The 60,947-nt window shown below is 65.8% G+C and overlaps 2 protein-coding genes across 8 annotated transcripts; one reads left to right on the plus strand and one right to left on the minus strand.

Annotated features, from left to right (window-relative positions):
- Positions 1–1,804: 1,804 nt before the first annotated feature.
- On the plus strand, positions 1,805–49,333 carry LAMA5 (laminin subunit alpha 5). Of its 6 annotated transcripts, XM_039237010.1 has the most exons (80): positions 1,805–2,123; positions 6,368–6,520; positions 15,447–15,564; positions 16,245–16,363; positions 16,452–16,622; positions 16,723–16,820; positions 20,678–20,793; positions 20,962–21,080; positions 21,250–21,340; positions 21,522–21,656; positions 21,821–21,880; positions 25,647–25,787; positions 25,872–26,009; positions 26,106–26,240; positions 26,324–26,458; positions 26,539–26,676; positions 27,055–27,107; positions 27,332–27,437; positions 27,551–27,603; positions 27,692–27,797; positions 27,891–27,990; positions 28,089–28,245; positions 28,367–28,505; positions 28,869–29,011; positions 29,087–29,193; positions 29,294–29,447; positions 29,963–30,123; positions 30,225–30,333; positions 31,416–31,513; positions 31,594–31,795; positions 31,883–32,009; positions 32,623–32,762; positions 33,403–33,518; positions 33,600–33,811; positions 34,153–34,357; positions 34,554–34,698; positions 34,875–35,015; positions 35,157–35,318; positions 35,516–35,617; positions 35,703–35,786; positions 36,397–36,627; positions 37,057–37,170; positions 37,391–37,518; positions 37,717–37,797; positions 37,954–38,168; positions 38,317–38,417; positions 38,503–38,683; positions 38,768–38,917; positions 39,394–39,545; positions 39,615–39,725; positions 39,907–40,018; positions 40,642–40,812; positions 41,003–41,199; positions 41,307–41,423; positions 41,565–41,719; positions 41,998–42,139; positions 42,236–42,338; positions 42,862–42,972; positions 43,717–43,896; positions 43,984–44,132; positions 44,210–44,380; positions 44,481–44,617; positions 44,693–44,846; positions 44,981–45,114; positions 45,191–45,353; positions 45,535–45,669; positions 45,769–45,923; positions 45,993–46,125; positions 46,214–46,357; positions 46,461–46,591; positions 46,693–46,857; positions 46,939–47,077; positions 47,174–47,319; positions 47,388–47,580; positions 47,656–47,817; positions 47,932–48,094; positions 48,182–48,315; positions 48,393–48,486; positions 48,607–48,726; positions 48,871–49,333. In XM_039237010.1, exons 1-80 carry the CDS (start codon positions 1,833–1,835, stop codon positions 49,005–49,007), a joined length of 11,091 nt encoding a protein of 3,696 aa, XP_039092941.1. In that variant the 5' UTR covers positions 1,805–1,832; the 3' UTR covers positions 49,008–49,333. The 6 variants fall into 6 exon arrangements, with proteins under 6 accessions (XP_039092941.1, XP_039092939.1, XP_039092940.1 ...); XM_039237008.1 differs by having other exon boundaries at positions 39,394–39,725; positions 47,932–48,109; XM_039237009.1 differs by having other exon boundaries at positions 39,394–39,725.
- On the minus strand, positions 49,329–55,414 carry ADRM1 (adhesion regulating molecule 1). 2 transcript variants are annotated; one of them, XM_039237012.1, is made up of 10 exons: positions 55,323–55,414; positions 54,356–54,569; positions 53,746–53,862; positions 51,695–51,818; positions 51,327–51,413; positions 50,799–50,880; positions 50,370–50,602; positions 49,961–50,118; positions 49,742–49,844; positions 49,329–49,660 (listed from the first exon to the last, which is right to left on the minus strand). In XM_039237012.1, the coding sequence occupies exons 2-10, from the start codon at positions 54,566–54,568 to the stop codon at positions 49,557–49,559; spliced, it is 1,221 nt and encodes a 406-aa protein (XP_039092943.1). In that variant the 5' UTR covers position 54,569; positions 55,323–55,414; the 3' UTR covers positions 49,329–49,556. The 2 variants fall into 2 exon arrangements, with proteins under 2 accessions (XP_039092943.1, XP_039092945.1); XM_039237014.1 differs by lacking the exon at positions 55,323–55,414 and adding an exon at positions 54,933–55,021.
- Positions 55,415–60,947: the final 5,533 nt, after the last annotated feature.

Consider the following 60,947-nt stretch of genomic DNA (forward strand, 5'->3'; position numbering starts at 1 on the left):
GCGCCCAGCCCACCAAGACCCCCAGCTACCAAGGGGGTGCCACCGGCCAGGGCGCAGCGCGGCGCGGTGATGTACGCAATGGGGGGACCCCTGGGCAGTAGGGAGGGCGGGGTGAGGGCAGCTCAAATTCCCCGTTTGGGAACTCTGCTGCTGCCTGGGGGTGGCTTTCCGCCTGTCCTTCACAGAAGACCAGAAATTAGCTCACGAGCTGGCCGGCTGGCTGGGGGACTCCAGAAATCTCCACAACCCCCGCCCACCCACCTACCCTCGGGGCGGCTCCTCCCCCCCCAGAACTTCTCCTACAAGGGTAACCACCCCTTTTTACCCTCCCCCTCCCTCCCAGTGGAAGCACAAAATTATGGCGGACTGGAGGGGCAGAGGAAGGTCACCCCCTCGCCTCTTTCCCAACTTGGAATACAAGGGGCCTCCCAGTTCCCTTGGGACACAGGGCTTGCCGGAGGCTGGGGACGGCCAGAAAGATGTGGATGGTAGTGCAACCTTCCGGAACAGCTGTGGCTGCAGGACCCCACCAGGACCAGCTGCCCGCCACCCAGGGCTGTCCAGGGGGGTCCCACGTGGGACATACACCCAGCTGGCGTGGCTCAGAGACTGGGGGGAGCTGCCAGCTCAGCAGCTGCGCAACACCCCCCTCCTCCCCCAGGCTCCCCATGAGGCCGATTTGGGCCAGGAGCCGGAGGGGAGGAGACCCAGTGGCCACAGCCACCCAAACGCAGAAACAGCTGGGACACAAACTGAGCTCTGGCCTCTAGATCCTGTCTCATTTCCCAGGCATCTTCCAGAGAGCAAACGCCTGCCCAGCACGGGGGAGTAGCCCTGAGCAGAAGATGGTGGAGGCCACAGGCACCTCCCAGGCACGGGGGGTGGGGGTGGGTCGCAGCTGGCCAGGTACACCACAGGTGCTCAATAGATGTCCTTTGCACCCCATCTTCCTGGCACCCCCAGGGCTCTGAGCAAAGTGGGCAGCTGGGCCCTGTGCCTCTTGATCCATTTCCCTATTTCAGAATATTTTAAAGCCAAGTCTGGCGCCGGTGGGAGCTGGCCAGGTTGAATCTGACCCTACCGCCGCCGGGTCGCAAGGGGTCCCCAGTGTGGGTCTTTCTATCCCTCTGTAGTCGGGATTTCCTTAGGGTCCCCACTCAGGCCAGTCACGGCTGGTAAGAGCTCACTTTGTCCACCTGCAGAATGATGCACATATGGGGGCAGCAAGAGGGGAGAAACCCCCAAAACCCAGCACGAGAGGGTGAGGTTGCAAGGGGTCTCCGGAGGCCGCGCGCGTCAAGTCCAGGGAAACCGAGAGCGCAGGCTCCGGGGGGCAGTGGCCGTGGGCGCTGAGCCGTCCTGAGGAGGGGTGTGGACCGGCGGGGCGGTCGTCGGGACAGCCGGCGAGCGCCGGGCCAGCGCGCCTGCCTTTCCGCGCAGCGCCTGCCCCCGGGCCGCCGGGGGCGCTCGGCCGCCGAGAGGTGCCCAAAGTTAGGGAAACAAAGAGCGGAGCCGCCGGGCTGGGAAGAGCGGGCCCGGGCGGCAGGGCCGAGGGGGCGCCGCTCGGGACCGGGAGTCCGGCCCCGGGGGCCCGTGGTCGGGCCGCGTTCCCACGGCCTGGCCCGGGGCCAGCAGGTGCCCCTTCAGGGAGGCCGACCGGGCCGGGGTCCGAAGGGTTAAGGCCACCGGCCGCCCCTCCCCCGCCCCTTCCCCGGGGCGCGGGCGCCCGGGCGGGCCGGGGCGGGGCCTGACGTCCGCGGGCGGGGCGAGCGGGCCGGCCGCCGCCGCACTCCCGCCGGGCTCCCGGGCGCAGCGGTCCCCGGAGCTGGAAGATGGCGAGGCCGGACGCGCGGCTCTGCGCGGGGGGCGCGCGGGGGCTCCCCGGGCCCCTGCTCCTGGCCGGGGTGGCGCTGCTGGGCGCGGCGCGGGCGCGGGCGGCGGCGGGCGACGGCTTCAGCCTGCACCCGCCCTACTTCAACCTGGCCGAGGGCGCCCGCATCTCCGCCTCGGCCACCTGCGGCGAGGAGGCCCCAGCGCGCGGCGCCCCGCGCCCCACCGAGGACCTCTACTGCAAGCTGGTGGGCGGCCCCGTGGCCGGCGGAGACCCCAACCAGACCATCCAGGTGCGCGCGGGCCGGGACTGGGACGCCGCCGGGCGGGGCGGGGTGGCGGGGACCTGGGCGCCGGGGACGGACTTGGCGGGGAGCGCCCAGGTATGGACCGAAGCTCCCGCGTCCCGTCCGGACGCCCTGGTTCCGCATTTCGAGAAACGGGAGGGACCCCGGCTCGGCCGTCCAGGCCCGGCCAGAGACGTGCGCGCCCCCCTCCGTGAGGGCGGGACGCAGCGGCCCCGGCTGCGGCGGCGGGGCAGGAGGGGGACCGGTCCCGGGCCCCTGGCGTCCCCAAGTCCCGGGATCCTGGCGAGGGCGGGACTCGGCCTCCACGGAGGCTGCCTGTGGGGTGGGGTGGGCCCGCTCTGCCTTGCCCCGGGACAGGCTGGAGCTCGCTGGGTGGGGAAGGGGCTCCGGTGCCGGCGGATTGCCGGGTGTTCCTGGAGCTTGGGGCCAGAGCGGGAGGCCCGCACTGCGGGTAGCAGGGGGTGAAGTTCCCTTTGGGGATCTAGGGACTTGGGACCCTCAAGGTGTGTGTGGGGGGCAGACAAGGGTGTTTTGAACTGGGGACGGGAATGCAGACTCTCTCAGGGGCAGCGTTCCTGCCCAGCAGGTGCTGAGTCGGTGGGTTTGGTCTCCCTGGGGAGATGTGGTTCTGACGCCTGCAGACGCCCTGCGAGGCATGCCCACCCAGGCCACGAGTCTGTAGGTGGGGAATGGGTTAGGTAGCACCGCCTGGCATTGACCCCTGGCCAGGAAAGCAGGGCTGTTAAGACGCTCTGGACTTAGGTCAGGGCTGGGGGTTACCCTTTCGGGGGCAGGGGCGGGTAGGGTCTGCTCCAGGGGCTCCCTGACACCCCGTGGGAGACCCATCTTCTCACCCTGTTGAACCTTAGGGAGAGTGGGGGCCCGGGGCTGGTGTAACCTGAGTCATTTAGTCCCAGTAGAAGAGGTTGGGGGAGGGGAGGAGGGCAGTTGCAGAGTGGATTAGCTGGGGTGGGTGATGAACGGAGGAGCCTCAGCTGGGCGCCCTGCACTTCCTGCCTGCCCACCGCCCGTACCCAGTGGACGGAGGGGCTGAGAGCGAGCCCTCACTGTCTTGGGCTCCTGGGCTCACCTTGTGCTCTCCTCTGAGCCCAGTACAGCTGATATAAGAGGTATCACGCCCACATCTCAGGTAGGGAAACTGAGGCCTGGAAAGCTACGGACCACCTGCTGGAAGCCCCCCAGCCAGGCCAGGATTTGGCTCAGGTGGGCAGTGGAAAGCTGGGGTTTCCCTTCTGCAGCACCCCCCCCCGCCCCTGTACATATGGTTGATGTCAAAGGGGCTGGGTCCCCAGAGCTGCCCCAGAGTGCCTGGCTGAGCCTTCGCTGCCTTATTGTGCATCTGAGCACCCCCCCCCCCAACTCCTCACTGGGCACCTGGGGGAAGGGGCTGCACCTGGAGGGGGCTGCAGAGCAGCAACTCGAGGATGTCTGCAGGGAGGGGCCTGTGTTGCTTCCTTATTGTGCTTGAAGGAGCAGCCCAGGGGCCCCTGGTCAAACCCTCTTTCCTCTGCTCCTTAACTCTGCGATTTCTCCCCCTGGGCCTCAGGCTCCTCATCTGCAAAATGGGCACGGTAGGAGAGGCTTCTTCACCTGAGTTTGTGAGCTTAGCCTGGGGACCTTGGGGAAGCCATCAGTTACATAGTGAGTGCTGACAAGCGTGGTGTCGCAGGGGAGCAAGCAGGCCCAGAGTGAGCCCCCAGCCCCCACAGCTCACGGTCTGCAAGAAAGAGGCAGACGCTTCCTTTTGAACGACTGTAACCCTTGCTGGTTAGCGCCCTGGTTCTGAGGCCGCCAGGTGTGCTAGAAGGTCACTTGGTCTGGCGGACACAGGCTGGACAGCCATGCAGCCTCGGACGAGTCCCTGGCCCGGCCGGTGCCAATGCCCTCTCCTCTCAGGGCAGAGGGCCCGCTCACCGCCCCGGCCTTCCCATGGGCTGGCGATAGGGCCTTGCCCACAGGCCCCAACTGGAGCCAAGTGGCCAGGGGTAGGAGGTGCCAGGGAGGTGACACCCACTTTCTGTCCATCCCGAGAGCGCAGTCTTGTGCCAGCATGGGCGTTCGGTCACAGAGGATGTGAGGCCCAAGGATGGGGCCAGGCTGGCAGCTCCCAGGGCCCCTGGAGAAAAAGACACAGAAGCTGGTGGGGGGTTCCCATCTGGGGCCTGGGGTGAGGGCTGCTGTCCCGGCAGAGTGGGCACTGGAGCGGGCAGAGGGCAACTTGGCATTCAGGCCCTTGTGGCCTCAGGTGGGCATTGCGGGAATTCCGGGCTGGCCCTGGGCCCTGCAGGGGAAGTCGGGGGCTCCGCTGCCTGCGTGGTGACTCATGGGGAGGGGACATGTTGCTCCCTGTTTCCTCACTGTGTTCCCGGCAGGACCCTCTGCGGCGGAGGGTGGGAGGAGGCTGGCTTCCCCAGCGCCGTCCACTGTGAGCCGGAGCCCGGAGCCAGGGGCGCCCGCTGCAGCCTCCTGTGGGGACTAGACTCAGCTCTCCGTGACCGGCTGTCGGTGGGGGTGGGGGGAGGGCTGAGCAGAAACTCTCCTGACCTCCTTGACTCTTGACCCAGCTTCCACACAGTGCTCCCGGGCTGGGTTGAGGGGGCTCCGACCACAGGCAGCCGTCTCTGGAAGGCCCACCGACCCAGCCCGGTGGCCCTGCCCGCCTCCCCTGGCTTCGGGTGTGGGGGCGCCACGCAAGCTTGGCAGTAGAGCCCGCACGGATGACGCCACTGTTCCGGGGGGCCACTGCTCCAGCCCTAGGTGTGGCCGCTCTGGGGGGCGGGCGTGGGGCACAGTCGCGAGCAAGGCCGTGGTCCCCCCACCGCTGAGCTCTGGGCCCCTGAGCGGGGGGCAGTGAACAGAGTTCACTCAGCCGGGAGCTTCAGGGCCTGAGATAGGAAGCGGAAGGGGGGGTGATGAACGGGGCTCGGAAGGTTAGCTGCCTGGGTGGTCTGGAGCCCTGGGGCCTTGCGCGGGGGGTGACAGCTGAGACAGGACAGGAGATGAGGGTCCGGAGCCCACAGGCGGGAACGAGGTCTGAGACGGGGTGGCACCAGGGCTGCTGGGAGGCTGCTGCGTGGGGGCCCCGATGCGTTTTGGCCTCACGGGCCTGGAGCGGACGTGTCCAGGAGGGGCAGGGGCGCGGCTGGGGGGCTCTCCGTGGCTGCCAGGCCTGGGAGTGGGGGAGCAGGGGATCTCCCACGCTCCCACCTCCAACTCCTAGGACAAGGTCTGGCCCCCGGGGAGGTTGGGAGGGGTGGGGCGGCCACATTTCCCAGACGCAGCCTCTGGGGCCTCAGTCAATGCCAAGTCCCAGAGGGCGCCTTTGTGTGCCGAGGGATGGCAGGTCTGGTTTCCTCTGGGGTGGGGGTGGGGCCTCCACTCGGCCTGAGGCCAGGGCCCAGCTCTGCACGCCACCAACCCCCCCCAGGCTCCTGGCACCTGCTCCTCCCTGACAGGGACGCCTCTGTCCCCCCAGAGGACAGGCCCCCGGCAGGTGGTTGGACCGTGACAGGAGCAGCTGCCGGGCCCCATGTGGGATCTGTTAATCGTGCTGTGGCCCAGGCAGGTGCCGCTGTTAGCCCCACTCTCTGGATGGGGACACTGAGGCTCCCCATGCCGTGAGCTGGCCTCGTCCCAGGGGCTCGGAAACGGCACAGCCAGGAGGTCCAGGCCTCGCCCGCCGGCTGCCCGCACGCCTGCACTCTGGAGCCTCTCCCCACAGGCCACCGGAATGGCTTAATTCCATCTCTCTGGAGACCCTAATCCAGGCTCCCGGCTCCGGGTGAGAGCCTGGGGGGGGCGGCGGCAGTGGAGCTGGGGAGGCAGCCTGGCTCTGGCGTCCTGGGCCCCCCCACCCGCCTCCCTGCTGTACGGGGGTGTGACGTCCCTCTGCCCGGCCCTCCTTCCCCTCAGCTCCGGCTGCATCCGTCTTTTTGCTGTTTACCCCTCACGTCACCCCGGCCTGGGGCCTGGAATGCACACTCCACTTACAGCGCAGGCCTCAGATCCGCCTCCTCAGGGAGGCCCACACTGATTTCCCCACGTTAGGAGGGTGCTGCTGCGGAGAGGGGTGTGATTGGGTCTCGATGAGCCAGGTGCCCTGAGTCCAGCACGGAGCAGGCGCTCCGCGGGCGTTTGCCGGGTGGACGGGGACCGGCAGGTTGGTGGCTGGGAGGATGACTGGCCGTCTGAGCGCCCCCTCCCCGCAGGGTCAGTACTGCGACATCTGCACGGCCGCACACAGCAACAGGGCGCACCCCGTGAGCAACGCCATCGACGGCACGGAGCGCTGGTGGCAGAGTCCGCCGCTGTCCCGGGGACTGCAGTACAACGAGGTCAACGTCACGCTGGACCTGGGCCAGGTAGGGCCCCTCTTGTGCCCCGGTAACCCCCACCTCTGCAGCCGGGCTAGAGCTCGGGTGGGGCCCCTGGGGGGCTGGGCACAGGTGGCTGCTGGCTGCAGGCCCATGCTGGCAGAGGCCTGGGTGGGGGATGGGGGCTTCTGTTTGTTTGTCAACATCCGGGCTGCACTCAGGGAGGGAGGAGGGTGGGAGGGGGCTCCCCAGGGGTCACGGGGGGAGGGGCACGGAGGAGCGCCTGGTGTTTACTCAGAGGAATTCCTCTGCCTGGAGCCTGGCTCTGGCTGGCGGCTGTGGGAGGAGGCCCTGGAAGTGGACATTCCTGGGATACCTGAGCTGCAGTGGGGGCCACCTTGGGGTTAGGTGCGCACTCAGGCCACGGCTCTGGCCCTCCTTGGCTTTGGAGGCCCCTGTGGGGGGGGAGGGGGAAGCCGGGCACATCTTGTGACCCACAGACCCCACTTGCTGGCTCTGGGCTGGGTCAGACCCCCTAGGCTGTGTCCTGCTCCATGTGCGACTTTGTCAGGTGCCTGGCCTTGAGGTCCTGCCTGTGAAATGGGCCAGCAGTCCTGTCGCCGCTGGGGCTTCAGAGGGGGCAGGTGGATGAGCCCGAGCCTGGAAGCAGCGAACACCGGGTCTACCCCAGGTCTGGGCCATGAGGTCGAGCCTGCAGACCCTTGCCCATCCCGGTGTGTGACCTGGTGGGTGGGTCTCTGGTCCTGGTTGAGCCCCTGCCCCGCTGTCACCCTGATGATGTTAGAGGTGGTGAAGTGGCTGGAAGGGCAGGTCCCGTGGGCAGATTTGGGGTACGTTGGGGTTACCTCCTGCCCCCAGCCTGGAGGCCTGCAGGCCTGGCCCAGGGGAAGGCAGGCAGTGAAGAGGTAGGTCAGGTCCCAACAGGTGGCCTGGCGTTTCCAGTGGGAGAAGCAACCAGAGTGCAGGGGGAGGGGTGGGCCGGGGAAGGGGATGCTGGGGGAGGGGTGGGTAGGGGGCGGCCCCCTTAAAGGGCTCCTTGCCCGTGTTTCCCTGGGGCTGGTGGCGGTAGCCAGCCCAGGTCTGCAGGGGGCTTGCTCTGTTTCCCTGCAGCTCACTGGGTTTCTACAACCTCTGTGCTCTCCTGTCCCCTGGAAGCGGCCTGGGAGGGGCCTGTGGGACCCTGGGATCCTCCTCTCTCTGGCACTGCCCTGGGGTCCACAGGAGGGAGGGCGGGGAAGTGGAGGCCGCTCCGCCCCAGAGTCAGAGGCACCTGTGCTGAGCTGGCATATTCTTGCCCCTCCTCCTCCTCCGGGGGACAGACCCGGCTGGGGAGGGAGGGAGGAGGCCCCGAGCTGGGTGCACAGCGGCACGGTCTCCATGGCAACCCCCGGGTGGCCGAGCAGAGCAGGTGGGCACAATGTCTACCTGAGGTACAGTGAGTGGGGCCGAGGAGGAGCTTGGACGGTGCCCCACACCCTGCAGCTCTGGCCCCTTTGGGCTCTGTGGCCCCTGAGCCTTGGCCTCCACATCTGTGAAATGGGACAGAGTTGATGAGGCTGGTGGTACATTTGCTTGGCGGACTGGGTCCAGGCCAGCAAGAGGGTTCACCACGTGTGTATCTGGACTCTCCAACTCTCAGTTTCCCCAACTGTAAAATGACACAGAGGGAGGACGGTCATTTCCAGCTGTTTGGGGGAGATTGACTCACCCATCCACCTAGCCATTCTTCTCTCTCTTCCTCCTCTCCCCTCCCTTTCTGTTTTCCACGCACCCATGCACCCCCTCACCCACCCCGTCCATGCATCCATCTATTATCCATCCACTGTCACCCAGCCGCCCACCCGTCACCTGCCCACCCATCTACCCACCTGCTCACCCACCTTCCCACCCATCACCTGCCCATCCATCCACCCACCTACTCATCCATTCGCCCACCCACGCCTCCCTCTCTCCTCCGCCTGCCTTTACTGACTGCGGACAAATCCACCAAAGCCCCCGTCTTGGTGCGGCCAGAGGACTGCCAGCCTGGCGTGGGTTGGGAGACGGGAGGACAGATCCTGCCTGATAAAGTGCTTTGGGGTTGGATGGGGCAGACGAACCCAGTTTCTTTCTAACTTCATGGGTAAGAGATCTCTTTCCTGGGGATATTTCCCAGTGGAGATAGAATTCTGGAGGAAATTCCCGAATTCGCCACCTTCCCTCTTTGGAAAGGGAGCTCATTGCCTGTTCTTCCCTGAGCCATCGAGCAGTGACTGGGTCCCTCCGGGGTGCCCTTCTGGCTGTGGTTGGGGACAGAAAGCAGTCCCTGCCATTAGTGCCCCGTTGGGGGTGGAGGAGCCCCATCTAGAGCGAAGGCTCTGGAGGGCAGAGCAGCAGGGGCTGGAGCTCCCGGGGAGATGTTTTGGGGAGTAGACCTAGAACATGGCCCTCACAGTGACCTGAGGTCGGAGCCCTCGAGGCCCCCCCTTGCCTGGCGATGGAGTGGCTGGTGCCTAGTGACACTGAGGATGTCCTCAGGGCAGGGCCCTCTGAGTGCACTCCCTGGGGCGGATGGGGTGACCGGCTTGGCCCAAGGGGCAGACGCTTCCAGGTTTTCCGCCGTGGGGGCGAGGCAGTGGGGTGGGGCTGGGCTTCTGTCAGGAAGCAGGGCTGAGCGGGCAGTGGGGCTGGGCACACCCCCTGTGGCAGGCTGCCAGCAGCCTTTGTTCTGGGATCTGGAGCGGATACCCTGGGAAGGGGGAGGAGGCAGCTGGCATCGGGCATCGGGAGGCCTTCCTGCTCCTGGAGAACTGGGCAAGGGGGCCAGTGGGCTGCGGGATAGCTTCTGGCCATGAGGGTGGGCGCAGGGCTGCGGGGCTCCATCCCTGCCCTGCAGCGTCCGTCTGTCTGGAGGCAGTGGGGCCCCCAGGACCAGGTGAGCCCGCTCCTTCTTTCCCTGGTCACTTCGCACCCTCGTGTGGTCTTTCCCGTGTCACGGTAGAGGGCGACCGGTTGGACCCTCCTCCTTTCCGTTTTGCAGATGGAGAAACTGAGGCTCTGGGAGCAAAGTCCTGGCTGGGAGGGGGTGGGGAGGCCCAGGCCTTAGCTCCCTGCCCTGCTCGCCTTGTGGACCTTGGCTGGGAACTCTCAGACCCGAGAGAGCCAAGCTGGTGGTGGGACCTCGTAGGCCACCAGCCTCAGAAGCGGGCCTGCTCCGAAGGGTACAGGGAGACTACGCCTGGCACTTTCCTGGGTCCCAGTGACCAGCCTGGGGGTCTTCCCAGGGGGCCTTCTGCCTGCCTGAGGCTCCGCCTTCCCTGAACCCAGGGCAGGGCGGATCTTCCGATTGCCCGGGCTGCACCGCAGGGTAGCTCCTGACTCGGGGGCCCTGTCCCCTCCAGGGACCCTGCCTCGGGGTCCCGGGCCCCTCCCCCACAGCCCAGTGGTCTTAAGGAGCGGGGCACACCCGGTCTGGCTGCGTTCTTGTCCTGAGGTGGGGCAGGTCAGCCCTTCGTACCCGCCCTGAGGGGTACGGCCGGGGTAACGGTGCGGGGGATGGGGGCCAGCGCCAGGGTGTGAGGCCAGAGGTGCTGGGACTGGAAATGCCAGGGCGAGGAGCCTGTGCCCTCCTTGGGGGCAGTGGGGGGACAGGGAGGGCGCCACCCACCAGATGGGAGAGTGAGGAACAAAACTTTGGCGCAACTGCCAGCCGTTGGTGGGCAAGCTCTCCGTGGGCACTTGGGGAAACTGAGCCAGTGTGGAGCGACCAAGACCCTGTTACTGGTGTCTAGAGGACTTGCGGGCTTGGGCACAGCCGGGCCACACGGCCTCCGTGCCTCCCGGGCTGTCCCCTCCTCTGACTGTGGGGACAAGAGCACCCGCCTGACCCTTCGGCTGCTGGGACCCCCCCGTGAGGCTCTGGCCGCCCCAGTTCTGGGCAGGACGCCCTCGGAGGCCGGCCGGCTCGGGGCTCCCCTGGCAGGCCTCCTGGTCCCCGGGTGCCTGCTGGCCTGGCTTTCTGGCCCAGCTGGGCACTCGGCCACGTGGCCAGCACCCTGGGAGTGTCAGCGGGTCGTTCAAGGGAAGTGGCAGGAAGTGTGGCCATGGCTGGCCGGGCTCTGGTTACAGAGTCCAGCAACCAGGCAGGTGCGGGCTGGTCCGGACAGGGCCCCTTGAGCTGGGCTGCCTGGGGGAGGACAGTGAGGGGGTCCTGGTGATGCTCCTGGGGTAGACACCCCCTTCTCCAATACAAGTCCCCCATCCTGAGAATGAGCAGGACTCTTTGCTCAGAGGACATGGGGCCAGAGGGGCGGCCGCGCCCAGGTCCGGGCTGCAGCTCACTGCCACCGCGCCTGCACACAGCCACCCAGCACCCAGCACAAGGCACACACGCCTCCCTGCTGCCCCACACGCCCTCCTGTCCAGGCCCTGATGGCCCCAAGGCCTTCTGTTTTCTGCTTTTAAACAAACCCCTTGCCCTGGTCCCCAGCAGCGTGGCTCACGAGACTAAACTGTTTAGGTTGGGCCCCCCGCCGGGATAAACTCTACTTCCTGTGGCTCAGAATTGACCATCTGGCCTGACCTGGGCCAGGCTGCAGGGAGGAGGTGGGGGGAGGGGCAGCGAGCTTTGGGCTGGGGCTGGGCCGGGTCCTCCAAGGCCTTGGTGCTTGGGGCCTCTGAATGCCCCTGGGCCCAGTTTTGGCGAGGTGACAAGGGCACACGGGATGCACTCTAGCCGTTGGGCTCCCCCACACCTGTCAGAGGCCTCCCCCGCCCCCCCAGCCCCTGGGAGTCTCCCCTCGCTGCTCTGGCCACCGGGCGCCCCGGCCAGCAGTCAGGCCCTGACGCCTCTGCGCATCTTCTGTGTTTCCACGCTCTGCCTCTTTCCCGGCAGTGGCTTTCCAGTCCCTGCCTGTCCTGGAACTGGTCCATGCATAGCCTGTTTTCACGCTCCCTGTTCCCGCTGTGTGGACGGCCACGCTTATTTACCCAGTTGGGGGCTCGAGTAGACACGCCTGGCCCGGCCGCGCCAGCCCGTGCTGCGGCATTAATCGTTACTGGTTTTCCACATGGGGTCTCTGCTCAGAGGGTGGACACGCCTAGGAGAGTGCAGACCCAGGGGTGCCGGGCCCTGAAGGTGGGGGGGACCAGGAGGTCAGGGAGCTAGCCCGGACGCCTGCTGTAGGAGGGGCTTCCTGCCTCCACCCAGCCACAGCCTGGGACCCTGGCCCGTCCGGGGAATGTCTCAGGCATCAGCATGGGGCCTTGCTTCCTGCGGGGCCAGGGCTGAGTCACACAGTGCAGGTGATTCACACCGCCCAGCCCAGCGGGGGGGGGGGGGGGGGGGGGTTCCCCCCCCCCCCAGGACAGGGGCTTGTCTTCCCAGCTCCGAGATGANGGGGGGGGGGGGGGGGGGGTTGGTTTCCCCCCACACCCAGGACAGGGGCTTGTCTTCCCAGCTCCGAGATGAGCCAGGGCAGAGGTGGGCCGTGCTGGGCGCCTAGTGATGTGGGCGCCTAAACCCAAGAGGTGGCTGACCAGCTGTCACTCTCTGCCCCCCTCCTATCCCTGGGGGCGTCAGGGGTCCCCGGTGGGGTCTAGAGCACCTCCCTGTGTTGTCCGGACTGGACCTCAGCCCTGGCCCCTGCACCTTCCCCTCCCCCACCACTGCCTTGGCACCGGGTGTGTGTTGGGCACTGAGTGCCCTGTGCAGCCTCCCTGCCACCTCCAGGGACAGCTGGGGTCTTCCCGTTCGGGGCTTTCAGGGGCACATGGTGCCCTGACCCACACCTTTGCCGCGTTGGTGCCGACTGTGCCGTGTCCAGGGAGGGGACTCACAGCCACTGAGGTCTCCGGGCCTCTTGCCCTGCCCCCCCACCCCCACCCCCCGGGCGGTGGTCAACTGCGGTGCTCACTCACGCCCTCCGGGTCAGGCTGGGGTGGGGCCAGGGGCTGCGGGGCCAGGGGGCAGGTCTGGCTGCGGCCTTGGAGACATGCCTGCCCCAGAATAGCCAGATTTTTAAAAATAACTCAGAGGCTTTTGTTTGGCTTTTGCTTTAAAAGACATTTTTTCCTTTTGCACAGAACTTTGCAGCAGCGGGAAAGGTCAGCCCTAGTTGGCAGGGAGCTGGGCCGGCGGGCGGGCGGGCTGGGGGAGGGCTGTGTCCAGGGAGGCCAGGGCTCTGCTTCTGCCCCCAGGTCGTGTCCAGGGCAGTTGTGCGGCCCCGGCAGCCGGAAGTAGTTGGGGACAGACGGGGAAGGCCGGGTGCACGGCTCCGTCCCCTCCAGCCTGGGGCCGTGGACACAGCTGTCGGGGCCCCAGTGGGACAGGCTGGTGAGCAGGCGGCGGATGGGTGGAGGCAGGGGTCTCGCACGAGTCCAGGGGGCTGCACGCCCTTGTCCCGCCTGCTCCGTGCATTCGAATCAATATTTGTGCAAGTGCCCTCAGCTGGGAAAAATGCGACCGTCGGCCGACCTGGGGGAGGGACCTGGGGGAGGGACGGAGCGGCCAGCGAAGGGCGCAGCCTGGTGACCTCGCTCAGGGAAAGGCGGGGGTGGGTCCCAGGGGGCTTGGCGGGAACCTTTCGTTTCCTTGGGGCCTCCGCTGGGGGACAAGCTGCTGCTCCCCCTCAAGAGCAGCCTGTGGGCATCTTACACCCCCCCATCCCCCCACCACATGTCCTGCTGTAGGGGCTCCCTGGAGTGCCCGAGGGCTGGCCAAGGTGCCAGGCTGGCGTAGGGCCCCAGCCTCTGTGCCCCAGAGACTCCGGTCCCTTCCCCATGGGCAGCGCCAAAGGGACGATGACCTCAGAGCCTGGCCGTGGGTGAGCCCTGTGTCCCCCCACCCTGGGGAATGGCGGCTCTTGGCTGGCATCGGGCCTGTCTCTGAAAACTCCAGGGCTTCTGGGAACGACAGGACTCGGGACTGGCGTGTCCCCGGGGCTGGGACTTTACCCTCTCCCTCCCCCCACTCTTAGCAGCCTGTGCCCACCTTCCCTCACGGGACCACCGCAGCAGCCTCAGGTTGATGGGGGGTCGACTCTGGGCCTTGGGCGGCCCTGATGGGGCCCCTGCCTCGCCCTGTGGGACCCCAGTGCTCTGGTCCGGGACAGTGATCTGGGACAGCAGGCACTGACAGGGCCCTGCCTGGTGGGTGACGCCACTGCTGAGGTTGGTGCACAGTCCACTGCCTCCCTGGGGGGCCCTGAGTACTCCCCACGTGGCCGGTCTGCTTGCTCTGTCTGCCCTTATGTGGGACCTCCCGCCCCCGGAGTGCCCAGGCCTCCCCGTGCAGATTAGGGGGTGTCCGAGCCCCACTGCCTGCCCTGCCTGTGCCTCCTTGGAGCCCACACATGCCCTGCACGGAGCCTGGACAGCGGCCCTGCCTGCTTCGTTGTTCCTGAGCTGCAGGGCAGAGGGCTGGGGGAGGGGAGGCGCTCACTGGCCCTCAGAGCTCTGAGGCCTGGAAAACACTGTCCCTTCCCCCACCCCGTCGGCAAGTAGGGTGGCTGGGGCGGGGGCAGGGACACCACCCCTGGAAGCATGTGTGCAGGGAGGCGTAGCAGACCCGCACCGCTGGCGTGAGAGCGGGCGTGCTCGGCCACCCCCCCCCCCCCCCGGGAGGTCTCGGTGGCCCAGCCTCATCACCGAGGCCACAGGCTGGGCAGCTGCTGGAGCCCACTGGCTGCTCTCAGTGAGCTAGAGCCCTTTCCTGGGAACCACGGCCCAGGGTTGGGGGCTCTGAGTGCTGACGTGGGGACTCCCTGTCGGGTGCTGCACCCCAAGGAGCTGGCAGCAAAAGTCCAGCTCCGCAGCCCAGAAGGACCCACCAGCCCCTGTGGGACGGCTGCCTCTGGAAGGGGCCCCTTCATCACCCCGCCCCACGTGTCTGCATAACGGGGGCTTCTGAGCAGCATGGGTGGGCTGCAGTCAGGAGGGCTTCTCCGAGGAGGTGACCAGCCTGCCCTGTGGGGGCTAGATGGGGCTGGGGGGGGGTCAAGGCTAAGCCATGCTTGGCTGCAGGGCCAAGGGAGCAGTAGACAGAGGAGGGACCCCACCAAGCCCCCAGGGGCACGAGGCATCAGGGACGTGCAGGGATGCAGTTCTCTGGGCAGGAAGAGGGGAGAGACAGACATGAGTACCTCCCTGGGGGTGAGGCTGTGAGGGGGGCGGGGCGGGACAGGCGCCTGCCGCGCCTGCTGGTGCTTGAGGGATTGGAGGCGCCTCTGGGGGAGGGGCTTTGCCCTCCCGCGTCCCGGCGCCACCCTGACCTGCCCGGGGCCTGTGAAGCTCTGGCTCGTGGGCTGGCGAGGGCTCCCTGGCCCAGCTCTGCAGGGGCTTTTCTTCCAGGCCGTCTACCCCACTGGGGCCTCCCGATGAGGGCAGGGGCCTCAGTGGCCGTGGGCCGGTCCGTGGGAGAGGGAGCGGGTCCTGAGGCCGCTCTGAGAATGCCGCGGGGGGTGACCGGGATGGGGCTGGGAGAGGGGCCCCGGGCCAGGAGCTGCTGACTGAGGAGGCCAGGCTCCTTTGGGAGCTGGGGCTACCGTCTGGCCACCTGCCCAGGCCGGCCACCAGAGCCTCGGGGACGGTGGAATGAGCTCGTCTTGGCCGGCCGGCCTCACTGCCGGGCACTGTGGACAGTCTGCCCCGTGCCGCCTCCCCCAGCCCCCAGGCCCGCTGCCGCCGCAGCGCCTGAGGGACCCGTGTGCCTCTGGGCAGAGACGGGGGAGGCACCCCCCGGCCCAGGAGGGGGGATAGTCAGACATGGTGGGTTCCCGCCCTTCGTCTCCGTGTCCCCCGACGTGAGCCTCCGCAGCCACAGCCTGACGCAAGGGGCCGCACGCCGAGCGGGCCGGCATCCATCCAGTGTGGGGAAAGAGAGTCCCACTCACGGCTGCGGTGGCCGTCCGAGCGGGGTGCCGGGCCCGGAGCCCAGGGGAAGCGGCCTGGGGCGTCAGCACCTCACCACCTGCAGGTTTTCCACGTGGCCTATGTGCTCATCAAGTTCGCCAACTCCCCGAGACCGGACCTCTGGGTGCTGGAGCGGTCCACGGACTTTGGCCGCACCTACCAGCCGTGGCAGTTCTTCGCCTGTGAGTCTCCCGGGAGGGTGGGTGCTGGGCGGGGCGGCCCCTGGGGTGGGCAGCCGTCCTTGCGTGCGCTCGGGCCCTGAGCGCCTGGCCTGCCCTCACGCCCTGCTTCCGCGCCTCAGGGCCGTCGGGGTGAGGTCCCAGATGAGGGGGCCTGTTGAGCAGCTCCCGTCCCTGCTGCGGGGCCTGGCTGGGCCCAGGGGCTTGTGGTGCCAGGGTCTCTCGTGCCACATCTTGGCTTTCACTAGACTGGTTTCGTGGCTCAACAGCTCCAGACGTGACAAGGGGAGCCAGTCAGGGGCCCTGGCGGCTCCCTGGCGCACCTGTCCGCTGCCACCATGACCGATCACGTTAATGGGGACGCTCTGCTGGGTGGGCCTGGGTCACGGGCCCCTCAGAACTCCAGGGGCAAGAGTGCAGGGTGGGGCAGTTCTCTGCAGGGCATTTGAGAACGGTCCCCCAAGGATGGGTGAGGAGGGCCATTCGGGGGTGGGGGGACGCTTGTTTCCTGCAGAGAGGCCGGTGTGGGAAAGGCCACGCCTCCTGGGGAAGTTCCTCTCTCAGCAGGTGCCTCGCTCTTTCTTCCATGAAACGCTGTGGGCTGGCGGGGTGGCTTGTCGAGGCGCCGCGGTGTTGGGGAGCATCCCTGGGCCCGCCCTCACCTTCCCGCCCGCCTCCCACAGCCTCCAAGAGGGACTGCTTTGAGCGGTTCGGGCCGCAGACGCTGGAGCGCATCACGCAGGACGACCACGTCATCTGCTCCACCGAGTACTCTCGGATCGTGCCCCTGGAGAACGGCGAGGTGGGCCCCGGGGCAGCACGGTGGCCGGCCCCTGCTAGTCTGATGGTGGCGGCCCACACCCTGGCCTGACCCTTTGCCGTGTGTGCAGATCGTGGTTTCCTTGGTGAATGGGCGCCCGGGGGCCAGGAACTTCTCCTACTCGCCCCTGCTGCGCGACTTCACCAAAGCTACCAACATCCGCCTGCGCTTCCTGCGCACGAACACGCTGCTGGGCCACCTCATGGGCAAGGCGCTGCGGGACCCCACCGTCACCCGCCGGGTGAGCATCGGCCACTGGGCCGCCGGGGCCGGAGGTGGGGGGGGCCTGGCAGGGCGGGGCTGGTGCGGCGGGCCGCGGCACTCACCGCCCATGGGTGCAGTACTATTACAGCATCAAGGACATCAGCATTGGTGGCCGCTGCGTCTGCCACGGCCACGCGGACGTCTGTGATGCCCAGGACCCCATGGACCCCTTCAGGTGAGGCCTCGCTCCCTGCCGTCCCTGTCCCCTCCCAGCTCCGTGTCCCTGGATGACCTGCTGTCCCACGGCCTCGGCTTGCTCACACATGCAGCGAAGGGAGAGGGACACTGGGGTGCGGCTCCCTGGGGTGCCCTGTGCCTGGCTCGGACCCGTCTGCCCAGTGGCCGGCAGCAAGGGGGTTCTGGTCCCGACCTCCGGGCCGGGTGCTTCTGCCCCAGCAGGGGAGTCGGGCGGGCCTTGGGCCTGAGCCTGCGCTCCCTGTTCTCCAGGCCCCTCCCTTCCCTCAGGGCACGAGCATCACTCTCTGCTGTCCCCACGCCTGACCTCGGCCCCTGCCACAGGCCCAGGCCCAGGCGCGCCTGTTCTGGGGAGACTGGGAACGTGCGGACCTGTCCCCAGTGTGGGGGTCCCTGCAGGGTCAGGCAGGTGTGGGGCGGGCAGAGGCGCCGAGGGATGTAGCAGAGCCTCCACGGACCCCCGCCCGCCGTGGGGAGCTGGCGGGCCGCCCCGGCTGCTGCCCTTGCCTTGAAATCCCGCAGCCCCCCCACCTCAGGCATTGGGGTTGGGGCCTGCGCTGTGCCTTCTGCAGGTCATTGTCCACACTCCCATTTTTGGGGGGAGGCAAACGAAGCCCGGAAGGCGGGGAGGCTCAACCCCGTTCGCAGTCTGAGCCTCGCTGAGAGGCGAGCCCCCCAGGCCTCTTCGGATACGGCTGATGGGTCTGAGGGAAGCAGGGGTACGTTCACCTGGCAGAGGACGCACGCTGGCCGCCCCTCCTGCTGCGCCTCCCGCTGCGGCCCTGCGGCCTCGGCTTGGGCTCTTGCCGGCAGCGCTGGGTGCTGAGCTCAGGCCCCACTTGTTGCCCTGGGAAGTCAGGTGCCAAGTGGGAACGCGAGCCAGCTGGCAGCGGGGCCTGCTAGGCGCCAGACTGGCCTCGGAGGAGAGGCGGGCCTGCCTTTGCCTGCCGGGAGGGCGTCGGTACCCACTGACTCACCTGCAGGCGGGTGTGGATGGGGCTCAGCTCACGCTGGGGGGCAGAGGGGAGGTACCCGCTGGGCGTCTGCCCCAGCACCACAGGCCCCGACACCCCCCACACCGCCATCCCAGAGCTCCCGCCTGCCCTGCTCTCCACCCCTGCCCGCCTCTCTCACCCCTGCCCCCTCCAGGGTGGGCTCTGCCCCTTATAGTCTCCACCCCCCTCCCTGGCTTCTCTGCCTCCTCCCCCACCTCGGCCTGTACCACCCACACCTCCTCCTCCTCTTCCTCCTCCTCCCCCACCCGGAGCACCCGCTCCTCCTCCCCCACCCGGAGCACCGCCTCCCCCGCCCCCGTCACCACCACTACCTGCCTGGCCCTGCACGGAGCCCGTCATTCACTCTCTTGCTTTCCTTTGATTTGGAAGTTACGTGTTTTGTTTCTGTCGCCATGTTAATCATCTGGGCTAACTGTGACAAGACACCATCGTCGGGTGCTTATCAACAACAGAAACACACTTCTCGCTGTTCTGGAGGCCACGACAGCCCACTTCTCGGCTCTTGGTGTGTCCTCACGTGGCAGAGGGGCAACGGAGCTCCTAGGGTCCTTTCACGATGACACTAACCCCACTGATGGGGGCTCCACCCTCAAGACCTAATCACCTCCGAAGGCCCCCCTCCCAACACTGTCACCTTGGCAGCTAGGTTCTGTGTGTGTGTGTGTGTGTGTGTGTGTGTGTGTGTTTATGTGTGTGTCCGTGTCCGTCCGTGTCCCTGTCCCCATTTGTCCTGGGGGGACGCACGTGTTCAGCTCATGGCCATGCTGTTTACTGTAGCGGTGAGACCCTTGCTTTGCGTCGGGCGTACGTTATCAGATCTAAGTGTAACCAGCTGCTCTGTGGCCCTGATGACACAGCGCCTGAGAGCTCTGCCCCTGTGCGTGCTGCTTCCGTCCAGCAGGGATCTGTGGTCTGTGATGGCGGCTGCTGTCCGTGGTTTTACCCTTACTCTAGGCGGGTGGCTCTGCCCACTAGAATTCTGGTTGATGGCTGTGTCTCTCTCATCTCAGAGAAAGCATTTCACTGTCACTTGGCGTCCTCGATGGGTAGGAGAGTGGCTGTCATCTGCACTGTTGCCCCTCTGGCTTGTCTGCCCCTTCTGGATGGTTCTGTGGTCTTTGCAGAATATCTCTGTGGCATCAGGGAGTGGACATGTCTTCTGTTGCTCAAACTCATGCTTTTTGAAACCGAGAGCGTGTTTTTGTTGATTCAAGATCATTCCTGGTCATCAGCTTTTTTTTTTTTTTTTAATGTTTGTTTATTTTTGAAAGAGAAACACAGCATGAGTAGGGGGGGTGGAGAGAGGGGGAAGGGCAGAGAGAGAGAGGGAGACACAGAATCTGAAGCAGCTCCAGGCTCTGAGGTGTCAGCACAGAGCCCGATGCAGGGCTCGAACCCACAAACTGCGAGATCATGACATGAGCTGAAGTCGGACGCTTAACCGACTGAGCCACCCAGGCGCCCTCTGGCCATCAGCTCTGACCGTCACCTTGCCCCCTTACACCTCTTTTCTTTCTCCAGAATCCCGTTACGCAGACGGGAACTCCCTATGGTTTCCTTCTGCCTCCAAACGTCAGGTGTCCTTCCCTCTCTATCTTCTGAGCTGCCTTTAGGTGGTTAGTTCCGGTCAGGGTCACCTGTCTGTCGTCTGGAATTTCGGTGATTTTATTTTTCATTTATAGAAGTTCCGATTGGCTCTTTGGCCACACCTGCCTATTTTTTATAGTGTTGCATTTTTTGTTCTTGGTTCCTTTGGTTATAACTTTAAACATTCCCATTTTTGGTTTCTCCTTATTTGCCCCCAAGTTGCTGGGGTCGCATCCTGATGATACGCTGTGGTCGCTGCCATGTTGTGTCCCTGCCGGGCCCTGGACTGGGAATTGTCACTCCAGAGTGGTTGAATGAGGGCCTTTGCCAAACACCCCAAACACCCCAGGGTATCGCCAGCCCAGCACCGCTTTTTATGTTATTTTTTGGTGCCCTGACCATGTAGACTGTGGAAGAACCAACACCAGCTGCGGGCCCCACATTACAGACCCTCAGAGCTGGGGTGAAGACAGGCTGGCTCCCTGGGGCTTTCACTCTACGGCAGGCTTCCTCCTCCATGGAGGCCTCCCAGATGTCCCTCGGCCCTGAGGCCCTGCGGACATTCTGGGGGGTGGGGCTAGAGCTGTGTAACCTGAGGCCTGGGTCTCCGTGGACCGGCTTCTGAGGTCCTGCTCAGGACGCACACGGCACCCGCCCCTGCCTTGGCTGAATGATGGAGGTGTGTGTCGGGTGGGGCTGGGGCACGTGTGCCACGCAGCCTCAGTCCTCAGCCGTGGCCAGCTGTCCCGCCCGCTGAGCCAACAGGAGCTGCTCCAGCACAGCAGGGGGCACTCCAGCCGGAGGACCAGCCCCTCCCCCCACAAGAGGAAGCAGTTCCTGGCCTCTTGCCCCTGGGGCAGCGCCCTGGATGCCTGGGGGCGGCTGGCTGAGCTCCTACTGCTGAGTGAGACCTGGGCCTTGGAGCCGGCCCAGGGACGGACGCTGTGCGCTTGGCCTTAGGGCACGGCCACAGGGAGGAGGGCTTACCTCCATCCTGAAGGACGCAGGGCCCCGGGCTGACCTGCAGGCAGGGGCCACCTACACTGGCCACCGAGGGCCCTGTCCCAGCCCCCGACTGACACACGTCCCGTGCCCTTCTCCCACCCTCCGTGGAGGCTGCGCACAGCCCCGCCGTCTGTCTCCTGGTGTCCCTCTGGGTCCACGGCGAGGCCCTCCTGTCCCCTGTGTCCCCCTGGGTCCACGATGGAGCCGTCCTGTCCCGTGTCCCCCACAGGCTCCAGTGCACCTGTCAGCACAACACGTGTGGGGGCTCCTGCGACCGCTGCTGCCCCGGCTTCAACCAGCGGCCGTGGAAGCCGGCAACCACTGACAACGCCAACGAGTGCCAGTGTGAGTGTCCCACACATGCGCACGTGCGCACACGCCTTTGCTGCCGGTGTGCTCCAGCCACGTGGCGTGCCGCACCCAGGGGTCACCTGTGGTCTGTGAGGCGTGCCCTGGGGGTCCGGAGAGACGGGGCACGGAGGGCCCATGAACAGCCGCACCCCTTCTCTCCAGCCTGCAACTGCCACGGCCACGCCCACGACTGCTTCTACGACCCTGAGGTGGACCGGCGCAACGCCAGCCAGAACCTTGACGGCGCGTACCAGGGCGGGGGCGTGTGCATCGACTGCCAGGTGGGACGGGGCTGCCCGTGGCCGGGATGGGGGCGTGTTGGGAACTAGGGTGCGTGCGAGGCACCGGGGCAGGGGGGTTGTGGGCGCGGCCCCATGCGGTCTGTCACCCAGGGCTGGGCGGGCGGTGGGAGCATCCCTGGGCTCAGTGGCCCCGTACCCACCTCCCCAGCATCACACCACCGGCATCAACTGTGAACGCTGTCTGCCCGGCTTCTTCCGTGCCCCGGACCAGCCCCTCGACTCTCCCCACGCTTGCCGCCGTGAGTGGGGTTGGCCCGGGTGAGGCCTTCCGGGGATGGGGCGTCCGGGCTGTCCAGCTCCCTGCTCCCCTGGGGTCCCTGCACGGCTGCGGGGGGCCCGGCCGGGCTCTCACCCGGCTGCCCCGGAGCCAGTCCGACAGCCCCAGGCTTGGTGTGTCACGACTCCTCGGCCCCCGTCCAGGCTGCAGCTGTGAGTCGGACTTCACGGATGGGACGTGCGAGGACCTGACCGGCCGCTGCTACTGCAAACCCAACTTCACGGGGGAGCGCTGCGGCGCGTGCGCTGAGGGCTTTGCTGGCTTCCCGCACTGCTACCGTGAGGGCGTCTGCCTGGGGCGGTGGCGGGGAAACTGGGGCGCGGGTCCCCAGAGCCCTGGGGGGGTGACCCAGGGTGGGGACCCACAGTGGAGCGTCTGGTCCTGCCTGCGTGTCCGGTGATGCTGAGCCGACCTGGCTGACGTGGTGTGTCCCCCCCCCCAGCGGTGTCCCCCCCCTCCAACCACACCGGGGAGCAGGTGCTGCCGGCCGGACAGATCGTGAGTAAGTGTCACCCACTAGAGGCGGGGAGCCCCACGCAGAACCCCATGGAGAGGGGGGTTTTCACTGTACTCACCTGATTTTTGGTTCTTGTGGGTTTTGTTTTTTTTTTTAAGTTTCTTTTGAGAGAGTGGAGCAGGGGAGGGACAGAGAGAGAGAGAGAGAGGATCCCAGGCAGGCTCCACGCGGTCAGTGCTCAGAGCCCGAATCGGGGTTCGATCCCACAAACCGTGAGATTGTGACCTGAGCTGAAATCAAGAGCCAGACACTTCACTGACGGAGCCGCCCAGGCGCCCTTCGATTCTTGTATTTTTATACAAATAATGCATATTCATGCTAGAAAAACCCTTCAGGAGTGTAGTAACATAAAGCAGAAGAAAAAGGTGCCCAAGATGGTGCCATTGACATAATCCCTCCTCCTACGGCCAGGCGCCCCCGCCGTGGCCCTGCACACGTGTCCTTCATGTTCCGTGCTGTCCCAACAGATGTAGCATTTACTTAGCTCCCAATTGTTAGAAATTTAGGTTCTTTCCAATTTGAAAAAATGCTACGATAAACATCCTTGTAGCTAAAACTTTCCATAAATCCTCAATCGCTCCTGTGGAATAATTTCCTAGAAGGTTCTGAGTCACTGGACGTGCGTGTTTGGGGGCAGTTTTGGCTGCAGGTTGCCAAACCACTCTCGGGAACGAAATAGTGTACAGTGTGGTCACGTTAGCGGCCTCAGCGGATGCTGGGGGTCGTCACCACGACGACGCGAGCTGCTCGTGACTGTCAGCCCGGCTGGCGGGACGCTCACCGGTCAGAGATGTCTCCTCCTCGTGTTTCTGGAATCGGGTGCGTTTCAGCGGAGGGTGCGCCCCAGTCTGATGGGCAGGCGTCAAACATGGCCGGCGGGGCTGAGCCGTCTGCACACTCCCCGCGCAGGCGCCGTGTGCCTCCAGCAGCAGGGTCCCCTGCCCCGTGTCTTGGGGACTCTTCTCTCCTGTGCTGGCGTTTTTAACCCTTCAGTGGTTCGGTGGACGTTGCTATGGAGGTGGCTCTTATCTCTGATAAGAGACGCTGTGGAGGTGGCGCGCCCTAAACTCACCTGTTCTTGTGTCTCTTGGTCTTTGACAGTTTCTTCTTTACGTCTAAATGTCTCTTTTTCATAAGTGGTGTAAGCAGCGGTCAACAGACTTCTTCTGGAAAGGGCCAGACAGTGCCCGCCTTCAACTTTGAGGGCCAGGTGTCCTGTCTTGGCTCGTGGCCCCGCTGTCGTGGGCCACAGCGGACGTGAATAGGCCTGGCCGTGCTCCACGAAGACTTTACTTGCACGCAGGCAGGGGAGCCCTCGGAGCGCAGCGCGGAGCCCCGGCATGGCTCCTGAAAGCCCTCTGGTCCCGCACCAGGGGTTGGTGCTGTGCCGCGGCCATGCTGGTGGGGTGTCCCGTGCTGTCTGCTCCTCGTCCAAGGAATTCTACACTGTCTTTCCTAACAAGGACCTTCGTGTCTGTAATTTGTCAGGGAGACTGGTTGAAGATTTTCTTGGTGGTTTTCTTTGATGTGCGTGCCCTCGTGTTCTCATTTTGTAATTCACTTTGTAAAATATTTGGAAAATGCCAAAATGCCCCTTGCTTGGTTCTATAGTGGTTTAAAAATCACTGGAATTACCCATTTCTTTTTTTTTTTTTTTTAACATTTATTTATTTTTGAGAGACAGAGACAGAGCACGAGTGGGGGAGGGTTAGAGAGAGGGAGACACAGAATCTGAAGCAGCTCCAAGCTCCCAGCTGTCAGCACAGAGCCCGACGCGGGGCTCGAACCCACAGACTGTGAGATCATGACCTGAGCCCAAGTCGGACACTCAACCGACTGAGCCCCCCAGGCGTCCCGGAATTACCCATTTCTTAAAAGTTTGATAGAACTTCTGAGACCACCTGGCCTGACATCTGTTGTTAATGGAAGTCTTCGACTCTGGCTTTCATTTCTTCTGTGGTTATTTTATCTGTTGATTTCCTACCTCAGCATAAGTCTGTTTTGGTCATTTTCATTTCTTAGCAAATTGCTTATGTTCTTTGGATTTTTTTTTAATTAAAGAGTTTTTAAGTTTATTTTTTTTTTGAGAGTGAGCAAGAGAGAGAGAATCCCAAGCAGATTCTGTACTGTCAGTACAGATCTGAGCCAAAATCGAGTCAGATGCTTAACTGACTGGGCCACCCAGGTGCCCCTGGATTTTAAAATGTAGCGGTATAAAGCCGCACACAGCGGTCATGATTTTTTACCTTCCCTTTCGTTCCTCTTATTGTCTGTTTTAATTTTCTCTCTTTTCCTTTCTTCCTTTATTAGACCTAGTGGAAGTTTGCTGAATTTATTGGTGTTTCCAAAATACACCTTAAGATTCTGTCTATAAGATCTGCTGGAGTTTTTCTCTTCATAGTTTGGGGGAGAGATTTTGTTTCCTACTATAGAAAACTTTGAACTAAAATCTTTAATTCCTTCTACTGTCTTCTTTTTTGAAACATTGAAGTGTAGTCGATATTCAGCATCAGATGAGTTTCAGGTGGACAGCATCTTGGTTTGATATTTGTCCGTATTGCAAAATGACTCCCGCAGTAAGTCAGCTTAGCGTCTGTCGCCACAATTACAGAATTAGTTTTTCCTTGTGATGAGACCTTTGGAGATCTTTTAGCAAATTTCCACTGTGCCATCCAGCACGGCTGCTACGGCCACCATCTGGACATCACTGCCCCACACCGCTCTCATTTTGCCCCTGGAAGCTGGCACCTTTTGACACCTTCACACCTTTCTCCAACCCCCTGCCCGTCAGCCACCAACGTATCCGAGAGCTTGGTTTTTGTTTCTGTTCTAGATTCCACATATGCGTGAGATCTCGTGGTATTTTTTTTTTTTTTATTTTTTTTTTTTAACTTTCTTTTGTTTCGTTACCGTTTGTATCGCTTCTTGAATTTATCATTTTTGTTCTGTCTTAATTGCTGACAACAAGGTGTAAAGCATTGGTTCTCAACCAGGGGAGGTTAAGCCCCAGGGGCGCATCTAGGGTTTCTCTTGTTCGGGCTGCGCGGCGTTGGTGGCGCTTGGTTTTTCTTCAGGAGCCAAACCGAGCCTCCTGGTTTTATCTGGTAAATGGAGACGCGGCCCGGGCGGGACACGCCGTCAGGCGGGGCTCCGGCTCTTGCTGTGTCTTCCCTCCGTCGCTGGGGCTTTCCCTTCATGCCTTTGGCCGGATTGGGGAGCAGAGTGTGATTTGGTTTGGGAAGGTTTATGTTTCCTTCAGGGGGGGGGGGTACAAGTTCCATTTCTGTCTTCTCATCTGGCCCAGGTCACCCTTACCTTTCTGACAAACATCAAACCGCTATTTTCCATAATCAAAAATTACGTAGTATTTAAAACCTCTTCTCAGGCACAAATTAAGACCTTCAGCACACTTTTGTTCCTTTTCTCTGACCCACGGAGTAATCTATAAAGATTACAATGATCTTTATTAGGATTTTGTTTGTACGTTTTCTCTGGTTGCGTCGGCGCCTACAGGTGGCTTAGCAGCTGTGTTACCGACAGCCATTTGCCTGTCCTTACAGCCGTCCTGATCTCCTTGCTCACAGTTTTCCAGAAACATGGGCTTTGCCTTCTTGGGATTTTTGTCCCTTCGTTCTGTATGGATGCAGCGTGAAGCGTGAGGAGAGAAGTTTGCAGAGAGCAGAGGTTTTCCGGCGGGGAGGGCTGGGATCTGCGAGGCACCTGAGACCCCCGCCCTCCCCCCACCCCCCAGACTGTGACTGCAGCGCCGCCGGGACACAGGGCAACGCCTGCCGGAAGGACCCGCGGGTGGGACGCTGCGTGTGCAAACCCGCCTTCCAGGGTGTCCACTGCGAGCTCTGCGCCCCTGGGTTCTATGGCCCGAGCTGCCAGCGTGAGTGCGGCCCCGTGTCTGTCCCCGTGGGGGCCCCGGGAGCCTGTGCCCTCTCACACTGAGCGTGGCCACCCCTCCCCGCAGCGTGCCAGTGTTCCAGCCCCGGAGTGGTGGACGGGGCCTGCGACCCTGACTCAGGCCAGTGCACGTGCCGGGAGGGCTTCGAGGGGGCCGCCTGTGACCACTGCGCCCCAGGATACTTCCACTTTCCTCTCTGCCAGTGTGAGCGAGGCCGCCCCAGTGGGCACGGGTGGGCGTGGGGCCCGGGGTGTGGCCTGCCTGGCTCAGGGGGCCCCCGTGTGCGCCTTCCCTCTACAGTGTGCGGCTGCAGCCCTGTGGGGACCCTGCCCGAGGGCTGCGACGAGGCGGGCCGCTGCCCGTGCCGGCCGGAGTTCGATGGCCCTCACTGTGACCGATGCCGCCCGGGCCACCATGGTTATCCCGATTGCCATGGTGAGCAGAGGGCCAGGGCGGGGCTGGGTGGAGTGGGAGGGCCCCCCCCAGGCGCCCAGGGCCTGACCCCGTGACTCCTGCAGCCTGCACCTGCGACCCCCGGGGTGCCCTGGACCAGCTCTGCGGGGCAGGGGGTGTGTGCCGCTGCCGCCCCGGCTATGCGGGCCCTACCTGCCAGGAGTGCAGCCCCGCCTTCTACGGCTTCCCCGAGTGTGCCCGTGAGTGTCCTCGAGGGGCGGCGGTGGGGGGAGGGGGGTGCGTCCCTCCCGCCTGCCCACACCCCGCCTTCCCCACCTAGCCTGCCGATGCTCCGCCGAGGGCTCCCTGCACGCAGCCTGTGACCCCCGCAGCGGCCAGTGCAGCTGCCGGCCCCGTGTGACCGGGCTGCGATGTGACGCCTGTGTGCCCGGCGCCTACAACTTCCCCGTCTGTGAAGGTGAGGCTGGTGCAGTGTGCGTGGTCTGTGTGCCCACCCCTTCGTTCCTGTGTGCCCACACCTGTCCACGCACTGACCGGTCACGCGCTGTGCTCACGTGGGGCACATGTGCCACGTGTGTGTGCTTGTGGGCCTTGTAAGCGTGCACACGTTTTCACGTGTTCTCGGAAGTGTGTGTTCCCCTGCTGTGTTCAGACATGTTTGCGTGTTCTCTGGTGGGGGAGGGCACAGCGCACGCCCTTGTGGCCGAGGGGACCAGAGCACACGTTTGCACACCTGTTCACACAAGTGGGAGGCACGTGTGCTGGCCGGGCCTCGGGAAGCCCTTGGCCCTGAGCCAGTGACTGAGCAGTGACCGTCGCCCGGATCTCTCTACAGCTGGCTCCTGCCACCCCGCCGGCCTGGCCCTGGCCGACCACACCCGTCCCGAGGTGAGCCCAGGGCAGCCCTCTGTGGAGTTCAGCCCCTCCCCTCCAGGGAGACTGCCCCGTTGCGCGGTCGCCTTGGCAACCTGAGGGCCCCTGTTGCGCTGGCTGGTCCTCGGTCTGTATTCCAGGGACACATGCCCGAGATGGGGCAGGTCAGGCTCCAGGGCTGAGGGCTCTGGGTCGAAAGGCAGGGACCCTTTCCGACCCTCTGTCTCGTCTTCTCCCAGGCACAGGCCCCCTGTACATGCCGGGCTCATGTAGAGGGGCCGAGCTGTGATCGCTGTAAACCTGGGTTCTGGGGCCTGAGTCCCAGTAACCCTGAGGGCTGCACCCGTGAGTCTTGGCAGGGGTGTGGGAGTGCTGGGGAGGCTCTAGGGTGGGCGAGCGGTGTAGGGAGGGGAGTGCTAGCCCCACAGGGTCCAGGCCTGCTCTGCCTCCCGCCCTAGCCTGCAGCTGTGATCCCCGGGGCACGCTGGGTGGAGTCGTCGAGTGCCGGCCGGTGAGTCTGGGGTCGAGGTGCCCAGGGGCTGTGGGGCAGGCATGTCCCGACCCTCCCTGCTCGGTCTCACCTCGTCCCCCGGCCACAGGGAGACGGCCAGTGCCCCTGCAAGCCTCACGTGTGCGGCCGGGCCTGCGCGGCGTGCCGGGACGGCTTCTTTGGGCTTGACCAGGCGGACTACTTCGGCTGCGGCAGTAAGTGACTGCGACCCGGGGGGCGGGCCCGGTGCGGGACGATCACCGTGGCCGGCTGGGATGGCGGCGCTGACCTGCTCCCTCCTGCTGCAGGCTGCCGGTGTGACGTTGGCGGCGCGCTGGGACACGGCTGTGACCCGCGGACGGGCGCCTGCCGGTGCCGCCCCAACACCCAGGGCCTCACCTGCAGCGAGTGGGTGCCCCACGCTGGGGCTGGGGGAGGGGGCCCCAGAGGCAGCTCATCCGGCCGAGGCCCCGGGGGGCTGCCCTTGACCACCCTGTCGCGGCCAGGCCGGCGCGGGACCACTACCTCCCTGACCTGCACGACCTGCGCCTGGAGCTGGAGGAGGCGGCCACGCCCGAGGGCCGCACCGTGCGCTTCGGCTTCAACCCCCTCGAGTTCGAGAGCTTCAGCTGGAGGGGCTACGCGCAGATGTCGCCCATCCAGGTGGGCGTGGAGCTGCCCGCAGGGGGGAGGCGGGGCTGGCGGGCCCCTTGCGGGCCGGGGGCCAGGCTGGGCAGGGCCAGGGAGGGGTGACCCCGACTCTCCGTGTCCCCGCTGCCCCCAGCCCAGGATCGTGGTGAGGCTGAACGTGACCTCCCCTGACGTCTTCCGGCTTGTCTTCCGGTATGTCAACCGCGGGCCCACCAGCGTGAGTGGGCGAGTCTCTTTGCAGGAGGAGGGCAAGCTTGCCACCTGCACCAACTGTGAGTGTCTGCGGGCCGTCCCGCTGCCCGCCCTGCCCCAGCCCTGCAGCCCGCCCTGCCCCAGCCCTGCCCCAGCCCTGCCCCAGCCCTGCCCCAGCCCTGCAGCCCGCCCTGCCCCAGGCCTGCCCAGCCCTGCCCAGTCCTGCGCCAGCCCTGCAGCCCACCCTGCCCAGCCCTGCCCAGCCCTGCCCCAGCCCTGCCCCAGCCCTGCCCCAATGGCTCCTGACCCCCCTACCTCCCTCTTCTGCCCCAGCCCCACCAGGGGCCCATGTGTGGGTGAGGGGCCAGCCTGTGCCTTGGGGAATCTGCAGCCCGGGGTGGCCAGTGGGCTGAGACCAGGAGTCTCACAGTTCACGTCCGCAGGCACAGAGCAGAGCCAGCCTGTCACCTTCCCGCCCAGCACGGAGCCTGCCTTTGTCACCGTGCCCCAGAGGGGCTTTGGGGAGCCCTTTGTCCTGAACCCTGGCACCTGGGCCCTGCTCGTGGAGGCTGAGGGGGTGCTCCTGGTGAGGCGGGGGCTGAGTGGGGTGGGCCAGGGCCCGGGGCCGGGGCCCAGTACCTACATCTCCCCTGCCCACCAGGACTACGTGGTCCTGCTGCCCAGCACCTACTACGAGGCGGCCCTCCTGCAGCTGCAGGTGACCGAGGCCTGCACGTTCCGGCCCGCCGAGCAGCGCTCCAAGGAGAAGTGAGGGCCGGCCTGGCAGGGGTGGGGGCCTGACCCCTACTGTGCTCCCCGCGGGTCCCTGCTAACTACGTTCTGTGTCCCCCGCCCTCCCCCAACCCAGCTGCCTCCTCTACACGCACCTGCCCCTGGATGGCTTCCCCTCAGTCGCGGGAACCGAGGCCCTGTGTCGCCGTGACAACAGCCTGCCCTGGCCTTGCCCCACGGAGCAGCTCAACCCCTTGTACCCGCCCCTGGCCGCCTGCCTGGGCAGCGACGTGCGTGTCCCTGGAACCCCACAGAGGGGCAGGCAGGGTCACAACCTGGGGAAGGCGTGCCTTGGCCTGGAGGTTGGGGGTGGGAGGGGCCGTGCCACAGTGATGGGACACAGGTGCAGGCAAGGCCGCAGGTTTGATGTTGGGGGGGGTCAGGGCAGCCTTGGGGCCTCATTTGTCAATGGGGTGTCGCTGACCCCAGCCCTCCAGCTCATCGGGAAGAGGCAACGGGTCATTTGTTCGCTCTGAAGACCCGGGCTGGGCCTCCAGGCAGCAGGCTGTCAGCAGTGCTGAGGCCGAGAGGCCTTGGGAAGGCAGGGGAGGCTTGGAGTGAGCCGAGGTTGGAAGGCCACGTGGGCATGGGGGTGTCCTGGGAGGGGTGCTCCGGGTGGCGAGGACCTGGGGGAGGAGGCTGTGGGGGCTGTGGGTGGGAAGGGCTGTGCGCAGGGGTGTCCAGGGAGCACCCGCGGTCTTGTTCTGCAGGTGGGGCCCCTGATAACTCTGTCCCCCACCCCCAGGTGGACGTCCAGCTTCAGGTGGCCGTGCCACAGCCGGGCCGCTACGTCCTGGTGGTGGAGTATGCCAACGAGGACGCCCGCCAGGAGGTGGGCGTAGGCACGCACGTCCCACAGCGGGCGCCGCAGGAGGGGACACTCACCTTGCACCCCTGCCTCTACAGGTCTGCGGGGCCAGGACAGGGTTTGGGTCTGGGGGAGCTATGTGGGAGGGCTTGGGCCCCGGGGCGGCCCCACCCGCTGATCACCCCACCCCCGTCCCTAGCGCCCTGTGCCGGGGCACCGTCCTGGACACCCAGCACCACCTGGCCGTCTTCCACCTGGACACGGAGGCCAGTGTCCGGCTCACGGCCAAGCAGGCACGCTTCTTCCTGGTAAGACCCTGACCCCTGACCCCTGACCCGCACGGGCCCCAGCTTCCCCTGTGGCGTCAGGTGTTTCAGAAGATTTCAAATAGCATAGAAGGGTGTGGTGAGCCCAGGTGCCCAGCACCCGCCCCGCGTGGTGGATGGGAGGAGACAGTAACTATGTTAACAAAAAACCGCTTTCTGGTATAATGTACCAGAACGTCCGGCGTGAGGGGTCTCTTCAGTGGGTCGTTGGCTCCTGGGCGTCCTCAGTGCTCTGAGGATGAGGTCGCTGTGACACAGGCCTGTGCACCCACCTGAGCACGAAGCACTGCGCGGTGCTGACCGCCGCGGACGCCCAGGAGCGAGCTGAGATGTGCGCCCGAGAAAGCTCAGGGCGGGTGACGTTTGCTCTCACGAGAGTGGTGCACTCAGCGTGTTAGGTTTCCCGGGGCCCTTACAACACGGATCGCTTCTGCACAGATTAGTATAAAAGCCTCACATGTCGAGAAGGACTCGCAAACGGAAAGAGAGCCCTGTGGCCGCCCGCCGCACTCGCTACGGGCGCTTTCTGGGGCTGCTGCGTTTCATGCGTGTTGACACCGCCCACGTGGCTTCCACCCGCCTGCATCGGTGCTGTCCCTCGGCCCTCGTGCCCAGGCCGGGGAGCAGCACGCACCCCACACACCCCTCGGGCCCCCGTGGCCACTCCCCAGTGCAGACGGCACCACCTCACCACTGCGTTCTGGAGCTTCTTAACCGGAAGCCCGCCGGCAGGTGTTTGTGCCACGGTGACGCAGCGTCCCCGCCTTGGCTGTGGGGTCTCCCCGGCAGCTTGGAAGCCTCTGTGTGTTGTATTTGCTGCGCAAAATACGGCCGCTGGAGCTGAGGGGGAGTCGTGGTGGAGTGGCCGCAGGGAGTGACGGGGCGGAGGGCAGAGGGGAGATAGCAGGGTGGCCCCCGAGGAGAGCTGAGAAGGACCCAGACCCCGCGGTCGAGGGCCGGCAGAACCAGGGCCCGGGTGCAGAGAGCAGGACTCGAGGCGGATGTTGGGGTTGTGGGGGGGCCCCACGTGCACGTCCGCATCCACGCCCGTACTCTGTCCACAGCACAGCGTCACCCTGGTGCCCGCGGAGACATTCAGCCTGGAGTTCGTGGAGCCCCGGGTCCGCTGCGTCAGCAGCCACGGTGCCTTCAAGCCCAGCAGGTGGTGGGGCTGGGAGGGGCCGGGGCGGCGGCGGGGGGCCCCGGACTGGCCCGCAGGGACTCACCCCCGCACCCCTCCAGTGCCACCTGCCTGCCATCCCGCTTCCCGAAGCCGCCCCAGCCCGTCGTGCTGCGGGACTGCCTGGTGCTGCCGCTGCCCCCCGGCCTGCCCCTGGCCCGCTCGCAGGACTTCACGCCTGGCGCGCTCCCACCAGGGCCCCGGCCCCGGCCCTCCACTGCCGTGGACCCCGACGTGGAGCCCACCCTGCTGCGCCACCCCCAGGTGAGGGCCCCGGCCGAGAGGACTGCGCCCCCCTCCCCGGCTCGCGCTCCTACCCCCACGCCCGCTCAGCGGAGCCTCTGCCTGCAGGCGACCGTGGTCTTCACCACCCACGTGCCCGCACTGGGCCGCTACGCCTTCCTGCTGCATGGCTACCAGCCGGCGCACCCCACCTTCACCGTGGAGGTCCTCGTCAGCGGGGGCCGAGTCTGGCAGGGTGAGTGGCTGTGGCGGGCGGTGGGGGCGGACCCCAGACGACCAGCCTGTCGGGCGTCTCCTGACACAGCCCCTGTGTGGTCGGACAGGCCTGTCCTGCTCCTTGTTCTCAAGTGAGGTGCCCAGGGTGCAGGGTGGGCGCAGCCCCAGCCTCCGGCCCCCTCCCTGGATTCTGCTCCTGATTCCCTTTGAGTTCAGGCTCAGCGTGTCACGTAGGCGGGTAACCCAGGGCTCCCTGTGGGACACCTGTCGACGGCCGTGTGTTCCTGCACGTGTGTCTGCTCTGTTTCCCTCGGCCGAGCTCAGGACCTGTGCCTACTGGGCCTCTGTGTGCGGCCACACCTGATTCACATAGCGCACGGGGGCCCGGCCAGACAGGCGTCACACGCGGCCACGCGGCCTAGTTGTGCATCACAGGTGCACACCCCTTGCTGGGCAGGGCACTGTCCGTGGGCATCTCTTCCTCCCTGAGGGCTCCAGCAGTGACCCCAGAATGAGGCCACGGGGCCACGGCTGGTCTGTGGGGTGTGTGACCCCAGAATAAGGCCACGGGGCCACGGCTGATCTGTGGGGTGTGGAGGGGTGCACCGACCTGCCTTTTCATCCCCCTCCAGGCCACGCCAACGCCAGCTTCTGCCCACACGGCTACGGCTGCCGCACCCTGGTGGTGTGTGAGGGCCAGGCCATCCTGGACGTGACCGACAGTGAGCTCACCGTGACTGTGCGCGTGCCTGAGGGCCGGTGGCTCTGGCTGGTGAGTCCTGAGGATGCCGTGTCTGTGTGCAGACGTCTTGGGGCCTGACGCGGGGCTAGCATCCTGGGTATGGATGTCCTGGACGCGCCACACCATTGGTCACTCGGGCAGGGTGTGTCTCTGTCTGCACTGGGCCAGCCGCATGCCAGGTGCCAAGGAGAGCAGACTCCAGGGACCGCCAGGCTGAGCTGCGAGGCCGGTGGAGGTGGGAGGGGTGTCCAAGAGCCAAGATGTTGCCTGCCTTCCCTCTGGAATCCTGCTGGTCAGGGCGGCCTTCCCAGAGGAGGCGGCCTAGAGGTCTGGAGAGGGAGGGCAAAGGCATGTCTGGCAGACAAGGATGGGAAGGGCACCAGGGGGCTGGGCACTTCTTTACCGCCGAGCCTCACGGCCCCAGGCTTCCATTAAGCCCCGGAAGGTGACCTCCCTTCTGAGCGGCCCACTGGGCACCCAACATGTGTCAGCCTTGCTGGGGTCCAGGGTTGGGGTGTGGTGCGGCCACTACTGTTGAGCTGCCTGGCTGGACCCTGGCCTGTCACAGAGCCCCCTGGCGACGTGCTGGTGCGGGCAGGCTCTGGTTCACTTCCCCAGCCTGGGTCCTCTCCTGGGCCCACGGGAAGGTGACCAGGCCCTGACGCTCTAGGAGTATGTGCTGCTGGTCCCCGAGGAGGCCTACAGCTCCAGCTACCTCCGAGAGGAGCCGCTGGACAAGTCCTATGACTTCATCAGCCAGTGTGCCAGCCAGGGCTACCACATCAGGTGGGCGGGGAGGCGGGCTGGGGCGGGGCTGGGGGCGGGGCTCTGGGTGGGGACTTGGCCTCACTCTGATTCTCACCCCAGCCCCACCAGCTCCTCCCAGTTCTGTCGTGATGCCGCCTCCTCTCTCTCTCTCTTCTACAACAACGGGGCTCGGCCTTGCGGCTGTCATGAAATGGGAGCCACCAGCCCCACTTGTGAGCCCTTTGGGGGCCAGTGTCCCTGCCGTGCCCATGTGATCGGCCGGGACTGCTCCCGATGTGCCACTGGCTACTGGGGCTTCCCCAACTGCAGGCGTGAGTAATCCAGCCCCCAGGGATGACGGCGATGGGACCCTAATCCTGAGGAGGCTTCCCCGTGAAAGGAAGTGTGGGTACAGTGGCCAGGAGGAAGTTCTAGAGCTCTGCCGCCCCCCCAACCCCCCTGCTGCAGGACCTCAGGCAGCCCGTGGCCTGGCTGTCAGTCCGGGGACCACACAGCAATCTGGGCAACTGACCGCATATCAGAGATGCTGCCTGGGCCTGGGGGCCTGGAGTTGGGCGAAACCAGGCCCAGGTGGGGTGGGGTGTCCTTGGGGCAGGAGCTCCAGCCTCTGATGGGGCAGAGGGTTCACCCCACCCGTGTCCCTGCTCTGCAGCCTGTGACTGCCGAGGCCCCCTGTGTGACGAGCTCACGGGCCACTGCCTCTGCCCGCCTCGCACCGTGCCACCCGCCTGCATCGTCTGCCAGCCTCAGTCCTTCGGCTGCCACCCCCTGGTTGGCTGCGAGGAGTGTAACTGTTCGGGCCCCGGCGTCCAGGAGCTCACGGACCCCACCTGTGACATGGACAGTGGCCAGTGCAAGTGAGCGGTGCAGTGGGGCTGTCACCACGGGCCGGGGTCAGTCCTGGGTCAGGGATGGCAGTGCCGCTGAGGGCGCTCTCTCCACGTCTGGGCAGGGGGAGGGTTACACCTTGGGGAGCCACTGCCTCAGGGGCCACCCGTGGTCTCAGTAAGCGTGGAGGGGAGGCCCGGCCAGCGTCTGCGCTCCCTCCGGCAGGTGCAGACCCCACGTGGCCGGGCGCCGCTGTGATACCTGTGCTCCTGGCTTCCACGGCTACCCCAGCTGTCTCCCCTGTGACTGCCATGAAGCGGGCTCCATGCCCAGCGTGTGCGACCCCATCACAGGCCAGTGCCACTGCAAGGTGAGGGGCCGGACGCCCAGCTGGGCTCCGCGGCCCGACGCCCCACCTCCTGTGTTGCTGCTGAAACTCCCCCTGGGGGCACTGGGGGAGTCACCCCCTCAGCAAGAGGGAACAGCGAGCCAGGGTGCTGGACCCCACAGCGCGTGACCGGCTGACCTGCCCTGTTCTGCCCCCAGGAGAACGTGCAGGGCCCAAGGTGTGACCAGTGCCGCCTGGGGACCTTCTCCCTGGACGCCGCCAACCCGAAAGGCTGCACCCGCTGCTTCTGCTTTGGGGCCACCGAGCGCTGTGGGAGCTCAGCCCACAGCCGCCGCGAGGTGTGCAGACACCAGGACCTGGGCCCGGGGCAGGACCACCTCCCAGAGGGGACGCGTGACCCCCAGCTGGCAGGCCCCGGTGCGGGACGGGCCCCGTGACACGTGAGGTGCTCACCCCGTGCCCCTCCCGTGTGCCCACAGCACGTGGACATGGAGGGCTGGACGCTGCTGAGCGGTGAGCGGCAGGTGGTGCCTCACGAGCGGCGGGCCGGGGCCGAGCTGCTCTACGCCAATCTGCGGCGCGGGCCCGAGGCCTTCCCGGAGCTGTACTGGCAGGCCCCGCCCTCCTACCTGGGGGACAAGGTGAGCGGGCAAGGCCGGCCCTGGGGACGGCACTGAGGGCGCCCGGGAGCCTGGGGGAGGACAGCAGGGATGCCGGCCACGTCCAGGGCGGGGTGGGGGCTCTGAGGGCGCCTGAGGCCTTGCCCAGCCCCATCGCTGCCGACCCTGGGCCCGTGGTCGGGGTCTGGCCGGGTCACGTCTGTCTGTCCCGCCTCCAGGTGTCATCCTATGGCGGGACCCTCCGCTACGAGCTTCACTCGGAGCCCCAGCGGGGAGACGTGTTCATCCCCATGGAAAGCAGGCCGGACGTAGTGCTGCAGGTACTCGGACGGGGCGGATGCGGCTGCTGCGCGGGCTGGCGGGCAGCACGGCCGCAGGCCCTCATCTGCCCACGCGCCTCCCCAGGGCAATCAGATGAGCATCGTGTTCCTGGAGCCGGCGTACCCGGCACCCGGCCACGTCCACCGTGGGCAGCTGCAGCTGGTGGAGGTGAGCAGAGCTGGTCCGGGCACGCGGGGGCGACCTGGATCCCAGCACGACCCAGCGGGGGCCCGGGGGCCTGAGGCTGCCGTGCCCGCTCTCCAGGACGGAAGACGGGCCTGGGAGCGGGAGCTCGTCCCCTCCCCTGCGCACGTCACCGCTGCTGCTCTGGCCGCCTGTGTAGGGCGCTCCCGGCCACGTGCTGGCCCTCGAGGCCCTGACCCCCCGCTGCTGAGCAGCTGCTGGGACGCCAGTGGCCCTGCGGGTCCGTCTGCCTTTTGTCGCCTGCGTCCACCTCTCTTCCCAGCTCGTGGCATCTAAGGTGTCTTTGGCTGAACAGAAATGCAGATGTTTAATGTACTCAAAGTTCTCAGCTTTTCATGTGCAATTAGCGTTTTCGTGTTCCTTTAAGCGTCAGTCTCTCTGGAATCAGAAAGCACCCACCCAGGTTTTGTTTTAAAGTTTAAAGTGTGTCCTGTGTGGTTGAATTCTCACGTTTGGAGTCGGTTTCTGTGCACGGCGGGAGGTGGGGTTCAAGTGCTGGTCTCCCCACGGGTGGCGGGCCGGTCTGGCCCCGAAGTCACCCGTCCTGCCCCCTGAGCGTCGTCTCGGCCCACAGGGGAACTTCCGGCACATGGAGACCCACAGCGCCGTGTCCCGCGAGGAGCTCATGATGGTGCTGGCGGGCCTGGAGCAGCTGCACATCCGCGCCCTCTTCTCCCAGACCTCCTCGGCCGTCTCCCTGCGCAGGGTGGCGCTGGAGGTGGCCGGCGAGGTGGGCGGGGGGCCTCCAGCCAGCAACGTGGAGCTGTGCATGTGCCCTGCCAACTACCTCGGGGACTCCTGCCAGGTGAGGGGGGCGGGCAGCCCGCTCTGTCTGCCCCATTCCCCCCCCGCCCGCCAGCTTGTCTGCCCGCGCCTGCCCCCGTCACCTGTGGCCCTGCCTGCCCTCCGTGCACACGCTGCTCCCTACGCCTTCTCCGTCCACACCCGCCCTCCTCCCCCTCCCCTTCACGCGTCCGTCCACCCGCTCATCTGTCCGAGGGGTCTGCCACTGAGCACCCACCCGCTCAGAAGAGGTATCTGGAGGAGGAAGAGGCGGCCCAGCCCACGTTGGGGGGCTGCTCACCGGAGTCGGCATCCATACGGCTTTGGGGGTCTGACTTCGTGTCTCCAGCCAGCCAGGGCCAGGGTTCCCGAGGGTCGGAGCACGTGGTCCCTGGTCTGCCCTCGGGTCGGCCCTGCTTTCTTTCCTGACCACTTACGCCCCTGCCCCCAGGATTGTGCCCCTGGCTACTACCGGGATGTCAAAGGTCTCTTCTTGGGTCGCTGTGTCCCCTGTCAGTGCCACGGCCATTCAGACCGCTGCCTCCCTGGCTCGGGTGTCTGCGTGGTGAGTAGGGCCCAGCAGAGACACAGAGCGGGGGGGGCCAGGGCCCTGGGTCAGCACTGACGGATACACCGGGGTGCGGGAGGAGGGAGGTGTCCTGGGTGGGCCCCCGGCTGGCCTCGGGCCCGGAGTGTGCAGCACGCTGGCGGGAGAGCTGACCGGACCCTGCAGGGGAGACGCAGAGCCTCGCCGCCAGCGCCCCCACCTGGCCCTTCTGCCCCAGGGCTGCCAGCACAACACGCAGGGGCGCCGCTGCGAGCACTGCCAGGCCGGCTTCGTGCGCAGTGGGGCTGAGGACCCGGCGGCCCCCTGTGTCAGCTGCCCCTGCCCCCTCGCCGTGCCTTCCAACAAGTAAGCGGTGCCAGCCTGTCCCGGGTCCCGAAGGGCGGCTGGTGGCGTGGCCCCTACAGCCCCGGTGAGGCAGGTCACCGTCCCCCACCCGGTTGGGTCAGCACTGCCGTCTGGAGGCCGGGATGGCTGAGGCGGGCTTTCGAGGTGGGGGCCCCCGGTGGGTGTGCAGCTGTCACAGGACCCCCTGCGTCTCCACAGCTTTGCCGTGGGCTGCGTCCTGCGAGGTGGCCGCACACAGTGTCTATGCAAACCTGGCTATGCGGGCCCCTCCTGCGAGCGGTGAGTGGGGTGTGCAGGCCAGAGGGTGTGGGGGCGGGGGCTGCGGGGGCATGTGGGGGGGGCTTGCAGGGGGAGGTGGCGTGTGCAGGTGTGTGTGCAGGTGTGTGTGCAGGTGGGCGGAGGGACACAGTCCGCTAACCCCAGCCCCTCCCCCAGGTGCGCCCCGGGCTTCTTTGGTAACCCTATGGTGCTGGGCAGCTCGTGCCAGCCCTGCGACTGCAGCGGCAACGGTGACCCCAACCTGCTCTTCAGCGACTGTGACCCCCTGACTGGTGCCTGCCGTAGCTGCCTGCGCCACACCGCCGGGCCCCGCTGCGAGAGCTGCGCCCCCGGCTTCTATGGCAACGCCCTGGTGCCCGGCAACTGCACCCGTAGGCGCTGGCGCTCCGCTGGGGGCCTTGGGGGCGAGCTGTGGGGGAGGGAGGGGGCAGGCCGTGGTGTGGTCCCCCCGGGATGGAGGAGGGGGCGGCGGGGCAGAGCGAGGGGCTCAGGGCTCTTGCTGTGGCACCCCTTCTGCAGGGTGTGACTGCTCCCCATGCGGGACAGAGACCTGCGACCCCCACAGCGGGCACTGTGTGTGCAAGCCAGGCGTGACGGGGCCACTCTGTGACCGGTGCCAGGTAGGGCTGCCGCCGAGGGAGGGGCCTGCGGCTGTGGGCGGGGCCTCCTAGCTGGAGCCGGCAGTAAGGGCCGTCTGTGCCGCAGGAAGGATACTTCGGGTTCCAGAGCTGTGGGGGCTGCCGCCCGTGTGCCTGTGGACCAGCCGCCGAGGGCTCTGAGTGCCACCCCCAGAGTGGGCAGTGCCACTGCCAGCCAGGGGTGGGAGGGCCCCAGTGCCGTGAATGTGCCCCGGGCCACTGGGGGCGCCCTGAGGAGGGCTGCAGGCGTGAGTACCAGCAGGCGGGGTACTGTAGGGTGGCCAGCACCCCGGGGACCTCTGCCAGCGCTTACCCTGCCTCTCCACACCTAGGCTGCCAGTGCCCGGGGGGCCACTGTGACCTACACACCGGCCGCTGCACCTGCCCCCCCGGGCTCAGTGGGGAGCGCTGTGACACGTGCAGCCACCAGCACCAGGTGCTGATCCCCGGCGGGCCCGGCAACCGCGGCGTCCACTGTGAAGGTGCGCCCCGTGCCCTAGCCCCGCTCCCTGCAGCCAGCCCCGTCCCCGGGTCCTCCCCGTCTACCTGTGGGCACGCGGGTCCCGGCCCTCAGGGTCTGTCAGTCCCTGTGCTGCTGTGACCCCGGCGCGCTCTCGGTTTTCTAAGGGATCCCTGGACTTCGTGCTGACTCGCTGCTTCCTTTCTGGCCCCTAAGTGCTGGGCTCCCCAGCTGCCCCTTCCACCCTGGCCTTGCACCGACCTCCTGGCACCTGTCTGGTTCCCTACTCCCGTTCTGAGCCCGTTCTGAGCCCGTGCTGGCCTTTCAGCTGGTCCTGTGAGCTCCCTACTCCCCTCCGCCCCCACTAACCACGGCGCCTTCAGCGCAGCTCAGCTTTCCTGCGCCAGCTCTGCGGTCCTCGGCTGACGGGGCCCCCCCACCCCGCCCCCTGGTTCCTTCCCCGGCCCCGCACCGACCCCCGTGCCGTGCCGCCCGCAGTGTGTGACCGCTGTGTGGTCCTGCTTCTGGACGACCTGGAGCGGGCCGCCGCCCTCCTCCCTGCCGTCCGGGAACTGTTGCAGGGGGTCAGCGCCAGCTCGATGGCCTGGGCCCAGCTGCACAGGCTGAACGCCTCCGTCGCCGACCTGCAGGTAGGCCTCGGTCCGGCCCCCCAGCCCCCCCCCCCCAGCGTGCGGGGCCTCACCTTCTCTCCTCCCCAGAGCCAGCTCCGGAGCCCCCCAGGTCCCCGCCACGAGGCAGAACGGCAGCTGGATGCCCTGGAACAACAGAGCTTGAGCCTCGGACAGGACACACAGGGGCTGGACGGCCAGGCAGGACCCTGGGGAGCCCCTGCCTGGGAGGCCCCTCCCCCAAAGCTCCCGGGGTGCTCCTCCCCTGGAAAACCCCTTCCCACAGTAGAACACACCTCCAGCGATCCTCTCCCAGGGCCCCAGACTGTCCGCTCTCCCCTGAGGCCCCACCCTGTATCCTGACGGGATGCCGTGTCCGCAGGCCTCGAGAGCCCTCGCCCGGGCTAGGCAGCTGCTGGACAGCACCGAGGCGGCGTCGGGCCGGGCGCAGACACTGCTGGCGTCCATCAGGGCTGTGGACCGCATCCTGAGCGGTAGGAGTGAGCCCAGCGGGGCAGGGAATGGTGGGCAGGCAGCATGGTGCGCAGGGTCAGAGCGGGGAGGGCTGCCTCCAGGGGCTTGGTGCTGAAGGGCCCGTGGGGTTGGCCGTGTAGACCGGGCGATGGTGCCGCAGCCGAGCAAGTGGCAGGTGTGGCCGGAGAGGAGCGGGCAGGTGGATGCTGTGGGGCGTGCCGGCACCCTCTCTGGGGATGCTGGGCCCCCCTCCAGCGGTACCCCGTTTCCTGGGAAGACTTGCTGGCAGATGCCTTAATTACAAACAGATCTGTTGCCAAAAGAAGAGACTGGGGGGAGCAGGCCAGGCCCAGGGGTCAGGGAGGAAGTGAAATTTCAGCCCAGTGCTGACCTCAAGGAGCTGGCCGGGCGAGGAAGGCAGGGGACGGGCTGAACAGATGGGCAGCATGGTTTGGGGTGGGGGTGGGGAGGTCCGGTGGCCTAGCAGCCGAGCACAGCCGTGGCTGGGAGCCAGGGTCTTGCGGGTCATCCCGGAGGGTTCTGGGAAATGCGCTGGTGTCTGAGCGTGCTCGGGGGGCCTAGTGGGCAGAGGCCGGCCTGGGCAGCAGGCTGGACCTGACGACCCCCACCCTCACCCCTGTAGAGCTGGAGTCCCAGACAGGTCACCTGTTCCCGGCCAATGTCTCCACCCCGTCGGGCGAGCTCGTGCGCCGGACGCTGGCTGAGGTGGAGCGTCTGCTTGGGGAGATGCGGGCCCGCGACCTGGGTGCCCCGAGAGCAGCAGCTGAGGCTGAGCTGGGCAAGGCCCAGAGACGTGAGTGGTGTTGGCCCTGGAGGGGCAGGGACGGGGAGAGACTGGGCCAGGAGCCCCAGGGGTAAGGTCGGCAAGGAATGGCTGAGATCGGCTTGAGATGGAGCAGATGGGGGCTGGGCAGGTGCCAGGTAGGCACCTGGGATGCAGAGTTACCGCCCACACGACTGTCCCCGTTCGCGGCCTTGGCCAGTGCTGGCCCGTGTGCAGGGACGACTGACCAGCCACTGGGAGCAGAACCAGGCGCTGGCCCAGCGCGCCCAAGAGCAGCTGGCCCAGCACGAGGCTGGCCTCATGGACCTTCGAGCGGCCCTGAACCGGGCGGTGGGCACCACTCGGCAGGCAGAGGAGCTCAACAGCCAAAACCAGGAGCGCCTGGAGGAGGCCCTGGTGAGGGGCCCTCCCTGCCCCCCTCCCGCTCACCCTCCTGCCCTGCAGCCTCCCCGCTGACCTCACATCTCTGTCCCCCGTACCCTCTCCTTCCCCACGGCCTCCAGCGACGGAAGGAGGAGCTGTCCAGTGACAGCGCCACTCTGAGCGCCACTCTGCAGGCGGCCTGGAGCGTCCTGGCCCGGCTCTCTGGGCTCCTGCGCGGCATGGACCAGGCCCGGGAGGTGAGTGCTGCCCTCCTGGGGGCACCCAGGCAGGTTCGGGTGGGACTGTGCGTGCAGGGCACGGCCTCTGGGTTCCCACCTCTGGGGAGGGCCAGCAGGGGTTCCGGCTGAGGGTCCCGTTTAGCCCTCCCCACCCCCCAGGAGTACGAGCACCTGGCCGCCAAGCTGGATGGGGCCCGGACGCCGCTGCTCGAGAAGATGCGGGCCTTCTCCCCAGCCAACAGCAAGGTGCACTTGGTGGAGGCCGCCGAGGCCCATGCTCAGCAGCTGGCCCTGCTGGCCCTCAACCTGAGCAGGTGCGGGGCCCGAAGGGTGCCTTGGGCTCACAGCCGGTCTTTCCTGGGGCACGGCGAGTCTGGGGGGACCCTCGGGGAGGCTGTTGTCCCCCACAAGGCCCAGGCAGAAGCCGCAGCCCCAACTGGCTGCAAGGAACAAGGAAGGCACAGCCAGCAGGGAGCAGGGCAGGGTTGGGGCGGGGCTGGGGCAGCCGGCCTGGCAGGTGGGGGGGCAGGAGGGCCTGCGGGTGCCCACCGCCCCCCCCCACACCCGGTGTCCCGCTCCTGCCCCCACACAGCATTATCCAAGGAGTCAACCAGGACCGCCTCACCCAGCGGGCCATCGAGGCCGCTAACGCCTACAGCAGCATTCTCCAAGCGGTGCAGGCCGCGGAGGGCACCGCTGGCCGGGCGCTGCAGCAGGCGAGCCACACATGGACGGTGAGGCCCTGAACCCCCTCTCCACAGCCCTGCCCCCCACCCGGCACCAGCTCCTGCCAGGCACGTGTGAACCGCGTCCCGTCCCCGTGTCTGCAGACGGTGGTGCAGCGCGGCCTGGAGCCCCGAGCCCGCGCGCTGCTGGCCAATGGCAGTGCCCTGGTGGAGGCCGTCCTCGGGGAGCAGCAGAGGCTGGGCCGCGGTGGGTACCGGGGCGGGGAGTGGGGGGGGCCTGGACTCCGCTCACCTTTGTGGGGGGGTCGTAGGTGATGGCGTGAGTGGGGGGAGGGCTGCCTGTGTGGGAATCCTGCTTACCGTCCAAGGGCCACCACCCACCCTGACCTTGTGACGGGCCCGGGAAGGGTCTTTCCTGCTGTCCTGACTTGGGGGCCGTGTGCACACCAGCCTGTGGTGTAAAAGAGGCAGGAACACCCCTCTGCCACGAGAACCTTGCGGTGCTGGCAGCCTAGGGGCGGTGGCCCCGCTTTTCTGAGGTTCTGTCCCTTAACGTACGAGATGGGGAGAGACACAAGGGACCGGGAGGCTGCCTTGAGCCCACCGCTCCAGCGCCTGCCTAAGCCGGAGGCCTTCGTGTCCCGACGCCCCCACCTGTGCGCATCGGCCTGGCGCCATCCTTCCTGGTCAGGCAGGCGGGGCGGGAGGGGCCTGCATGCCAGGAGTGGGGGAGGGGGTGCCCCGGGGGCTGAGGCTGCCTTCCGCCACAGTGCGGGCTACCCTCCAGGGCACAAGGACCCCACTCCGAGATGCCCAGGCCAAGAAGGAGCAGCTGGCAGCCCGAGTCAGGGAGATCCAGGCCATGTTGGCCGTGGACACAGGTAGGTTGGCCCCGTCCTCGCCCTCCGCTTGGCCCAGGGTGAGCAGACCCCTCCCCCACGTGGGCGGCGTGCCGGTCAGTGCTGCCCAGTGGACTCTGCCGGGGGACACATCTCCACTCGGGCGGCCCCAGCCCTGGGAACCTGCCTCTCTGGTCAGGGGACCACACAAAGTAGCTCCCAGGAGTGAGTGACAACGGGAAGGGAACAGGAAGTGCTCTGGAGAGAAAGGGAAGTGGGTGGCGGCATGGGGGGAGTGTGCAGCAGGGACATTTCACCCCCAGAGGCGTGGGGCATTGGGCAGGACCAAGGGAGGGCACCGGCGGTCAGAGGGCAGCAGGGGCGGGTGGAGCGAGGTGGGCAGCATGGCCGGAGCCAAGGACGCAGGCAGGGCCTCTGGGCAGGGAGTGATGTGCCCCACCCAGGTCCGACCGTGCGGCTGCCCACTTGAGGGTAGAACGTGTCAGCAGGCTTGGAAATGGGGGCCGTCCCAGGCAGGGCCCTGGGACAGATGACGGTGGCCACGGTGGCCACGGGGAGCGGGCATCAGGGTGACCGGGCTGTGGCCTGAGAAGCAGGCGTAGAAGGAACCGTCTGGTAGAGGCCGGGACCGAGCGGTGCTTCCAGCGCCTGTTCGCGTGAGCTCCGTGGGGGGCAGGCATCCCTGTCGGGGGGGGCCGGTGGTCCCCCCAGGGGGTGGTCCTCGCCTGCGTCCCTCTGAGCTCGCCTGCCCGCCGCCCACCACAGACGAGACGAGCAAAAAGATCGCTCATGCCAAAGCCGTGGCCGCGGAAGCCCAGGCCACGGCCGCCAGAGTGCAGGCCCGGGTTCAGGACATGCAGCAGAGCGCCGCGCGGTGGCAGGGCCAGTACGGGGGCCTGCGGAGCCAGGATCTGGACCAGGCGGTCCTGGACGCGGGCCGCTCAGGTGGGCCCCTGGGGAGCAGTGCCCCTGATGGGGGGGGGGGCGCCCGGGGGCACATGAGGCAGAGGGTCCTCCCTCTGCTCCCCGCAGTGACCACCCTGGAGAAGACGCTGCCACAGCTGCTGGCCAAGCTGAGCCTCCTGGAGAACCGCGGGGTGCACAACGCCAGCCTGGCCCTGTCCACCAGCATCGGCCGCGTGCGGGAGCTCATCGCCCAAGCCCGGGGGGCTGCCAACAAGGTGGGCGCCAGGGCCGGGGAGAGTGGGCACCCAGGGGGCCAGACAGCGGACGCTGAAGAGCCACGTACCCCCTGTAGGTCAAGGTACCCATGAAGTTCAGTGGGCGCTCGGGGGTGGAGCTGCGGGCACCTCGGGACCTCTCCGACCTCGCCGCCTACACCGCTCTCAAGTTCTACCTCCAGACTCCAAAGCCGGCGTCCGGCCAGGTCACCGGGGACCGCTTCGTGCTGTACATGGGCAGCCGCCAGGTACCCGGCGGGCACGGCGGGCTGGGCGGGGCCAGGCACCGGGCCGGAGCAGGGGTGCTGTGCCGAGTCCCCCCTCCTGCTGAGTCTCCCACCGCCGTAGGCTGTTGGCGACTACATGGGCGTGGCTTTGCGCAACCAGAAGGTGCACTGGGTGTACCGCCTGGGGGAGTCCAGACCTGCCACCCTGAGCGTGGATGAGGACATCGGGGAGCAGTTTGCCGCTGTCAGCATTGACAGGTGGGTGGCCGGGCCCCCTGTGCTCCACACCCCCACCCGGCGGGGCCCACTCCTCACCTCGCCCTCCGCCCACAGAATCCTCCAGTACGGCCACATGTCCGTCACGGTGGAGAAGCAGATGATCCACGAGACCAAAGGTGACACGGTGGCCCCTGGGGACCAGGGGCTGCTCAACCTGCAGCCTGACGACTTCGTCTTCTACGTGGGGGGCTACCCCAGCAACTTCACGGTGAGCCCGGGCTTGTGCTCGCGTCACGGCGGGTCCTGCTCCGTGTCTGGCTGCCGTCCCTCGTGCTGCACTGAGCACCCTGACTTGGGTCCGTCCCGGGCAAGGGGCGCCCTGACTGTGCCGTGTGCCCACAGCCCCCCGAGCCCCTCCGCTTTCCCGGCTACCTTGGCTGCATTGAGATGGACACGCTCAACGAGGAGGTGTTCAGTCTCTATAACTTCGAGGAGACCTTCCAGCTGGACACGGCCGTGGACAAGCCATGTGCCCGGTACGTGCAGCCGGGGCCTGGCCCTCGCCCGGACTCGGCCTGCTCTTGGCTGACCCCTGTGACCTCTGACCTGCAGCTCCAAGGCGATCGGGGACCCCTGGCTCACTGACGGCTCCTACCTGGACGGCTCGGGCTTCGCGCGCATCAGCGTGGGGACTCAGATCGGCCAGACCAAGCGCTTCGAGCAGGAGCTCCGGCTCGTGTCCTCCCACGGGATCATCTTCTTCATGCAGCACCAGGCACGCCCGAGGCCGGCCCCAGGCCACACGCCCCGCCCGCCCGCCCCTGCGCCCCCTCCCCGGCCCGCAGCCCCGTTCCCTCCCCCCCGTACGGACTCTGCTCCCCCCCACTCCATGCTGCCCCTGCCCCTCCTCCCCAGCCCCGACCCCGTACTGACCCTGCCCATACCCCACCCCCCAGGACCAGTTCCTGTGCCTGGCAGTGCGGGAGGGCAACCTCACCCTCCTCTACGACTTCGGCACGGGCCTGCGGGAGGCCCAACCACAGCACGACCTGGCGCACAAGCTGCAGGCCCTGACCTCGGCCAGCAAGGCAGTAAGGCCGGGGGAGAGCAGGCGGGGGGCTCCCCCTGGGCGGGAGGGCCGGGGGGGCGCGGGGCTCCCCCTGAAGCCCCCTGCACGTGGCACTTCACAGATCCAGGTGTTCCTGCTGACGGACAGCCACGGCCACAAGCGCGTGCTGGTGCGCGTGGAGAGGAGCACCGTGTTCAGCGTGGACCAGGACAGCGCGCTGGAGCGGGCCGACGCCTACTACCTGGGGGGCGTGCCGCCTGACCAGCTGCCCCCCAGGTGAGCACGTGGTGCCAGGGCGGGCGGGGCCCCCAGCCGGGCGGTCACCCTAACGCCCCTGCCTCTCAGCCTGCGGCAGCTCTTCCCCTCCGGAGGCTCCATCCGCGGCTGCATCAAGGGCATCAAGGCTCTGGGCAAGTACGTGGATCTCAAGAGGCTGAACACGACGGGCGTGAGCGTGGGGTGCACGGCCGACTTGCTGGTGAGCCTGCCCCCCGCCCTGGCCGGCTGCACCCTCTCCGGGCCTGTGTCCTGGGCCCTCACCGTCACCATCACCTGCCCTCCCCTAGATTCAACGGGCCATGACTTTCCACGGCAATGGCTTCCTGTCCCTGGAGTTCTCTGATGTGGAACCCATCACCAGCTACGTCTACTCTGGATTTGGCTTCCGCAGCACCCAGGACAGCGGTCTGCTCTACCATCGGGGAGCCGAGGTGTGCCGGCCCCCGCTCCCCGAGGCGGCCGCATGGGGCTCGGGTGGCTGCGGGGCGGGAGGCATGCCCTGGCCTGGCCCACTGACCTGGCTGCTGTCCCCAGGATGAGCTATGCCAGGTGTCCCTGCAGCAGGGCCGCGTGACCCTCCGGCTGTTGAGGACAGAGGTGCAAACTCGAGACAGCTTTGCTGATGGTGCCCCCCATTATGTCACCTTCTACAGCAATGACTCAGGGTGAGCCCAGCCCCCGGGGCCTCTGGCTGCGGCGTCCAGGGACAGGGTGGCGGCAGGGCCGTGTGCAGGACAGGGCGGGAGCGCGCTGCTGTCCCCTGCAGGGTCTGGCTCTATGTGGATGACCAGCTTCAGCAGATGAAGCCCTACGAAGGGCCGACCCCCGCACCCGATTCCCAGCGCCCCCAAGCCGGCGAGCTGTCCTTGGGAGGCAGGCCGGAGACCAGCAACTTCTTCAGTGGCTGCATCAGCAACGTCTTTTTGCTGCGGTGAGCCTCCAGCGGGGGTCATGGGGGCCGGCACCCATCCCCCCGACCTGGCCCTGATGCTGAGCGCACTGCCCCCCTCAGGGTCGTGGAGCCGCAGCGCGTGTTAGACCTGCAGCAGTACTCCAAAAGCGTCAACGTGACCTCAGACTGCGTCCCCGCACCACGTGCCCAGACCCTGGGACAGGCACCTCAAGGACAGCGGGCTGCAGCACTGCGGCAGGTAGGGAGCTGGGAGGGCAGCTTGAGGCAGAGCTGGGGACGGTCGGAGGATGGCCCCCCCACATTCCTGCGATCCATCTGAACCCCCCCACCCCAGGCTCCCCGACGCAGCCGCCACCCCCCCCAGGACCATGGCTGCACGCCACCCCGGCCCCTGAGGACCATCCGGGACGCCTACCAGTTTGGGGGTCCCCTGTCCAGTCACCTAGAGTTTGCCCACGTCCCGGCCGCCCCTGGGAACTGGTAAGTGGGGGCCAGGCGGGGTGGGTTTGGAGGGGCCGCACGGGCTGACGGCCCTGCTTGGCTTCCAGGTCCCAAGTCTCGATGCTGGTCCGCCCCCGCGCCCCTCGAGGCCTCCTGCTCCTTGCCACCCCTCTCACGGCCAGCAGCCCCTCCCTGTTCCTCCTCCTGAGCCACGGACACTTTGTCGCTCAGACAGAAGGCCCTGGGCCCCAGCTCCGCGTCCAGAGCCACCAGCGTTCACGGCCCGGCCGGTGGCACACGGTGAGGATGCGCTGACAGGGGACACGGGCAGGGCCCTGGGCGCTCCCACCCTGACGTGCCCCTTCCTGCTCCCAGGTGTCTGTGCGATGGGGAAAGACTCGGCTCCGGCTGGTGATGGATGGGGTCCAGGCCCAGGCCCAGGCGCAGCCCCGCCAGCGCCTGGAGACAGGGAGCCCCCAGCCCCGAACTCTCTTTGTGGGGGGCCTTCCAGCCAGTAACTTCAGCTCCGGGCTCCCGGTGAGAAGCCCCCCCCCCCCCACCCCGCGAACCACCTGGCTCCACTCGGCCACCTGAACGCCCCTCCCTGGCCCCCGGGCCGCTCCCCGACAGCAGCCCGTCTGTGCCCCACAGGCGGCTGTGGGCAGCTCCGGCTTCAGTGGCTGCGTGAGGAGACTGAGGCTGGATGGGCGGCCTCTGCGGCCCCCCGCGCGGGCGGTCGGGGTCACGCCGTGCTTCTCAGGCCGCCTGGAGAAGGGCCTGTTCTTCGCAGAGAGCGGGGGAGTCGTCACTGCAGGTCTGGAGGGCGCAGGTGCGGCCCGGGCCCCTGGGACGGGAGTGGGGGGCCGGCCAGCCCTGCCCCCCTCACAGCCCCTCCCCACAGCCCCCCTGGGGGCCGCCCTGCCTGCTGTGAGCCTGGAGCTGGAGGTGCGGCCTCAGGGGGCCTCGGGCCTCATCTTGCACCTGGGCGGGGTCCACGCACCCCCCTACCTGCAGCTGCAGCTGCGAGAGAAGCAGGTAGGTGGGCGGGGGCCGCTGCTGCAGGGAGGGGCTGGGCCTAGCGAGGCCCTCCTGACTCGCCCTCCCCACCCCAGGTCCTGCTGTGGGCGGACGACGGTGCGGGGGAGTTCTCCACGTGGGTGACGTGCCCTGCAGCCCTGTGTGACGGGCGATGGCACCGCCTGGCAGGTGAGCGCCCAGGCGGGGCAGCTGCGGAACCCCCCCTCCTCACCCCCCCCCCCCGGCGGTCTCCGTGGCCAGCAGCCCCGGGCCCCTCCCAGCGCAGCCACAAGCACCCTGTGCCCACAGTGACCAAAGGCGGGAACGTGCTCCAGCTGACGGTGGACACGCGGAGCAACAGCACCCGAGGCCCCGCCGCGGCGGCCCCCTCGGACACCCTGGCCCCTCTGCACCTTGGGGGCCTGCCCGGTGAGTGTGGCCTGTCTGGGGGGTGCCCCACACTCACCCCACCTTCTGGTGATGGGGCAGCCGGGGAGACGGGCTCCTGGGGGTCGGTGGCGGGACCCTGGCCCCTGCTCCAATCTGTCCCCCCATCTCCCTCTGCACCCCCAGGGTCTGCGGACACACAGGCTGGGCCTACCTACCACGGCTGCATGAGGAACCTGGCAGTGAATGGGTCCCCCGTCACCTGGCCTCGCTCTGGGGGTGTTCAGGGGGCGGTGGGGGTCAGCGGCTGCCCGGCCACGTAGCGCCGCGGCCCCCCCCGGGGGCCCCGAGTCCACAGGAGGGCTGCCCCCGACGGGTGGGCTCCCGCCTCTCAGAGCCTCCAGGCCCCGCCTCGGCCAGTTCAGGTCAAGTTTGTGTCTACCTGGACTCCTCTAGGTTCTAGGAGTGAGGATTCTTCCTGGAAATGGTTTTTAAGTTATATCTCTTTAAACGAAAGGGTAAAATTCTGTAAACTGGGTTTTTTAATACATTTTCTCTTTCAGCTTTGTTGAGATTTTCCCTCCGATTTTTAATCACATGAGAAATCTGCCTGCTTCTTAAAAATTAAAAAATTGCTACTTCTGTTTAACGGAGCGTTGACTTTAATTGTGAAAGGGAAGCGCAGGGGTGGACGTCACCCCTGGACGCACTCGCAGGGGCGTTCCCCGCCCCCAACAGCCAAGGCTGGAGGGCGGCGCTCACACCGGGCCCCCTCCGGGCACACGGGAAGACCAGAGGTGGCAGGTAGAAGACCTTTATTTCTCAGCAAGCTGACGGGAGGCGGGCGCCGCGCCCCCGGGGCCGGAGGGACGTCAGTCTAAGCTCATGTCTTCCTCCTCATCCTTCTTCTCCTTCCCGTCGCCCTCCGGCGCGGGCCCGGCGCCGCTCTGCATGGCCTTGGCGAACGCCTCCACGTCTACAACGCATTGGGGCCCGTGAGGCGCTACTCCCGGATGCGGGCCCGGGGCTGCACGCCGGGGGGCACGGGGGCACTTACCGCCTTTGTTGGCAGCCTCCACGGCCTCGGCGGGCAGCCCGAACTGGCACATGAGGGGGCCCAGCTGCCCGGAGGCCAGCGCGGCACTGAACATGCCCAGGGCCTGCGAAAGAAAGCCAGACACCCCTGAGTACGCACTCGGTGAAAACACGGGGTGGGGGCGCAGGGAAGCTCGGTGACGGGGAGCTCTGCCCCTTGCACCGAGCACACGGCGTCTACCTGCTGGAACTGGGGCGAGGTCAGCGTGTTCTGGATCTCCTCCGCCGTCTGCGGCAGCGACTCCCCGGAGGGGAGGTAGGGCAGGAGGCGCTCCTGGACGTCGGCGTTGGCAAGGATGGGGGCCATGATCTCGGGCGTCAGAACACTGGCCAGGTCAACTAAGGCAGGAGCACGGAGCCATCAGCGGCTCGAGGCCGCCAAAGACCCGCGTAGGAAGCCAGCCGCGGATGCCGGGGCCGTGACATTGCTGGGTGCGGCAAGGTGAGGGGAACAGAGGCGACACACGTGCAGGGCAGCGGCTCAGCCCGGGGACGTGCTCAGCCCCGCGCCCTGGAAAGCCAGCCAGCGGGCAGGAAGGGGGCCGCGGGCACCTTCACCCCCCAGCCTGGAGCCGAGGAGCGCGCGTTACCTTGCTGGCCGCCTGCTGGCCCCGCCGGCACGTTCATAGTAGCTAGAATGCTCTGGAGGTCGCTCAGCTGGATGGGCTGGGTGGGGCTGGCTGCGGTGCTGGTTCCATTACCTGAACTGGGTGCGGGGCTCGGGCTGGTCACCGAGGCAGCTGCTGGAGCGGAAGGGGCGGGGGTGGCTCGGGTAGAAGAGGTGGTGGAGGACGGGGTGGCCGCTGCCGACTGGCTCCGCGAGCTGGGGGAGCGAGGGCAGCGATGGAGCGACACACACCCAGAGGTGCCCGCAGCAGCCCTGCCCCAGACGTCCCTGAACTCCTGGGACTCCCGGAAAAGTCTAGACCCTGAAAGGACCCTGCATGGGGATCTCTGTCCTTCGAACGAGGGGAAGCCTGTGGACACACCAGCGTGCTGGGCCGGGGCGCGGGGCTCACCTGGAGGAAGAGCTGCTCGCCGGAGGCCCTCCGCTCCCCAGTAAGCTGGCCAGGCCTGGCCCTGTCAGGGCCCCCAGCCCCCCTACAAGGGGCAGAGAGACACAAGCTCAGATGCTGCCCTCTCCCAGCCAAGCACCCTGCACAAAACCCAAGGGATGAGGGGAAAGCAGGGGCCACGGGGGGGCCGAGTAGCGACGGCCTCATGCCATCAGGCCCGGGCACTTCCGTCCCAGTCTGCAGAGGACGTGCTCAGCTCACGCTGAGGTGCAGCAAGCGCCACCCGGGCGTGCGAGACACACGGCCATCCTGCACAAGAGCGGGGGCGGTGGGGGACCAGAGGACCCCAGGCAGGACCCCCGCCCCAGCCAGCCGTGCTCCCCTGAAGCACAGGGGCCCTTCCCTGGGAACCAGCATGGGGAACACACGTTCAGAGATCACACGGAGCCAACAAGAAGCTTAAAGGAAAAACCGTTACCGCGAAGCGACCCTGACTACGGTGTGCGCGCCCAGCGCGGGCCGCGGGCTCACCCAGGCCTCCGAGGCCGGCGGGTCCGATGAGCTGCATGAGCTGGCTGTGACTCATGTTCCCCAGCAGGCTCTGCAGGCCGCCCTCGCCTGGAAGACAGGAGCTGCTCAGATTCAGGGCTGTTGCGGGGTTGACATCCATGGGACCCCGGGAAGGCTGGGGGACTCTGGCTGCACACTGGGACCCCTGCCCTCTGGCCGACGGGGCGGAGCTCAGACACCGCTGCTGCACTACCAGAAGGTGGGGTTGGGGACTGTCATGAACTGGGAGCCCTCCACGTCCCTTTACGACCACCAGCCTGCACCCTCAGGGGTCCAAGTCCTCGCCCTGTGCGCGGACATCCCAGCAGGTTCTGGGAGGTGACCGTTACCGCCCAGTGCAGAGAGCTCATGGCCGCCACTAGCGCCCGCCCCCAGCGCTCCAGGCATCGGCGGGTTGTTCAGGTACTCGTTGACCTTCCGGCAATGCTCCTCGTCCTGGTCCGTCTTGGGCTCCTGTGGGGGCGGGGGTTACACTGGAGCGGCAACAGGGCAGCCCGCCTGCCGCCGACGGGCTTACACACGCGGCAGGGGGGAGCTCGGGCAGGTGGCATTACCTGTGCACAGTCACACAGCACTGAGGACAGGGACGAAGTCCCACAGGATCGCCGGTGCTGTGGCAAAGCTGGTTCTCAGAGTGAGGACACCGAAGCGCTAAAAGCACCCCCTACACACCCAGCAATGCCTTCAGACCCTTCAGAATTGGACCCTTTACGAAACGGTCTAAGAACCACGCCTTCCGGTAACTTGGGTGAAGCCATTGAAAACACCCGGTTATGGCCCCACTGCACACAAGCGGCCCCAGCCGTGGCCTCTCAGGGTCACTGGGAGCTCAATAAAGAGGCTCTCAGGCACTCGCAGCCAGTGTCCCAAAGCGGCCCCAGGACCGTGAGACAAAGCAGCCACGACTCATCCGTCCTTCCCTGAGCGCGCGCTGCAGGCCTGCAGGGTGCTAGGGACACAGCGGCGGAAGGACAGAGTTCCTCACCCCCAAGGCAGAAGGAAGGGGGTAAGAGTGCAAAATTGGGAAGAACAAAAACAGTAGAGCTGGTGAAACAATTTCTTTTTTAATTATCATTATATATTTTTATTTTCGAGAGCGCGTGCCTGTGGTGGAGAGACGGGGAGCAGAGACAGAATCCCAAGCAGTCTGCCAACTAACAACTTTGGCCCAATGCGGGGCTCGAACCGACAGACCGTGAGATCATGACCTGAGCCCAAGTAGGACGCTTAACTGAGCCACCTGGGTGCCCCCTGGGGAAACAAGCCTGTGGCCCCATCTGTGTGCAGAAGTTTTACTGGTGGACGGCTGCACCCGTGCATGCATTTCTTGTCTACAGCGGCTTCACGCGCCTTCGGGAGAGGCACAGCCTGTCTGGCCCAGAGAGAGGAAAACCTTTTCTGCCTCGCTCTAGAAAGTGGCGGGGGGAGGGCAGTAGGCTTAGCCTCTGGTGAAGGAAAGGGGCAACATCTGTCAAAAGTGCAAATGGGGGCAGCTGGGCGGAGCAGTCGGTAAAGTGCGGGGCTCTTGATGCCGGCTCAGGTCATGCTCTCACAGCTGAGGGTTCAAGCCCCGTTGTCGGGGTCCATTCTAAGTGTGGAGCCTGCTTGGGATTCTCTCCCTCCCTCCCCCCCCCACCCCCACCCCCCCGCTCCTCCCCTGCTCATGCATACACTTGCGGGCTCTCTCAAATTACTAAAAAGTCAAAAAACAAAAACTGCAAATGCACGTTTAACCACTTCTACCAAATCCACTTCTGAATTTTAACACCGACGTCACCCCCCCTCCCCAACGGGAAACCAGCCTGGTGTAAAATTAGTTTTTAACACACCACCTGCAACTAACGGGAGGTGCAAACAGGCCCGATGGCCGACAGGTGGGAGAAGGCCCAGCGCGGCTAAACCAACGGAGTGCCGGCTGCAGCCGTAGGCACCGGGCAGCCCTGCTACACTGGCCCCAGATACCCCAATGCACACAACTGAGGGGGGGGGAGGCAGGGCTCAGAAAAGCCTGGGAGAGAACACTCCGTTTCTGTGAAAGGAGAAAGCGGTCGACCTTGCTTCCGCCGTCTGTGCTCATGGCCGGGGGTGGGGGACGAGAGCATCACAGGCCGCATGGCCGTCGATGCATTAAGACCAGGCCCAGTCCAGAAGCCGCTCGGTGTGCCAGGGAGTTCGGGTCGTGAAAGGGCACCGGGAGCCCAGCCACAAGTGTGCACACTCTGCAAAAGGGCCCCTGCTCTGCTGCCTTCGGCGCTGGGAGCCACACAGAAATTCTCAGGTTCTGCAGCAGTGACACTGGGCCAGCACCGGCTCTAGCGCCGGCGGGCAGGCTTCCGCGCTGACCTGGGACGAGGAGAGACAGCACGCAAAGGCCACCTACCTGCATCCAGAAGAAGAGCCGTTTGGACCCTGCCTTAAACTTGAGCACGTAGACCCTCCCGCTGGGGCACTGCGGCACTCGCTTGAACTCACAGTCGTCGGGAAAGATGATCAAATCCTTCAGAGAGCCAGAGGGGAGGAATCAGCATCCTCACAGGGAAACACGGGCCCCACATCAAGGGAGGGAGGGGCAAGCCACCGAGCAGGGTCTCCACTGGGTGGCGAGGCCGGTGTCACAGACACCCCAACAAGCGCATGAGGGCCGGAGAGGGGCTCGGTGCTAAACAGGGAAGGAGGCTTTTCAGCTTTTCAAGGGCTCTGAACAGAGACGTCTAGGGAATGACATTCCCAGGTGGGTTGAAAGTGGATCTGCGCTGCCCTCAACAAGGACAGACCGCGCTGAACACAACGAGTGCCCGTGGAGCACAGTGTTTACGCGGCTCCCTATTCCAGACAAGGTGACGGGAGCCGCCTACAGAGCCGGCGGGGACCCCGACATCCGTGAGCAGCGCGCCCCCAAGAGTAACACGGCTGCTGTGTCCCCGGAACCAAGTGAGGGCGGCTACGCGACCTTCTGGAAAACCGGGCCGTCCTGAGGACCAGACACTTACGTCCTCCACGTTCCCGGAGGTCCTGTCTTTCCAGCAAAAATGAATGAGGGAGTCATCCGTCTGCTGAATGTACACGAGCCCTTTCCGTTTATCTGGGGTGACAGTAGTTCCTTTCAACGACATCTTTCCTGCGCGAAACTCCACCAAATACTTGTTGGAGGAGCCTCGGGAGCCTGGCACCAGGCTTGGAAACAGAGCGCCTGAAGTCGTCATCCTGGGGGAGCGACCAGCATGCAAACCCGATCAGTACCTGGAAGCCCCGCTTCCTCCTCCAATGGGACACGGGCGGGACACAGCGAAAGGCCGCCGCCAGGCCGGGAGAGAAGGGGCCCGCGGCGGCGCAGTCTCCCTGGAGCGCGGCCGCCGGGTCGGACGGCACCTGAGCCGGCGCAGCCAGCAGGTGCCGGGGCGCGCCCGCGGCTGCTTCTCAGGTTTCTCAACGATCGGAACGATCCAGTGCACTCCAACCGCGCCCCGCCTCCCGCCGAGACCCCCCCCCCCCGCCCCCAGCGCCACTTCTGCGGCCCGGGGCCCCGAACAAGTTCAACAACCAGCTGGGCAGAGACGGCGCCCACACCTCGGACGGAACCGAGACTCCGGCCGGGCTCCGCGGGGACACGCCCGTTAGGCTGTGGCTCGGCGGTCAGCCTTAGCAGAAACCAGCGCGGTGGGGGGCGGGGGGGGCGGGAGACGCGGCAAGCCCCAGGGCCGGGGTCGCACCGCCCCCGGCCGCCCCCGACCAGGCTCCTCCGCGCGGGACACACGGGCCCACCCCGACCTCGCGGCCCCCGCGTCGCGCGGGGCGGGTGGGCCGGCACGGCCGCCGCCGGCCTGAGAGCCCGCGGGCCCCACAGCCACCAACCCGCGCACGGCCCCCGGGCCTCCGCCGATCCGACCCCGGCTCCGGGACCCCAACGGCGCAGGCTCCGCCCCCGCAGCCGTCCCCGCCCCCCGGCGACCCCCTCACCTGGCCCGCGCTGCGACTCGGCCGCGAAGCGCCGTCCGGGCTCGCTCTTCCTCCTCAGCGCCTGCCGGGCCCCGCCGGAAGTTCTCTCTCGTTCCTCCCCTCCCGCCGCTTTCGCCGCCGATTGGGCCGCGTCAGGGGCGGGGCCCACGCTGACCCGCCAGCGATTGGAAGGGGCAGCCGTCCATCGACATGACCCGCCCCGCCCAGTGCCCCCTTCCGGCGGAAGCGCGGGCGGGCGGCGCGCGGGCCAGAGCGGCCCCTATTGTTGCTGTGTCATAGGGGTGCGGCGGCGGCCCCTGGCGGCGGCGCTCGGAATGGCGTGGCAGGCGCCGACCCAGCTGTGGGCGTTTGAGCCCGCATCTCCACAGTCTCTGGAGAGCGGCGGCACCTGCGGGGCGCGAGGGGGCGTCTCTGGTTCACGGTCGGCGCTGCACGCCGGATCCCAGGACGTGGAGAAACAGTCCCCGATCAGGGGAAGGGCGTCTTAGGACCCGGGGCTGGGGAGGGCCGGCTCCGCGACCGCAGGAGGAATGTGACCGAGCCACAGTCCGGGACTCCGGGGCCTGGGCGCAGCGCCCACGACATCAGCGGTGGTCCTCGGGGGTGACAGAAGCCCCGCCGGTACCCCAGCCCCGTTCCCCCCGTAACGGGGCTGACATGGGTGCCCTCCATTCTCCCCCAGGGGCCCCCTTCCAGCGAGGACAGTCCCCAGAGGCAGATGTGTGTGCTCAGAGTGGAGGGCAAGGAGCCCGCCGGCCATCACGCTGGGCTCCGTACTCACAAGAGTGACCAGACGCCCTCCTGCTGGTCTTTGGGGCGCCATGTCCATCCTGCACTTGCTTGGACAGCTCTAGGCGCTGGCAGGGGACGCACCCGAGCCCTGCGCCCTCCGGGCCCCATGCTGGCCACCCTCCTCCCCCCCCAAAGCAAGGCCACAGTGCACCAAGCTGCCTGATGGTTTACCAACTAGAAGTGTATACACAGACTTTGTTTGAAAGCTCTTCGTAAAAAGTATAAAAGTGGAAAGTAGTTTTGTTTCAAAGGTTTACCCACACTGGTACACGTAGGGCTGGTGCATTATTTTAACTCCTGTACGACCTCTGTGTGACTGTCTGAAGTACAACCACTTCTGTGTCCGTTGTCTTGAGATCTGAAGACACCGATTTTGTTTCGTTTTTGGAAAATATAGCTGTTTTTTATTAAAAATTGTCATTTAATAAGTGATGAGTTCGTTATTTTTTTATTAGTTAAATATCTTTACTTTCCTTCATTTCATTTTGAGTAGGGTGAATCCCAACAAATAAGACCCCCACACCAGCTCCACCGGGCCCTTGATTCCTGAGACCACGGGGGAGAGGGGCGTGGCCGCAAGCCTGTGACCGTGACCGCCCTCGCAGAGCTCTGGGGAAGCCAGAAAAGGCACGATGGAAGGTCCGGTCGGCCGCCCCCAAAGACGGGCTGGCGGGCAGGCGGCCCTCGTGCAGTCAGGAACGGTTACAGAGCCGCCGGAGGAGCTGCAGGGAGATGACTTTCCAGACCCTGCAAGCACGTGGCCTCGAAGGGCACTGACCCGAGCGTCTCCTCAAGCAGGGGGTCGAGTCTGGGGCCCGCCCCGTGACTCGTGAATCAGAAACAGGTGTGGCCCAGGCCCCGGGGGGGGGGGCTGTGGGAGACGGCCCTGGGGGGGCACCCTGCTAGCCCCTGGGGCCCCTCCTGCGCCGGGCAGCAGGCAGGGCGCGGGGCCTGGGGCGCAGCAGCTAGAGAGGGGGCAGGACGTGCCCAGACGCGTCACCAGAGAGGGTCTGGCTGGCAAGACGCCCAGGAAGAGGGCCACACCGTTACTTCTGAGAGTCCGGTCCAAACACACGGATCAGAACCACCGGAGCGCAGGACAGCGCGGTGATACTTCAGTGTCGCCGGAGAACGTGGTTTGGCAAGTGGGTTATTTCTTTCCTTTTAATGATGCGTTCTTTTTCAGAGCAATCGTAGATTCACAGCGGAATGGAGCTCATCACTCTCCACATACACGCAGCCTCCTCACCATGAACACCCTGCAGAGGGCGCCCTGTGACAGCCTGTGGCCCCACGGACACGCGGCGTCGCCAAGAGCCCATCTCAGTGCACGCGGCCGGCAGGTACCATCTCAGTGCCCAGAAACGCCCCGCGCCCTCCTGGCCACCCTTCCCTCTTCCCTAACTCCCGGCAGCCTCGGGTAACTTTTCTCCAGTCATGTTTTATTGTGATAACATACACGGGACACAAAATCTACCCTTAGCCGTTTCTGAGTGTGCTGTTCAGTGGTGGTAAGTACATCCGTGGGGTTGTTATATCTCACCACCGTCCACCTCCAGAGCCTGTCGCCTCCCGAAACGCCAACTGCCCATCCCCTGTGTCCCCCAGCAGCCACCACCCCACTGCCTCCAGCATTTTGACGACTCCGGGTGCCTAATGCGATCAGTGGAATCAGACAGTATTCATCTTCCTGTGATTGGCTGGTTGCAGTGAGCACAACAGCCTCAAGGTTCACCCGTGTGGCAGCAGGCGCCAAGCTCCCTCCTTTTTAAGGTGGAAAACAGCCCTTCGCCCCTGCAGACGTCGTCTTGCTGCGCCGTCCGACCACCGGGGGCCGCGGGGGCTGCTCGCAGCTTGAGCGACGGTGCGCCGCGCTGCTGTCAACGTGAACGTACAGATCTCGCTCCCAGACCTTGCTTCCAGTCTTGGGGCTATAACCGCAGAGGAGTTACTGGACCGTCCGGTAATTCTATTTTTAATTTTTTTGAGGAGCCATCATAACCGTCTTCCACAGCAGCTGCCCCGCTCCCGTTCCCACCGACAGTGCACGAGGGTTCCGATTTCTCCACGTCCCCGCCAACACTCGGGTTTTGCTTGTTTTCGACAGCTGCTATCGCAACGGGTACCTCAGTGTAGCTGTGATTTGCATTTCCCACAAGACGAGCGACATTGAGTGTGTTCCCACAGGCTTACTGGCCACTTGTGCGTCTTTGGAGAAACGTCTAGTTTTGCTATTTGTTTGCTGTTTTAGGGCCTGGCTCCAGCAGCACCGAGTGCTCCATGGCCCCTCACCCAGCACGGCAGCGCCTGGGGGAGCCCCTCGTCCGTGCACCTGGCATCCCGAGGGCACTGCCGTCTCATGGGCTGTCTGTCCCTCTGACCAGAGCCACCATGGCTCTTCAGACGACCGTCTCCACTCAGCTCCTCCTCCTCCTGCAAAGCATGTAGCTGCTGGGCACCGAGGCCAGTGGCCAGGCCAGGACCTTCCGGTCAAACCAACCCCGCGTTCTGGGCACTTCGCTGCTGTCAGTGTTGCTGTCTCCTGATCCCCAGGAGGGAAGAGAGCTGGTCAGTCAGAGCTCCCCACTGCTCAGAGAACACAGACTCCTCCACCCCACCCGTTGTACTCACCCAGTGGTGTCACAAGTGTCCCCGAACCCCTCCCCAATGACAAGCAGTTTTCTGAAACAATCCGTGTGCTGGGCCAATCCTACAGAACGCACAGTCCAATCTGACCCCCGTGTGCAGGGGCTCATCTGTAGCCAACCCGCAGTCCTTTCCAGAGAAGCCTGAGACAGTGAAAAATTGCTCAGCGCAAAACAAATGTCAGCCAGCACCCATCTCCAGGGAAATCTGTATTTGGAGCTGGGGCTTAACATTTATCTTCACTGATCTGTTCAGTCTTCCAAAAAACCTCTGCGAGTGGTTGATTCTGTTTATATGGCTGGGTACTGACAGTTATTACATATTATAAAAATAAATCCATTTCACTAGCACGTATTCTTGCCTGACATTTTCGAGCTACTCTGGCAGGATAAACACTGTTGCAGACCAGCCAAGCACGTGCACAGCAAGGAAGGAAGGACCGTGTCTGTGTCGTCGCCACTGCAGACACCACGCGGCCTTCACCGACCGTCTGACACGGGACCGTTTGGTTCTCAGAGGGGCGATGGAGCTGCATGGCCAGGGAAGGGCTGAGCGTCCAGTAAACTCGCAGCAGGACACACAAAAAACGCAGTTTTTACTTTGCAAAACCCTCCCGCCGTGAATGCAGAAGACAGTAAGGCCCAAAGCAACATGGATGGAGGGAACACCACCCGTGTGCCTGGTGTCTGGCTACACGCTCTGATCTGGGAGCAATCTCTGCGCCGTAGACCTGAGAAAGGCCCGTGGAAGGGGTCTGAGAGTCCGGGTGCTGAGATGGGAGAAACCAGGACCCCAGGAGCTCTGTGCTGACTGAACTCTCCTTGCCACCTGGCCTGGCCCGCCCCTCGGGACGCGAGGGTGGCCAGAAGGGCTACTGGTGCTTCGGAACGCGGACTTTATCAGCGCGTCCGTGCCCCGTGCTCGTGTGTACGCAGGGCTGAGGAAGCCGGTGAGTCACCATCTCTGCCGGGGAGCACTCTCTCCCTAAGAGCCAGTGTCCCAAGAGGAAGCCTGTGGCCAGGGCTGCCCAGTGGGCTGGCTGGGTTTGGGGAGCCTCCTGGGCTCCAAAGGGGACACGGTGGCCAAGAAAGCCCAGGAGCCACTCCTTAGGGGCCCCTGCCTGCAGCCACACCGGCTCTCAGCACCAGCACTCGCCCGCGGCCGCCACCCTCCGGGAGCACTCCGCCTGTGAAGAGCCGTCTGGGCCCCCGCACTTCCCTTCCACCCATGCAGGGAAGTGGCAGCCTGGCGTGGCAAAGTGCCGTGGTGTCCCAGGGGGACCTGGCCCGCTTCTCCGCTGCCTCCTCCTGAGCACAGGCCACACCCAGGCTGGTGCCAGTGACGCCCTGGCCCTGGCCACTCGGGGACAGCCAAGTGCCAGCACCCCACCCCCGCACCCCTGCCCCAGACAGCCTATGAAATCTAGTCAACGCCAGGGGCCCTGTGACGTTAGGTTGTATCGCACACAAGTCACATTCCAGAACGGTGTGTGTCTGCCGTGGCCAAACCTCCAGTGACTCCTGACAACTGTGCACCAAGTCAAGGAGCCTCACCTCCGAGGGGCGGGGCCTCACCTCCCGAGGGGGCGGGGCCTCACCTCCTGAGGGTCGCAAACTCAACATATCAAGTACTCTACTGTCCTTGCTGCATGGAGGCTCGAAGTAACAAAAAAAAGCTCCCGGGCCCCTTGGCAAAGCCATAGTGACAACATGTGGCCGAGAAGCCACCACTTTCCACGCAGGCCAAACGCTTTGGTAGCAGGTGCCTGTTTTTTAAGATGCATTTTCTAGTGAAAAAATCTGTATTAGAGACAAACCTCTGGCATCCGAAATGATCAAGGGAGACGACGCTGACACAGTCACTTTACGTGTTAGCATTTGCAGAGACCTCAGTTTAAAAACCATAAGCCAGGGGCGCCTGGGTGTCTCAGTCATTTAAGCGTCTGACTTTGGTTCAGGTCATGATCTCATGGTTTGTGGGTTCAGGCCCCGTGTCGGGCTCTAATTGTTTTTAGTGCTTTATTTATTTCTGAGGGAGAGAGACAGCATGAGCAGGAGAGGGTCAGAGAGAGAGGGAGACACAGAATCCAAAGCAGGCTCCAGGCTCTAAGCTGTCGGCACAGAGCCCAACGCGGGGCCCGAACTCATGAACCGTGAGATCATGACCTGAGCTGAAGTCAGACGCTTA

This window comes from Hyaena hyaena, unplaced genomic scaffold, assembly GCF_003009895.1.
Source record: "Hyaena hyaena isolate Hyena2069 unplaced genomic scaffold, ASM300989v1 scaffold_118, whole genome shotgun sequence".
In the NCBI taxonomy this organism is placed as follows: Eukaryota; Metazoa; Chordata; class Mammalia; order Carnivora; family Hyaenidae; genus Hyaena; species Hyaena hyaena.

Coding starts and splice junctions, on each gene's coding strand:
- LAMA5 (XM_039237006.1), top strand. CDS start 1,833: ATGGCGAGGCCGGACGCGCGGCTCTGCGCGGGGGGCGCGCGGGGGCTC. Junction 46,858..46,938: donor AGCAACGTCTTTTTGCTGCG/GTGAGCCTCCAG, acceptor TGCCCCCCTCAG/GGTCGTGGAGCCGCAGCGCG. Junction 48,487..48,606: donor GCGATGGCACCGCCTGGCAG/GTGAGCGCCCAG, acceptor CTGTGCCCACAG/TGACCAAAGGCGGGAACGTG.
- ADRM1 (XM_039237012.1), bottom strand. CDS start 54,568: ATGACGACTTCAGGCGCTCTGTTTCCAAGCCTGGTGCCAGGCTCCCGA. Junction 53,863..54,355: donor CCTCCGGGAACGTGGAGGAC/GTAAGTGTCTGG, acceptor GGCTCTCTGAAG/GATTTGATCATCTTTCCCGA. Junction 51,819..53,745: donor GGCTCTTCTTCTGGATGCAG/GTAGGTGGCCTT, acceptor CCGCCCCCACAG/GAGCCCAAGACGGACCAGGA.